The sequence below is a fragment of the Acartia tonsa genome, chromosome 4 (genome assembly GCF_053477335.1).
Source record: "Acartia tonsa isolate MP-2025a chromosome 4, ASM5347733v1, whole genome shotgun sequence".
NCBI lineage: Eukaryota > Metazoa > Arthropoda > Copepoda > Calanoida > Acartiidae > Acartia > Acartia tonsa.
The window spans coordinates 2,630,483-2,702,571 of record NC_137263.1 but is presented as its reverse complement, the minus strand read 5'-3'; the positions used below and the strand labels follow the sequence as shown (position 1 = coordinate 2,702,571).

The window sequence follows — 72,089 nt, the reverse complement described above, 5'->3', positions numbered from 1 at the left end:
TCTCCAATCAGAGCGCAGATAGTTTTCAATCCACCAATCACAGATCTCAAAATTATTTAACTTAATTTGTATTTGCGCCTTTAAATAAAGAATTATATAAAAAACTAATTTTATAAAAAATCCTTAAAATTTTATGCAGATTTCAAATCTATTATATTGATTAAAATCTTTCCAACTTTTATAGTCTAGTCAGCATGTCCTTAAACAGAATTATTTATTTAAGAAGTTTTGCAACAAATTTACGCACAATTTTGTCAAAACTTATATATTCATATTTTGTATATACAGTTCTGGCACTCTACAAGAGTTAATGTTCGTCTGTCATACCGTTTCGGAGCTTCGCTTTTATGGATGTTGTCATCATTGTTATTTTTTTATTTTATTATTTGCTCATGCTCTTTGAGTAATCATTATCATAATATAGCCACTGTTCAAATAAACAAGCACAATTAAGTTCAATGCGTAGCGTGAAAATATTGTTTATTATTTTAATTTGAGTTCTCTATTTTTTTAAAGCCTTACATAGGTCTTGGGATGGTTTTAGACTATTTTATTAGTAAATTTAGTGATGGAATAATTTTGATTTTTTTCTACCTATCTTCCCCTAATGTTAATGAGCCCCATGAAGCTTGGGTTTAGGCAATTTATTTCCTACTAGCGGCTATGCCCCTAGAGGCCTCTAGTGGCCTTTAAATGTTTTTTTTTTAATTTTAAATATCTAATTTGAGAAATAACTTGTCTATGTTATCAATTGTTAAATTCATGCGTCTACGCAGCAAGACTACGCTAGCGACACTATGCGGCGGAAATATTTCAATTTTTTTTCTCGATTTTATTGTGATTTCTCTTGGGAGGGTGGTGGTACTCCCCTCAAAATAATTAAAAACCTTCCCGGGACATATGACAATCTACCCTGTTAAGGAGAACCCAATCGGTTCAGCGGTTAGCGAGATCCTTCGGTACAGACACACATACACAGACACACAGACATCCTGTTACTTTAGTATAAGGATATGAATGCTGTGACCCAAGTTGCTAGGGGACGGGGTGCAGCCTTTAAATATCTTTAAATAGGGAAAAATAACACAATCCTATTGTACTATCTATAATCTTTAAGCTAAATGCTTCAAAGGATAATTTTTGGCTCTTTATCTTAATTATAATGGGAAGGGTATATCTATAACAGGGAGTAAGGGAGGGGACAATGGGCAATTAATTCAATATAAGAGTTATCAAAGAAAGGGCATGAAATCCAGTTTAATCCAATAAATTTGTAGGAAATTATAAAGGGATTGTTAATTGAATAATAGATTTCCACAGCGTCATGTATAGTGAAATCACAACTTGTTTTTGATGAAATATATTGAGGTTTTTTGGTGTGATTTTTATATTAAAAGATTATTGGACCCGGCCAGCTGCTAGCAAGAATATGACTGCCCCTTTTTATTCTGTTTATTTCCCTTGCCCCTTGCCCCCACCTCCCTTCTCCCTTCTCCCCGTCTGCTACATTCGAAACTAACACAACGAGTGTTTATTTCCCTTGCCCCCACTTCCCTTATCCCTTCTCCCCGTCTGCAATATTCAAAACATACATAACGAGTAGCGGCATTTCATGCGCAAGTCCCCAAACTCAGTCAGAAACTGCTAAATTCTTGCACATTCCCTTTAAGCCAGTACCCAAAGTCTGAGACTCCTAAAAATTGAATATTCGATCCATTGCCCCCTTCCTCACTCCCTGATATCTATAATGTATAGCTACGAATCTAAAACTGTGAAAATCATGATTCTATTGTATTATCTATTATAATCTTTAAGCTAAATACTTGAAAGGATTTAAGAAGGGATATACTAGGCAAGGTTCTAAAGGGATAAGACAATTGCCGATAAATTGAGGTACATCCCCAATGATAATACACAAATTTACCCCTTCCATTATAATTTGTGGTTGAAACGTTGATACACAGAACTAAAATGAACCAACTAATCAAAAATCAAAAAAGTTCCCAAAGTTGTTGGGCCAACGAATATAAAAATCTTTTTATAAAACTTTGGGGACTAGTGTAATAAACAGCCTAATGTCCCCTAAATTGAGACTAGTGGCTTCCACCCTAGCCTGTAGAAGTATCATGTAAGAAGGAGTGACAATATAACCCCCACACATTTTTTAAGGGTAGGGGGGGTATTTATCTTAGGTTGTGACGTAATCTTAGGCTAAAACTAAAATTTGAAATGATCGTTCAGCAGTTTGTAAGTTCTTAGCATACAAACACATACATATTATACATTATATCAAGTTCAGAAATAGTTCCTCTCATTTGGGAACTTTTCTTCAAATTTTGATTGGTTAGTTCCTATAGTATTCAAACCCCCAACCAATGATTTTTATCTACAGAATGGGTAATTTTGTTTATCATAATAGGAGATATATACATTAATTTATAGAACATTGTCTTATCCCTTAACACTTAAGATCCCTGATTATATTTTGTAAAAGCGAAGCTTTTCTATAATTAGGTTCGATCCGTCCGTCCATAAAGGATAGCCTTTTTCATTAATTTAGGCATGTTAGAATTGTCCTATCGATTTCAAACTTTGCATGGTAATTCCTGTAGTAGTTAGGTACCATTTAGAAAGTGTAGCAACTCTATAATCGTTACCAGAATGTCCGTACGTCCATTTTTAAAATGGTGAATTTTTTTTTAATAACAACTTTTTGTGAGATATAATCATCCCATTTATCTGATTTTTGGAGTACTGATTCCAATTACAATAAGGTACAATATTATAAGCGAAGTATCTCTATAATCAAGTTCTAAATATTTCAGTATGTCCTTAAACAGTAATCTGCATTTATGAAGTTTTGCAACAAATTTACGTATATATTTATATTTTGTATATTCAGTTTTGACATTCTGCAAGTATTAATGTTTGTCTGTCATACCGTTTCAGATCTTCGCTTTTGTGGATGTTGTCATCCTTGTTAATCCTTGTTTTTACCGTATTTACTTTTTATGATTATTATTGCATCTCCTTATAATTTAGGGATAATGATAAGATTAGATAATTTTAAAACATCATGGAAGAAAATAGGAATGGTAGAGTCCTAAACTTTGATTTTTTAAAATCATATTTTCATCATTTTGTGTATCTTTAAAGATTCAAAATGCAAAGACATGTTTTCTAAATTTTTATTTTACATTTTTACTCCAACCCCCAATATTATTTAAAGTTTTTTATTCTTCGCCTTTATGGGTGATTATATTCTTTTTAGTTCTTTTCTCTCTACACCCCTTAAATCAATGTTTTTATTTGAAATAAGAACAGTACACTTTATTACAGAAATAATATTGTTAAACTTTGCAATGTTTAATAAATTTAAGCTCAAATGACAAAAAAAAACAATAAAAGCCAAAGTGTGTTTTTGTCGGTAAATAATCTACAGAGAGGTTGATTACATTTATCGTCATTGGGGATGAGAGTACATGTATTTATCGTCCTTTGTCTTATCCCTTAAGATCCCTGAGATAAACCAAAACCTAGGAGTGCCTTTTTATGTTGATATGTGCACTGATAGTAGCAGCATGTGTTCAAGTAAAAACTCTTTGTATAGGAGCATGCAGGGATTAAGGTATATGTGCACTGATAGTAGTAGAATGTGTTCAAGTAAAAACCTTTGTATAGGTGTACGCAGGGATTAAGGGATATATGCACTGATGGTAGCAGCATGTGTTCAAGTAAAAACTCTTTGTACAGGTGAACGCAGGGATTAAGGTATATGTGCAATGATAGTAGCAGCATGTGTTCAAGTAGAAACTCTTTGTATAGGTGTATGCAGGGATTAAGGGATATGTGTGTTGCAGCATGTGTTCAAGTAAAAACTCTTTGTATAGGTGTACGCAGGAATTAAGGGATATGTGCACTGATATTAGCAGCATGTGTTCAATTAGAAACTCTTTGTATAGGTGTACGCAGGGATTAAGGTATATGTGCACTGATATTAGCAGCATGTGTTCAATTAGAAACTCTTTGTATAGGTTTATGCAAGGATTAAGGGATATGTGCACTGATATTAGCAGCATGTGTTCAAGTAGAAACTCTTTGTATAGGTGTACACAGGGATTAAGGGATATGTGCACTGATATTAGCAGCATGTGTTAAAGTAAAAACTCTTTGTATAGGTGTACACAGGGATTAAGGGATATGTGCACTGATATTAGCAGCATGTGTTCAAGTAAAAACTCTTTGTATAGGTGTATGCAGGGATTAAGGGATATGTGTGTAGCAGCATGTGTTCAAGTAAAAACTCTTTGTATAGGTGTACGCAGGAATTAAGGGATATGTGCACTGATATTAGCAGCATGTGTTCAATTAGAAACTCTTTGTATAGGTGTACGCAGGGATTAAGGTATATGTGCACTGATAGTAGCAGCATGTGTTCAATTAGAAACTCTTTGTATAGGTGTACGCAGGGATTAAGGTATATGTGCACTGATATTAGCAGCATGTGTTCAATTAGAAACTCTTTGTATAGGTTTATGGCGGGATTAAGGGATATGTGCACTGATATTAGCAGCATGTGTTCAAGTAGAAACTCTTTGTATAGGTGTACACAGGGATTAAGGGATATGTGCACTGATATTAGCAGCATGTGTTCAAGTAAAAACTCTTTGTATAGGTGTACACAGGGATTAAGGGATATGTGCACTGATATTAGCAGCATGTGTTCAAGTAAAAACTCTTTGTATAGGTGTACACAGGGATTAAGGGATATGTGCACTGATATTAGCAGCATGTGTTCAAGTAAAAACTCTTTGTATAGGTTTATGCAGGGATTAAGGGATATGTGCACTGATATTAGCAGCATGTGTTCAAGTAAAAACTCTTTGTATAGGTGTACACAGGGATTAAGGGATATGTGCACTGATATTAGCAGCATGTGTTAAAGTAAAAACTCTTTGTATAGGTGTACACAGGGATTAAGGGATATGTGCACTGATATTAGCAGCATGTGTTCAAGTAAAAACTCTTTGTATAGGTTTATGCAGGGATTAAGGGATATGTGCACTGATATTAGCAGCATGTGTTCAAGTAGAAACTCTATATATAGGTGTACGCAGGGATTAAGTGATATGTGCACTGATAGTAGCAGCATGTGTTCAAGTAAAAACTCTTTGTATAGGTGTATGCAGGGATTTAGTAATATGTGCACTGATAGTGGCAGCATGTGTTCAAGTAAAAACTCTTTGTATAGGTGTATGCAGGGATTAAGGTATATGTGCACTGATAGTAGCAGCATGTGTTCAAGTAGAAACTCTTTGTATAGGTGTATGCAGGGATTAAGGTATATGTGCACTGATATTAGCAGCATGTGTTCAAGTAAAAACTCTTTGTATAGGTTTATGCAGGGATTAAGGGATATGTGCACTGATATTAGCAGCATGTGTTCAAGTAAAAACTCTTTGTATAGGTGTATGCAGGGATTAAGGGATATGTGTGTAGCAGCATGTGTTCAAGTAAAAACTCTTTGTATAGGTGTACGCAGGAATTAAGGGATATGTGCACTGATATTAGCAGCATGTGTTCAATTAGAAACTCTTTGTATAGGTGTACGCAGGGATTAAGGTATATGTGCACTGATATTAGCAGCATGTGTTCAATTAGAAACTCTTTGTATAGGTTTATGCAGGGATTAAGGGATATGTGCACTGATATTAGCAGCATGTGTTCAAGTAGAAACTCTTTGTATAGGTGTACACAGGGATTAAGGGATATGTGCACTGATATTAGCAGCATGTGTTCAAGTAAAAACTCTTTGTATAGGTGTACACAGGGATTAAGGGATATGTGCACTGATATTAGCAGCATGTGTTCAAGTAAAAACTCTTTGTATAGGTGTATGCAGGGATTAAGGGATATGTGTGTAGCAGCATGTGTTCAAGTAAAAACTCTTTGTATAGGTGTACGCAGGAATTAAGGGATATGTGCACTGATATTAGCAGCATGTGTTCAATTAGAAACTCTTTGTATAGGTGTACGCAGGGATTAAGGTATATGTGCACTGATAGTAGCAGCATGTGTTCAATTAGAAACTCTTTGTATAGGTGTACGCAGGGATTAAGGTATATGTGCACTGATATTAGCAGCATGTGTTCAATTAGAAACTCTTTGTATAGGTTTATGGCGGGATTAAGGGATATGTGCACTGATATTAGCAGCATGTGTTCAAGTAAAACTCTTTGTATAGGTGTACACAGGGATTAAGGGATATGTGCACTGATATTAGCAGCATGTGTTCAAGTAAAAACTCTTTGTATAGGTGTACACAGGGATTAAGGGATATGTGCACTGATATTAGCAGCATGTGTTCAAGTAAAAACTCTTTGTATAGGTGTACACAGGGATTAAGGGATATGTGCACTGATATTAGCAGCATGTGTTCAAGTAAAAACTCTTTGTATAGGTGTACACAGGGATTAAGGGATATGTGCACTGATATTAGCAGCATGTGTTCAAGTAAAAACTCTTTGTATAGGTTTATGCAGGGATTAAGGGATATGTGCACTGATATTAGCAGCATGTGTTCAAGTAAAAACTCTTTGTATAGGTGTACACAGGGATTAAGGGATATGTGCACTGATATTAGCAGCATGTGTTAAAGTAAAAACTCTTTGTATAGGTGTACACAGGGATTAAGGGATATGTGCACTGATATTAGCAGCATGTGTTCAAGTAAAAACTCTTTGTATAGGTTTATGCAGGGATTAAGGGATATGTGCACTGATATTAGCAGCATGTGTTCAAGTAGAAACTCTATATATAGGTGTACGCAGGGATTAAGTGATAGGTGCACTGATAGTAGCAGCATGTGTTCAAGTAAAAACTCTTTGTATAGGTGTATGCAGGGATTTAGTAATATGTGCACTGATAGTGGCAGCATGTGTTCAAGTAAAAACTCTTTGTATAGGTGTATGCAGGGATTAAGGTATATGTGCACTGATAGTAGCAGCATGTGTTCAAGTAGAAACTCTTTGTATAGGTGTATGCAGGGATTAAGGTATATGTGCACTGATATTAGCAGCATGTGTTCAAGTAAAAACTCTTTGTATAGGTTTATGCAGGGATTAAGGGATATGTGCACTGATATTAGCAGCATGTGTTCAAGTAAAAACTCTTTGTATAGGTGTACACAGGGATTAAGGGATATGTGCACTGATATTAGCAGCATGTGTTAAAGTAAAAACTCTTTGTATATGTGTACACAGGGATTAAGGGATATGTGCACTGATATTAGCAGCATGTGTTCAAGTAGAAACTCTATATATAGGTGTACGCAGGGATTAAGTGATATGTGCACTGATAGTAGCAGCATGTGTTCAAGTAAAAACTCTTTGTATAGGTGTATGCAGGGATTTAGTAATATGTGCACTGATAGTGGCAGCATGTGTTCAAGTAAAAACTCTTTGTATAGGTGTATGCAGGGATTAAGGTATATGTGCACTGATAGTAGCAGCATGTGTTCAAGTAGAAACTCTTTGTATAGGTGTATGCAGGGATTAAGGTATATGTGCACTGATAGTAGCAGCATGTGTTCAAGTAAAAACTCTTTGTATAGGAGCATGCAGGGATTAAGGTATATGTGCACTGATATTAGCAGCATGTGTTCAAGTAAAAACTCTTTGTATAGGTGTATGCAGGGATTAAGGTATATGTGCACTGATAGTAGCAGCATGTGTTCAAGTAAAAACTCTTTGTATAGGTGTACACAGGGATTAAGGGATATGTGCACTGATAGTAGCATCATGTGTTCAAGTAAAAACTCTTTGTATAGGTGTATGCAGGGATTAAGGTATATGTGCACTGATAGTAGCAGCATGTGTTCAAGTAGAAACTCTTTGTGTAAAAGCACGCAGGGATTAAGGGATATGTCACTGATACTAGCAGCATGTGAAGCAGCAAGTTGGGTAATTTTCATGAATTTAGATTGGTTGGCTTTACACAACTGATCTGAAACTACAGAAGGGATAGTTTTAATTATCATCAATTTATCATACATTGTCTTGTCCCTTAAAATCCTGGCTACTTTTCCAAATAATTATCAATTTTTAGGTTACTTCATTGAGTTTTAAAAAGAATAAGGTTCTTCCAACAGATCTATAGTATAGATGTATATACTGATAACTATCTCACCCCCCCCCCCCGCCTTTTTTTCGTCTGCTAGCAAGTTGTTTTCTGCTAATTGGCTGTGTTAATATTCCCATTACCATTGGTTGATTTCTAAAGACCTAATTGAGAGTCAGCACAAGGTCATTGCGATAGGGATATACAGTTATTTAACCCTTTTTCCCTGTAGTGTTTTACTCTAATGTTCTTTCAAAAACATATTTGTGACTGTGGCTATATCCTTTGTCCCTGAGAAACCCGTGAACAAGAGCTCACAATGACAGTAATTAAACAACTTTAAAATGATGTTTCCATCAACTCCGCACTACACAGATAATTACAGCACAATATCAGCTGGTGTTAAGCTGTGAATGAATTGTGATTCAGATACAATAAAGACTATGGAAATGACGTTTAGAGAGTGATCAAGATTTGTGGACCGTTAAAAAAGTACGCCGTTGCTTTCAGTACAATTTTGTTATAAGTGCAGCTATTCTACATTTAGGGTAGGTCCGTTTGAATGTCTGTCCGTATCTATATATAAAAACAATCTATAATACAAAATTACTCACTCCCCACCCCAAATAAAATAAAATAATGTGCAATAAAGTAAAACGATGTCTGTCAGTCTGCCTATCTACTTGAATATTAAGAACTAGGAAACCACTGAACCGATTGGGCTCAACTCTTCAGGGAATATAACTACTGTGATCCTGCTGTGGTTTTAAGCTATAATTCATTGGGGGTTGAACACTCCCACCCTCCCAAAACAGAAAAAATACCCCCCCCAAATGAAAAAAATAATTGATGTTTTAAAAAACATCTAAAATACAAACTAATATGCTTAAATAGCATTGACTCTAATGGCATTTACTCTAATAACAGTATACAATATTTCTTAGTAAAAAAGTGAGTCAGGGAGGATAGCAGATACTTATAGGGATGCTTTTGTCAGACTTTATTGGAAGTTTTGGTGGAACGTTTAGGGATCCCACTTAAAATTGAAATGCTCGGGCCAACAAAACTTATATTAATTTTATGATTATTCGTGAAAAATTGATTACAATACAATAAGATACGATAAATGATTTTTCAGAATGGTTCAGAACTGGTTGTAATTAAGTGGAATTAACCGGTTCCGTAACCATATTGAAAGTAACATATTAGCTTGTTTCACTTTTCTATCCCATTAATTTTCCTCCTTTCCCCACCCATCTAACTCGCTTTCCGTCTAGCACAAAAAATAAACATTTTAGATTTTAGTTGAAAATTAATCCGCAAGGGGTTAAAATTTTTTAAGTTTATCATTTGTTTGTCATGTAAATGTACATAAAATATGTTATAATACATAAAAATTATATAATGTATAACAAAAAATACTAGTTAATAATTTTTTACTTCGATAATATCAATAAAATAAAGTTAAGGAACTTTAAAATATAATTTTTGTTTTATAAGACTTATTCAATTATTCGTTGAATGTACAGAATATAGTTGATACATGCAATAAATGTCAATATATAATTAATCACATCTCTAATGGGGGATTTGTAATTTATATTAAACTTACTTACCTCATGGTCCAAACCTAAACTCATACATTAGTATCAGGATATCCGTCTGTCTGTACCAAAGAATCTTGCTGAACCATTATAGCTCTCATGTACAGGGTAGCTTTTCATAGGTCCTAGGAAGGTTTATAACTATTTTAAGAGATGGTACCCCCCCCCCCCAAGAGAAATTTTTTTTACGTTTCTACGATTTTAACACAGACTTATTTTAAATGTAAAAAAAACATTTTAGGTGCCAATAGAAGCCTCTAGGGGCGTAGTCGCTAGTTGAAAGTAAAATATCCGCTTTTTCACTTTTCTCTCCCCTATTAATTTTCCCCTCTCCCCCACCCATCTAACTCGCTCTCCGTCTAGCACAAGAAAATATACATTTTAGATTTTAGTTCAAAATTAATCCGCTAGGGATTAATTTTTAAAAGTTTATAATATGTTTACCATCTAATTGTACATTAAATATACTATGATAAATAAAACTGATATAATTTATAATAAGAATTACTAGTTTTAATATTTTACTATGAAAATATTAATAAATAAAGTTGAGGGATTTCAAAATAAAATTTTTGTTTTATAAATTTTATTCAATTGTTTACCAGTATTGCATCAATAATTAATGTTTTAATTGCTAATGCAAAATTTATCATATCTTTATTGGGGATCTGAAATCCTTATGACAGCTAATTACCGTGGATCTGTAGGTGTGAGATAAACCTCATACAATAGCAGCAGCAGCTCTTGTCTGTCTTCTGAAGGACAGTGCTGAACCATTATATAGTTCTACTGTACAGGGTAGCTTCTTATCAGTCCAGGGTAGGATATAACTATTTTGGGGAAAGTACTCCCCCCCCCCATGAGAATTATCAATCTATCCCGTCTTTTTCTTAATAAAAACTAAAATTTAAAGTAAGGGGTGGTCGCTTCCATACCCTAAATCTTTTTACTTTTTCTGAAACAAATTGGGCTTTTCATGCTACGCAACTAAAAACAACATATAAAAATAGGATAGACGAAAACTTGAACAACTTGTTTTACGAATTCGGTAATGTTCTTTTCCGGGAAGCTTCGCGTATATCTTTAGCCCCCACCCTCCCACTCCCCTCTCCTTAACACAGAATCTATGTTAACAACGTCTAAGCTTTTTATTTTGAGGGAAGTATAATGAGTATAGGGGAGTTTCTAGAGGGGTAATCTAACGTAATTTTTAAGTAACCTTATAAAGTGTCTCAAAAATAAGTCATGTGACGTCATAAAAATGAGGTATTGTCCTTCTCTTTTTTAGGGGTTTTCTTTCCCACTTCTTCTCTCATCTCCCTCATTTAAATGACGTTATATAGCTGATTTTTATGACACTGTAAAATTACATTTTTCTAATTTTTTTTGATTGGATAAAATGAGGATTTTCAAAATTTGAGAGGGGTAAATACCCCTTCACCCCCACTCTTGAACGTCTACGAGCTATATTACTCATAGAATACCAAGGATGACAACATTCATAAAAGCGAAGCTCTGATAAGAAAAGACAAAACAAACATTAATCAGAATATATAAATGTGTAAAATTTGTTGAAAAACTGCTTGAATACAGGATATTGATTAAGGACATACTAACATTTTTAGGACTTGATTATAGAGATGCTTTGTATATGACATTGTACTTTGTTGTCCTAGGAATAATTATTCCAAAAATCAGATAAATTTGTTGTTAAAAAACTTAAAATTACGATGTTTAAAATGGACATAAGGACATATTGGTAATGATTATAGAGTTTTCTAAATCGTATCTAACTAGTACAGGAATCACAATCCAAAGTTTTGACTCGAAAGGACAATTCTAACCTTTTCAAATTAACGAAAAGAGCTAACTGTCAATGACGTACGGACCTACCCTAATTATAAAAAAGCTTCGCTTTGAAAAAACTTCAAAGTAAGCGAAGTAACGCTGTGTAGAACACGTTTTACCCGTTAAAAGCAATGAGCCCTTAAAATGAAAATGATATATTTTTATTTTTATTGCAGTTTACTGTAAATGATAACAAAGCTACTATATACAAAAATCCACAAAATTTTATATTTGTCGCAAAAAAAATCTGCCAATAGAAAGGGAAAATATATGTAAACTTTTTTATCACATTTAATGTGAGAATGTTGATATTATCATATTCAAAATAAATGCTGTAATAAGCTTTAAAATATTTAAACACTAGTCTCTCATTGGACACAAAATGACGTCCAATAAGAAAAAGGAATAAAAATATTGGAAAGAAAATTATTTTATTTCAAAATTAATTCTTGGCATTTTGGAATACAAAATATAGGGGAAAGAAAATTATCTATTTCAAATTTATTTCTGGTCTTGAAATAATATTCATTATTTTATTTTAATTCGAGTGTCAACCAATAAGAAATAGGCATGCTGTTTTAAAAGTTTGGAATAAAAATTATTATTTTTTGTCAATTCCTTTTTTCAGAGTATAAAATGAGAATAAATTTTCCAACATCATTATTGATTTCTAATTTAACATTTCATACAGTGGGTAATATTTATTTCAACATTTTTTGTCATTCAAAATCAAGTGTCACAAAAATAATAATATTTAACATAAAAAAGAAATTTTTAAAATAATTTTGTTTTCTTTATTTGTTGAAGATTTAAGCCCAAGCTTTTTCTGAGGGGGGAGACCCCCCTCAACCCCCCCTCTCCTGAGGGGGGAAACCCCCCTCGACCCCCCCCCTGACGCTCTCTTCTTTAAATCTTTCATTATTTCTGTAATTTATTCTAACTATCTTATAAATTTCAAAACATGAGATAAAAAGGAAATAATTTGCTGTACATTATTAAAAAACTTAAAAATTGTAAAATAAATTCCAACATGATTTTTAATTTTAAATACAAGAATATTTTTTCCTATATGATATGTTAAATTTAAATACAGGAATAATTTTGTACTGTGGAATTGAAGAAATAAATGCTGTACATTATAGTGGCTTGATTTTCAATGATTTTCTAATTTTAAATGTGCTACATACACTTTCTGTCTGAACATCATATAAGAGACCAAAAAATGAAAAGAAAATATTTTGAATAATGGGGAGGCTCGCTGATGCATGTAAACTTTGAGAAAGACACTTGTGGGGAGAATTTTTTTTTTTTTTTTTGGGGGGGGGGCAATTATTTTTCTTTCAAAGTATAGCTTTATGCACCTTCCCAATTTTGTCTTGAAGAGTAGAATAAGAATAAAAAATCTGTTTTTAAAACTATTGATCCTAGCAAGAAAAATCCATAAATAAATTTAAAAACCAAGAGATTTTACATTTAATTTAAGATTTTTCATGCTTGGATGAATATTTTTAAAACCAATTTGATATTCTTATATTAATCAACAAGACAAATTCAAAAAGATGCATAAAGCAATACTTTGAAAGAAAAAAGTTGCACCTCCAGAATAAACTTCTAAAATTTTTAATGCATGGAAACACCTTCCCCCCATTTCCCCTCAAGGACAAAATCAATTTTTTATATTTAGGTTTCTTATATGAAGTTTAAACTGTAGATGTTGATTACAAATTCAATGTCCAAAATTGATCCACTCTACTGTACATTGTTATAATTTAATATTTGATGTGGGTATAAACATTAGACATAGATGGTCAATCTGACCCCATTTTTTTCTTAAAAAGAAACCTTTGTTCACTTTTTGTTGTATATGAAATACAGCCCTATAGGCAACATTATTTGCAACTAAATTTTGCAATGATATAATTTTTAGAAAGATAACTTTATTATAAGAAATTAAATCATTTATAACTAACTTATTATATGTTGTGTCATACGCTTCACATTATATGATGGAAGAAATATTTTCTTCAAATATTTCACCCAAGGAAAGCTTTAACCTAACATATTCAACAATTTATAGCTGATACATAATGTAAACAAAATTCCCTTGTGCTGTCTCTAGGTTATCTCTATTGTATAAATGAACGTACAAAAGAGGAGGAGAGAGAGAAGGAAATAGACAGAAAAGTGAGGGAGGGGGGAGGGGGAAGAAATATAGAGAAAAATAGACAGAGATATTTATTGTTCACCCTTAGATGATGTAAATTTTTTGATAGACTTTTTTGAATTTAAGAAAAAGATTGAGAATGAGACAAAACCAAGTATCGTATTTTATTAATATTGCTTATACAAGAAAGGTCATTCAAAATTATTTCACCAATATTAAGGTCAAGTGACAAAAATTTAAATTTCCACCTACTTCGCCCCCAGAGGGGGCAATAGTAGAAGGAAAATTCAAATTTTGATCACATGACCAAAATTGTTGAAATAATTTTAATATCCTTTCTAGCATTCACAATATTACGAAAATATGATAAATAACTATTAAAAATCTTGCAAACCTTTGTCTGAAAGTCCTTCTTATTCCTTTCAATAGTCAATAAAATAACATACAGTATTAATGACTTAAGGTATAACATTACTTTTTATTTCGGGTTAAATCCTTATAAGGAAGTAACAGGAGGTTTGTCTGTCTATTTGTACCGAAGGATCTTGCTAACCGCAGAACCGATCGGGTTCTCTTTTACAGGAAAGCTTCTCATAGGTACTGGGATGATTTATAAATATTTTGGGGTATAGTACCACCACCATCCTAAGAGAAATCGCCCCTGGAAAAAATTTACCCTAACCCAAATTTTTTTTTAAATCTAAAAAAAATTATGTTTTCGAATTTTACTCCCGCCCTCCTCAAGTGTCCGTAGAGGCCTCTAGGGGCGTAGCCAATAGTATAATATACATTAGGCAAACACCCAATAGGCATATTGAGAGTTTGTATCCTATTATATAAAGTAGTAAGCGTTTTTGTCTGTCCCGAAGGATCTCGCTAACCACTGAACTGATATTGTTCTCCTTTACAGTGAAGCTTCTTATAGGTTCTGGTTAGGTTTTAAACTATTTTTGGGGATAGTGTCTTCAACCCACTCCCCCCCCAAAAAAATTATTTTTTCTCTTTTGAAACACAAATTTAAAGTGGGATGAGGGCGACTTTTCTCCCTCCTACCTACAGTCCCTAGAGGCTTCTAGGGGCGTAGATGCTAGTGTTTACATATTGTGCAACTTGCTAGGGATGTGAGGGGAGGGGGGGGGGGGGCAACCACCAAACTACCCAATAAATTTCGTTCAGGATGAAGTCCAGTTTGCTATATATGTTTTCTATATATGGAGGGGGGGGGGGGTGGAGTTAAAACTTTATTTTTCATAGCAATGGATAAGTTAGTTCTTGTTATGAGACATCTTTGTTGCATTTAAAAAAAAAAAATACTCGTAAACAAGAATAATTAAATTAAAAGAAAATATATTAGACAACGCGCAAATAAATACGTAAGTAGTAGGAAGTATGTTATTAATTGTCTGTCTGTCTTTTTAACATCGATTCTGGACCTAATTTTTTTTGGGAACTTCGTATTGCAGGTTTTAAACCATTTTTCATCAGTAACATTATTCTATATTCTGACACCCAGGGATCTAATGGGTTCCACGACAAACGTAAGAGTCCCAAACGTCAGAGTGGAAAAACATCAGAGTGGACAAACGCAAGAGTCCCAAACGTCAGAGTGGGACAAACGTCAGAGTGGACAAACGCAGGATTTTTGGGACAAACGTCAGAGTGGACATTTTATAAGTAAAACGTATGAGTCTCGATTTTATAATCATTAAAGCGCTGCGGCTAGGTAGGCCAGGGTGCTGAGTGCTGCAGCCAGAGTCATTTTCTTTATGATTAGGTTAGGTTAGGTTATAGGCTAGGGGGCCGAGCGCCCGCGGCTAGGCAGGCTAGGGGGCCGAGCGCTGCGGCTAGGTAGGCCAGGGTGCTGAGTGCTGCAGCCAGAGTCATTTTCTTTATGATTAGGTTAGGTTAGGTTATAGGCTAGGGGGCCGAGCGCCCGCGGCTAGGCAGGCTAGGGGGCCTAACTGTCTATTTTTTGTCATATAATTAAAATAGCATAGACTCTGATGTTTTACTTAAGCAATGTCCACTCTGACGTTTGTCCCACTCTGACGTTTGTCCCACTCTGACGTTTGGGACTCTTGCGTTTGGGACTCTTGCGTTTGGGACTCTTGCGTTTGTCCACTCTGACGTTTGGGACTCTTACGTTTGGGGTAGGACCATCTAATGGTATAAGACAATGGCCAGCCCCAATGACTAAACTACCCCTTCTGTAGATTACAATTAGTGGTTGAAACATTTGTACACGCAACTTAATGAATCAAGCAATCAAAAGTCTCCTTAGTTGTTAAGCCAACCAATAAGTAAACGTTATTGTAAAACATTGGGGACTACTGTAAAAAGCAGCCCATTGTCCCCTATCTCACCCTTTAGTTAACTAATATACAAGTTAAAAGCCTATAAACCAAATGTTAGAAAAGCTTTGCTTCTAAGAAGATAAATTATTAGAGAAAAATGATGATTAAGACAAAATGAAAAAGAAAACGCTAAAAAATGAAAATTAATCAAATCTCCCATAAAAAAGAAAACTTACAGAGTGTCAGAACTGAATAAGTAGAATAAAAATATATAAGTATAAACAAAATTGTAAGGAATTTGTTGCAAAATTACTCAAATACAATTTTAGAACTTGATTATAGAGATTATATTAGGAAATACGGGCATTCTTATAACAATTATTGAGTTGCTGCGCTTTCTAAGTCGTATTTAACTGTTATAGGAATCATCATGCATAGTTTGGAATCGATAGGACTGTTCTAACCTGTTTAAATTAACGAAAAGAGCTAACCGTTATGGACAGACGGACGGAAAAACGGACGAAGGGTCCCACCCTAATTATTGATTAGCTTCGCTTAAAAAAGGACATAGTGAGTTACACAATAACTTTTATATCTTATTATTCATGCATAATCTTCATCCCAAATATAAGACATTTATCATTAATAACAGCCAGGAATATAAGTTCTTCCATAGAATCTAAATCTCAGACAGAAGGTCAGATCAGAGATGGGGAGGACATGGAAGTAAATTATACTGGTACCCAGAGATTTTTTAAATGCTATCTTTTGGGTACTTTATCATGGTTGCTTTAAACTAGCAGTGTTCAAACTCTTCAACCAATTATCCTTATACTAAAGTAACAGGATGTTTGTTTGTCTGTGTATCTGTGTGTTTGTGTGTCTGTACCGAAGGATCTCGCTAACCACTGAACTGATCGGGTTCTCCCTAACAGGGTAGCTTCTCACAAGTCCAAGGAAGGCTTATAACTATTTTGGGGATGGGTACCACCACCCTCCCAAGAGAAATTTTTAAAAAATTTAATTTTTTTTTACGTTCTCGATTTTAAAAAGAGAGTTCAACGCAAACATAAAAGTCTAACGCAATTGACATATTTTAAATATTAAAAAAAAACATTTAAAGTGCCACTAGAGGCCTCTCGGGGCGTAGCCGCTAGTTTAAATGTAAAGGAGTAATTTTGTTTATCATCATTTGGGACGTACATCGAACCTCGTAAAAGTGTCGAACTATGACGTCAGAAAAAAATAACAATTAACCAATGAGAAGCCAGTATTCACTGTAATTGACCAATGGTAAAATATATAGCGGTCTCTCATTGGTTAATTATTAATTTTTTCTGACGTCATAGTCAGACACTTTTACTGGGTTCCGTACATCCATTTATCGTCCATTGTCTCATCCCTCAAGATCTTTGTGGATACATAGAGTGTTCATAGATTGATAGATAGAGACCAGGTTTATTAAGGGATAAGGCAATCCTTATAATAAAGTAACAGGATGTGTGTTTGTCTGTTTGTTTGTACTGAAGGATCTCGCTAACCGCTGAACCGATCGGGTTCTCCTTAACAGGGTAGCTTCTCATAGGTTCCGGGAAGGTTTATAACTATTTTCTTAGGGGGTGGGACACCCCCAACCCCCCAAAAAAATGAAAAATACATCCCTAATAATGATAAACAAGATTTTTCCTTCTGTAGTTTAAAATAATAAGTTAAAAACCTACATATTAAAATTCATTAACAGTACCCAACGAAAAAGATAATGTAGTGATTAAACTTTGGGTACCATCGTATTTATAGTCTAAAGCCTCCTCCCCCCCCCCCCCTGGTAAAAAAGAGATAATTTGTAACTGTGAAATGATTTACAACAAAATTGGTGCATCACATTAAATAATTAATAGATGCCGTTTTCCCTCAAATAGCATTTGAAACAATTTGTTTCTTTAAAAAAAAGTATTTTTAAAGGTGATGATTTTCTATAATTAGGGTCCTATCGGTTGCAAACTTTGCTTAATGATTCCTGTAGTAGTTAGGTATGATTTAGAAATCATAGCATCTATAATCGTTACCAGAATGTCCATTTAAAACATGTTGAATTTTTAACAAAACGTTATTATGTGCTATAATTATCCGATTGATCTGGTTTTTTGGAAGACTGATTCCTAGGACAACAAAGTGCAGTGTTATAAGCGAAGAATCTCTATAATCAAGTCCTGTTAGTGTGCCCTTAAACATTATCCAGTATTTCAGCAGTTTTCAACAAATTTACTAATCATTTTGTTTCGACCTTAATACATTTTTATTCTGTTTAATCATTTCTGACCCTCTAAAGGTGTTAATGTTCGTTTGTCCTACTAATTCAAAGCTTCGCTTTTATGGATGTTGTCATCCTTGTTGATGCTTAGGTTAGACAAGGACCATGATTAATTAAGTTCATTTGAAATTGCTGAAAATTTTCATATTTTATTGTTTTATGCTGTGACTAAATGCTAGTATTTAGGGTGGAGATGGAAGTTGGGAAGTTTTAAATTAGAATAATTTGTAAGAATTCGAAACCCTTGCACCTGAGGTTAGGAGAGCCCCGGAGAAATAGAATCCCGAAGAGATAAGGCCCCGCAGGGTTAGAACAGGGATTATAAATAATTAAAAAAAAAAAATTTATAGATACTTCACATAGGTTTCAGAAGAGTTATAAAATGATAGATAAAAGTTATTTATCGCATCCTATTCTAGACAGCTTTAAAATATTTTGTTTTAATATTGTGAAAAAATACTATGATATACATAATTTTTCAATATAGCTCCGATGCGGTTCTATTTTAACGAATATTAATCGGTTTCCAAGCCATACTGGAATAGTTATCGCATCGTATTTTAGACAGCTTTCCGCGGATATTAAAATGAAAACTTATAAGAGTTGCCCCTAGTTACCCCTAATCCCAGGCTAGCATAGTTTGTATCAATTTCATGATTTTTATTTTAATATCCGTGGAAAATTGTCTGTAATACGATGCTCTTTGGAAATGTACATAAATTTATCGGTCATTGTCCTATCAATTTAGATCCCTGGATTAATTGATATAAATTAAGGACGGTTTTCCGCGTATAGAAAATATAATTAGGATTCTTATTTGATAATGCCAAAAAAAGTATATTAACAAAATAATGTCTGTGCGTGCGTGCACATAATTTTGCCATAGTGGGGGGGGGGGGGTGCACGAACATTTTTGATGCCCCCTTAAAGCAAAATCATGGGGTGTGTGCCTTTTTTTCCCTTGAACATGCTTTTGTCTGTTTTTAAAAATATTAAAACAAGGGTCGGTCCGTCAGTTACGGTTAGCTTTTTTCGTTAATTCAGGCATGATAAAATTATCCTATCGATTTCAAACTATCCATGATGATGCCTATATAATTATCCGATTGAACTGATTTTTGGAATTCTGACTCCTAGGCGACTATGTACAATGTTATAAGCGAAGCATCTCTATAATCAAGTCCTTAAAATGTAAGTATGTCAATTAACATTATCCTATATTTATCCGTTTTTCAACAAATTTACTTACAATTTTGATTAGACTTTTATACATTTATATTCAGATTATTCAGTTTTGACACTCTACAAGTGTTAATGTTTGTTAGTCCTACTGTTTTAGAGCATCGCTTTTATGAATGATGTCATCCTTGTTTATCTTTTACTAATTGTCGGATAGACGTTAGTAAATCCCTAATTATAGAGAAGCTTCGCTTCCTAATAGTATAAAAGGTCTTACATAATTTTTCATCCACCAATAAATATAGAAAATCTATGTAGATAATAAATCACCTAATTGGACCAATAGAAACACAGTGTATGAACAAACGGACTACATTATTGATTAGAAAGTGTACATATTTCAAAACAAAATATTTATTTTTTAATTACATCCATATAATAATACAGCTATGAATAGTTTAACTTTGTAAGATGTAGGGGGGACCAAGTGTCTCAAAAATCAGCCATGTAACGTCATAAATAAGATGGAAATGAGGGGATAAGTGGGAAAGAAAACCTCTAAAAAAGATATGGATAATCCCCCAACTATGTGACGTCACATGGCTGATTTTTAAAGTTGTGATATGTGACTAAATATAAACAAAAATCGGGTATAGTCCCTTTAATGACATCGCCTCTTAAGGGGCGTTTCGTGGTATTTTCACAGTAGCTTTCTCCTATTTCTAGCCCCCGCGGGGGCTCTATCCTGCATGGCGGGGCAATCACGTCGAAAAAACGTCGAAACGTCCCTTAAGTGGCAATGTCACGAAAGTGACTATAACCCAAAAATCTTCGTAAGTGACAATCAAACAGGGATCTAAAGGGATAAGACAATGGCCGATTAATTGATGTACATCCCCAATTATGACACACAAAATTAACCCTTCTGTAGATTACAATTATGGGTTAAAACGTTGAACTCTCAATTAATGAACCAACCAATCAAAATTCAAAAATTGTTAAGCCAACGAATAAGAAAACTGTATTATAAAACTTTTGGGAACTAGTGTAATAACCAGCCAAATGTCCCCTCCCTACCTGGATTGAGTGACCATCCATAGTAATAATTTCTCATCCTCCCGCCATGAGACATTTGATTTGCTCTATTGAATATTGTCATTAGCAAGAATGGATGTAGAATATACGTGGATATTATGACAGGAAAAAAAAAATTTCGTCAATTTAGGTTGCAATATCCCCTTGCAATTATTGGTCGGGCCGTTTATCCAGTAGGAGGGGGGAGGATGGGGTAAAGGAGGAGGACATGGGGGAGATTGTTATTTTAGCCCGCTATATTAGAGCTTACTTTATTATAGAACATGAAAATTTGGTGTAAGATTCAAGTAATAATAAATACATTTTAGAAAACTCTGTTGGTAGTGCGAATGGGGCGCTTGTCCAATATTATGGTATGGAGATCGCTCTTCTATGAGTACTACTAAAAATCCTACTTTTACTGCAATACACATAGACATTCTCATCGTCGGTTCATCAGTTTAGAATGCTTTTCCCTTTATTCCCACAAGTATAATACGAATTTGGTTGAGCCCGTGGTAGCTCAACAAAGACCCACGCGAGGTATTATATTGCTTTAATCTAAGAATAAATGGCTGGTTATGGTTTTCGATCTATATCATATAAGTATATTAAGCACTCAAGAAGGAAGATGGTTTTATAAAGTGTATTTACATTACAAGTGAATAAGTTAAGTATGAAAGTATTTACAGGATAAGTGATAATAATCATAAGTAGTGTAGGACAGAAAATGCCCTAAGTCCAAAGCATTGAATTGTGCTAAGTGTTAGATCTCTAACATAAGACCCAAGCTCAATTCATGCTAAGTACTGAGGGTCCTAAATTTAAACTACAATGCATGCCAAACAACTAAGTCATTACCTTTAAAGCCAGAAGAACTTGATGGTTTGAGAGTCAATGAATAACTGAGATATTTTAAGAAGTGCAAGTTATAACAACAACTATTAATAAGGATCTAAGCCCTTGTCTGTTTAATAAAGTGTTTGTATGTTAAACTTGTGACATAAATCAAACTATGGTTGTAGGCATACATACTAGTACAAAATGGTTACATGGTTACTTTAACAATAAACATAATGTTTTAATAAGCACATAACAATATTCAATCACATACAGTTTACCATGATTAGGCTAGCGTTACCCATATAAGGTATTATATTGGTAAGGATAGGCTAATAAATACGTAAAAACATATAAAAAGTGCCTTAGGGCTAGCTAGAGTAATTGTATCTCGTGCCTGAGTTGCGCGCGATAATTACCATGGCATGTCAATCAAATATTCAGATCCAACTTTTATATGGTGTAAAATTTATAGTAAACATAGGTAAGTGGACTAGATGCGAAGCATTTCTGTGAAAGTCTTGGTCGTACGTTCAAAGAATTTTTAAATTTGGGGATCGCATCTCCACTGTTGAACTAGAAGGTTTTATATTGACATCAAATGTTAATCAAAGAAGGTGGGGGGGGGGGGGGGATAACGGAATGTTTACCCACATCAAACTTTGAAACAAATTTATTCCCCCTTTAAAAAAGCTTGGGCGTCCCTATGTTTAAGTTTATTAAGAAGAAGCTAAAAACCAAAGTTTTATAATCCCACTATCTCCTTCTTTGGCCTGATTTAAAAGCTTTTGGTACTTTCATTATAGTGTTCAAACTTTATAAACAATAATTCTAATCTACAAAAGGTGTAATTCAATTTATCGTCCATTGTCTTATTCCTTTAGATCTATAAAAGTTTGGTAACATATTTTTATTATTTTGGGGGATGAAACACCCCCACTCTACATAGAGAGATCGCCTCTAGAAATTAATTGATAACAATAGCTTTGGAATATACGTGGATATATTGCCAGGAGAAAGATTTTCGTCAATTTAGCTTGCTAATATGGACCTTATTTATTGGTCAAGTCGTTCATCCAGTAGAAGGGGAATATCATTAATTAGCTCGAGTATCGCTATAGTAGGACCCATTAAAAGCTATTTTGTATAGGAGAACCATAACAGAAGGAGATACCCCTGTTAATTTCGAGTATGGTTTTAGTGTACTGTCATTAGTATTTCAATAAAAGGTTACGAGATTGTGTGTAAGAATGAAAGAAGAATTATGATGTTATTAATTGTCAGACGTAAAAGATTTAATCCAAAAATACTCCTTCATGAAATAATTTGCTTTTGTAAAATTATTTAGACAATTTTTTCCGTTAATTAAAAAAAAAATATATGTTTTATTACTAAAGTATAAAAAGAATAATGAAAACTAGTATTTTGTTAGCAAATAATATATAGATTTCTAAAAATTAGTACTCTCTAGCGGTTAAAATTCAAACAAAATTTAGTTATTGGCTAATCATCTACTATTGTTTACACCTTCCCTTTTAAATGTCTTCTACGAGGTGTAACAATTCTCAACCCCTTTACCCCCTCCCCCGTAAAAACACTTTTAGTATATTTTGGTAACAAATTGCCCCCCACCCCTCCTCCACTCAACAAAGAAAGCGATGGATAACAATAGCTTTTGAATTTACGTGGATATATTGACAGGGGAAAGCTTGTCGTCAATTTAGCTTACTAATCTGGACCTAATTTATTGGTCATTTCGTTCATCCAGTAGGAGGGAGGGGGAATATAGTTTTTTTTGGGTCAGCTCGAGTGGGACCCATGAAACGCTATTTTGTACAGGAGAACCATAACAGTTGGCGAGATCCTTTAAATTCTAAGTACCTGTAACTTTCTCGTAGGTAAATTTCAGTACTGTCATTAGTACTACTAGAAATCGTTTTAAGCTTGTATGTATGCGAAAGTTTGCAAAATTCACGTACCTTCCATAATTGAACGGAAATAGTTTATACTAAAAATACTCTATCATAAATTGTTTTACTTTTATAATATTATTTAGACAATAATGTTTTGAAAAAAAAAAAAAACTAAATATAAGGTTTTCATTAAAATATTAAAAAATTAAGAAAATTTGTATCAATTTTACAAATGATATGTATATTTTAATTAATTAGTACACTCTAGCGATTAAAATTTAAACAAAATTTAGTTATTGACCAATCATCTGCTTTTGTTTACACCTTCCCTTTTAGATGTCTTTTATGAGATGTAATAATTCTTACCCCCTTACCCGTCAAAACACTTTAATATTTGGGTAACATATTGCGACCCCCCCCCCCTCCCCCCAAATCAAACCAATTTTGTGATACATATGATCCCCCTCTCAAAAGCGTTTAAAATAAGAAGCGCGCAGAATGGGAATGGCTAATAGGATGTTTTGATACTCTCCCTTAGGTGTTCACCCCCTCCCCCCCCCTCCCTAATTCGAGGGTCTACCCTCCAAGGGGGCTGTCAGCGTCAAAAGTTACCCCCAGGGCCCCAACCCCCTTTTTCTTAGGTAAGCAAACATATGTACAAAATCAACTCAAAGTTGTCATTCTTAAAAGTCTGTAGATTAAAATTTAGATTACTACTGAACTGATTTCTCTTTTTCAAATAGGTTCTATTATATTTGATTTAAAGATTTGTATGTTGGTTTTCAGCTATTTTTGGCATTCCCTAACCCTTCGAAAACAGAGCTCCAACATGCTAGTGGCGCAGCCTCTAACCTAATGAGTGTTTCATTTATCAAAAGGTACTATCATAAGTACCCCAAGAAATAACCTTATTATTGTGTATATTAACGAAATAGATGATTGTATTGAGTAATGACTAGGCTTAGTAATAATTATATATACTAAAAAAGTCTATTTCTTAAACGTTTTCCTTGCAATAGTATTAGATAAATATATATTAATGAACAAAAAACAAATCATTATAGTATATGTTGTATAAAAGTATGATAAATTAATAAATTAATATCGAAGCTTTTTAATTTTTTCTCTCTATATTTATTTATACACTCTAGCGGTCTAAATTTTAACTAAAATTAAAACATTGCTATTTAAAAAACTCTCCTGTTAAGTTGGCTTATATTATAAAATCCAGTTTTGAAACCGACCAACTATACAACGTACTAATTATGGTTGTTGCCGATTAAAATCTCGAAACCGCTTGTCCATTTTAAGAGAATGTTTGTTTTCGACAGGTTTTAGGATATATATACGGGAAATAGGTGAACCCAAATTGATATCACTGAAACACAACAATAAATTAGAGAAGTAATAGATTTTTTGATCTTGAGGTAAGGTTTTAGACTATTTATAAAAGGAACCCCCCTCCCCCTTCCGTATAGATAGGTTTTAGAACAAAAATAGCCTAAAACCAACCTACAACTTACATCTATAAATAAAATGTCTTAAAACCATCCAATAATCTATATAAAGCTTCCATGAAATGGAGAACTCAATCGGTTCAATATTTATTGAAAATTTAAGCAACAGACAAGTAAAAATCTCACTACTTTTCACATATTATGGGATTAGTATGGTCAATGCTAGCGTATTTGATAAGGTTCCAAAGCTGCGCGTAAAACTTATTGATGATTGAAATCCTTATATCAATCTGTAATATTTCTAAACCATACAGTTCATCATGTCGAAATTTTTAACTAAACACAAACTGGCTTATGCGTGAGTGCCGAGCCCAGATGTAACTTAATAACTAATTCGTATTAAACATCTAGATTTAATTGATACTTATACATATACCTTAATAAATGGATCATCTTACTGAAACATTGAGCTGCATTGATCACAGAGACACGAATATTTAATATATATACTACAAATTAATGCTCTTATCTCTCTTTAAGAATATTAAGTATAAACGCCTATATTTACAAATAACTAACAAATTAATGCAATTTTTTTATTAAAAATTAATTTTTATTTGTTACCTATAAATTATGTTTTATTAATAAAACTAGTAATTTTTAAAGAACCAAAACACTCTAGCGGTTTAATTAAAACTAAATTTAATTTTGTTAGTTTTGGTGTATTGAGTTTAAATGGATTTGTATTTAGTGGAGGGTGGTAGGGGCGAAGGGAAAGAGCGGGGAGAGGAGGGGGGGGGGGGAGGGGGGTTCGAGGGTAGGGTGCGGTGGGGTTGTGTATTTTGGATATATTATTATTTGGATGTGTTACAAGATTTTCATGATCTTTAATAAAGTGAAACTCGCAGCGAGCTTATATAACAATACCCACATCCATCCCCTTCCCTCCTACTGGATAAAAGAACTGACCAATAAATGTTTTCTATGTTAGCAATTCAAATTGACGACAATTTTTTTCTTGTCATATTATCCACTATATATTCTTTTCCCTTATCTTTTAACCGTTACAAATATAAGGACGGACCGAACATAATTATAGAAAAACTTCTCTTTTAAAAAAGACAACATCTAAAAAGGCCTGTATTATTTGTCAAACTCAATCGATATATTATTACTTGGATGTTGCACAAGATTTTCATGTACCCTGATAAAGTAATACTCGCAGCTGACTATATACCAATACCCCCCAATCCCAATTCCCTCCCTTCCTACTGGATCAATGAACCCTCCAATAAATGAAATCCATATTAGCAAGCTAAATTGACGACAAATTTTCCCCTGACAATATATCCACATATATCCTATATCCAATTTAAACGTCACAGATAACAAGATAATTTTGTGGGATTTTTCACAAAAAAATTTGATAAATTAAGCAGATATAAATGGATAGGTTTCTAGTTTAGAAAATTTGGCCATAAAAGAATAATATGACTAAAACCCAGTAGTTAAAGTTTTGGGGGTTAAATTCAACCCCCCTCTCCCCTTTTTATTGGTTTAAAAAGTAAACTTAAAAAATCTCTTTTCTCCCCCATCAAAAAAAAGAGAAGCATATCGGAACTAAACAGATCTTGTTACTTTCATATTGGTTTATTTTATCTACTAGCGCCTACGCCCCTAGAGGCCTCTAGGGCAATTGAGGAGGGGGGAGTTTAATTTGATAAACCAACTTTTTTTATTTTAGATTTAAAAAGAAAATTTTTTTTTTTTTTGGGGGGAGTAGTACCCTCCCCCAAAATTTTCACAGGAACTATTGGAAGCTACCCTGTACAGAAGAACTATAATGGTTCAGCAAGATCCTTCGAAACAGACAGACAGAGATCCTGTTACTATTGTATGAGATCTGTTTTAGACCATCAGGTGTTACAGTGTTGTAAGGATTGCATATCCCCCAATAAAGATATGATAGATTTTATATTGACAATTTAAGCATGTAGGTTGTACTCTTAAAAGCAATAGAATGAATAATTTTTTTCAAAAATTCTATTTTGAAATTTTTCTCAACTTTATTAATTGATATTATCGTAGTAAAACAATATTAACTAGTATCTTTTATTACAAATTATATTAGTGTTATGTATTATAGCATATCTAATGTACAATTATGTAAATTATGTAAAAATTAAACCCAGGTTGTTCGCATACACAATAAATTTATAGTATAGATGTATAAAGAGCTTACTATTTGATTTCCAATTGCAAAGACCTAGAGCGTTGCAGACGAAAAATAATTTCATTAAACTTTGCTTTCTAAATAAAGGTACTAAGAAAGAGAGGGAATGTCTGATTGAGCCAATAGGAGAATCGCATCGGAATTTACATTGGATCTCATTGGTTGAAATTATGTACACATTTTCCTACGAAGGCATGTTTTTTTTCATTTCATACATACATAAAAGTCAGCTGTTAACAGTATATTTTCTTAGTAGAAAGCTTTGCGGAATCAGAATTAATTGCCCAAAAATTTCGTTTACAATTTGAAAGCTTGAAACAAAGTTGGATTCTTAAAAAAAAAGTTAGGCTGGCAACTCGCTGGTGAGGCAAAATTATTTTTGTGAAAAATCCTCCAAAATCGAATAAAAAAAATTACAAAAATGAAATAAAATCTTAAGAGGGTTATTAACATTTGATTTTATTTAATTTTTGTAGATTTTTAATGTGCTTTTGGATGATTTTTCACAAAAATAATTTTGCCTCACTATCGAATAGCGAGTCTATCATTTTTTAAGAATCCACATCAGCTTGAGTCGAAAGTAAACAATACTTTTGTCTGCTAGGAATGTTCTCTCTTAGATTTGACGAAAAAAGGGTTCAGAATATTCTTCTACTCTTCTATTTCTATTGCTTTCTAATTTCAGCTGTTTAATGCTTTCTTCAGCTTTTTGAAAAAGAAAGGGACAATTTTTGTGAAAAATTGCCATTTCTGTCTAAACTCAGGTGAAGTATTTAAAACTGCCATTATCAATTTTTCACAACTAGTCTCCTGGCTATACAATTATATTCAAAATCATCTTTTCCGATTTACAATACTGCATTTTTAAACCTAGTTATTTGTGATTAATAAGATATTTTTCCTAATGATGTAAATACTTTGTTGCAAATCAAAATTATCAAGGTTTTAGTGACATCTAGCGACAAATGTAGAACTAATATATTGCAGATGTTCCCAAATTTATTTTTTGCCTGTATTTACGTTGTTTTCAATTATTTTTCCATAAAGGGTTGAGCTCTCCCTTGAGGTGGTGGCAAATTAACTATGTCCTTATTTCAACAATTGGGTTATTGTCAGTTTCATGAGATCAATAGATAATTTTCAAAATATTTTTCAACAAATGAACAGTATTTAAACAATGCAAAAACGAAATTTACTAGGTAAAATGCAGAAATCATTATAGCTGATACATAGACGTCCAAGTAAAGGGGTGTTTATCCCTTACACCCCTCAAGTTTTTTTAAATACATTACATTACTCCCCTTGAATATATAGAAATCCTCATTTTACCCCCATGCTAAGTAAAAAGCTTGGGCGTCCTTGTGTTAACATTAGTTTACAATTTGTTCTTGGTTCTTTTGCCAGCGCCCGGCTGTATTTACATCTTTGAAAGATTCAGCTGATTTCGAAGACCCAACCAAAAGTCGGTAGAAGGCCTTTGAAAAGGGGTGGTTGTTACATATACTATTTATCGCGCAAAAAATTTTTGTATTAGAGATTTTTTATTTTCGGGGGGGTATTTACCCCCCCAAAATTGTTGGGGGGGGGGGTAAATCTTAAATGGGGGGGGGGGGGGTAAAATGAAAATTGGACGTCTATGGGTTCCCCCACCCCAATTGCTGGTTTTTGTTTACAAAAAAAATAAAAATTTAAAATTTTGGAAGTTGGGATTTTTTTATTTTTGGGGGGGTTGGGGGTGTCCCACCCTCCAGTAAAATAGCTTAAAACCATCACAGGACCAGTTGGTATATTCCCTGAAGAGTAGAGCCCAATCGGTTCAGCAGTTACTGAGATCTTAAGCTTCAGACGGACAGACAACCGGACAGACAGACGGACAGACAGACGGACAGAAAGACGGACAGACAGACGGACAGACAGACGGACAGACAGACGGACAGACATCAAGCTACTTTGTATTATAGATTATCAAGAATTATCAGGGATAAGACAATGGCCGATAAATTGAAGCACTTCCCCAATGATTATACACAAAAGTATCCCTTATATAGATTACAATTAGTGGTTGAAATTGAAAGGTTTGGAGACTCAACTAAATGAACCAACCAATCAAAATTCAATGATAGTCCCCAAAGTTGTAGAGCCAACGAATAAGAAAACGTTGGGGACATGTTTATTTTATTCCTGGGACAACAAAGCATAATGTTATAAGCGAAGCAACTCTATAATCAAGTCCTAAAAATGTAAGTATGTTCATAAAAATTATTCTGTATCAAGCAGAATTTCAACAAATTTACTTACAATTTTGCTTTGACTCTTATACATTTATATTATGATCATTCAGTTCTGATAATCTACAAGTGTTATTGTTTGTTGTCCTTCCATTTCAGAGCTTCGCTTTTATGGATGTTGTCATCCTTGTATTCTTGTAACTTCCAAGATGTTGTCAGAAAAGGGCAGAGAATTGACAGACAGACGGACGGACAGACGAACGGACAGGAGGACGGACAGACGGACGGACAGACGGACATACAATATATATGACATTTATATGAAAGTGTATATACGATAATTAAGCAATATAAGTTGCGCATCGTAATAGCATTTCCAGTATGGCTTCGAATCCGATTAATGTCTGCTGGATTAAAACTGGTTCTAAGCCATAATAAAAAAATCATTAATAAAATTAATACCTGTTTTGTTAGTCCAAGCCTTCGGATTTCTCTTGAAAGAGTTTAGCTATTCTTCCCCAAAATGATTGTTAACCTTCTCCGAACGTAATTATAAAACTTTTAACATTTATTACTGTATTATGCTTTATTGTTGCTTTTCATTTGCTGTCTTAGTTATTTGACCCTGTAAATAATAAATTATGTAGTCATATTGTTATGACGATATAATATTAGCTATGACCACAATAATCGTTGTTAAAGCCATATTGTCGACATATACAATTGATATTTGATATTGACAAATTTCTATATTTGCCATTAAAATGGACTTATTATTACTTGGATGTTTTTACTAGATTTTCATGTACTATAATAAAGTGAAACTTGTAGCTGGCTAAAATGACTATCCCCCATCCACCCCTTTTATCCCCTCCCTCCCCTCGTACTAGATGAACGAACTGACCAATAAATGGTCATAATATCTATTGCTATTAATTTTCTACGCCAGTGTGATAGTAAAAATTGATCAGCTGAAAATGGATTTCCTATTCGAGCCCTAGTTTCCTAAAGTATACAGCAGATAACCCAATTATTGCAGACCCTATTTTTAGCGACTCCGGTCAAATGGAAAAGCGATTTATACATTATACATTTAAAAATTTAAATTTTTCAAATTTTGATTTTTTAAAAAGTTTGAAGCTTTTTTAGCTAGTAGTAAATATTGAGATAGGACGCGGAAGCTACGCACACTTTCGGAAACTAAAATTCGAACCTAGTAATAGTGTCGGACTGATGATGGCGTAAGAAAAAACATTAGCCAATGAGAGGCCACTATAAATTTTACCATTGGTCAATAATGATCTCTCATTGGCTAATTTTTTTTCTTACGTCATAATCAGTCCGACACTATTACTAGGTTCCTAAAATTCAGTTCATCTAAAAATTGCATTATCATGTCAGAGTTTGGTATTTTCACAATGCAACACATTTTTTATTTTCTCAACATAAGAGTAAAACACTAGAGGGGGAAGAGGCTACATAACTGTATGTCCCCATCCCAAGGACCTTGTGCCGACTATAAAGTGAGTGGAGCCAAGTAGCTGAAAACAATTAGCAGACGAAAAAAGTCCTTGTAAAAGGAGGGCAGGTAGTTATATGTATACACATCTACATATACTATAGATCTAATTTCTCGATGTAAAATGACGTACACAGGAATTTTGTAATGGGGTAATTGAAGCTCCCGCCTTAACTAAAATCGCGTGACTAGACGTCAAATGGAAGGGGGTGTGTGTGAAAGGAGTGTTTACCACCTTAAAACTTTGAAATGATGATACACAAAATTTTCCCTTCTGCAATTTACAATTAGTGGTTTAGCGTTTAGACACTCAACATAATGAACCAACCAATAAAAATTCAGAATTAGTCCCCAAAGTTGTTAAGCCAACGAATATGAAAACTTTGGGGGACTAGTGTGATAAACAGCCAAATGTCTCCTCCATCCCTGGATTACCCTTTAAAACTTTTGAAATCCCACAAAAAGGCTTTCTGTTTTGATTAAACACCACAGGCGTTTTTTGCGTAAGAAATAGAACTGTCGTGGTACTGTCGCTGCAACAGCGCGATATTTGTACGGGGGGGGGGGGGGGGTTAACCCACCCCCGTACAACCCCCACTGGGTTATATGAGTTGTTAAATAGAACCAAATTTCAGCTATTTAGATCAGTTGCTTTTATACAGTCGTGATTATAACTTTATATGTGATACTAGCAGCTGAGCTCCTAATTCGAAGGAGTAATAGGAAAATAGCCTAAAGCCAAACAAATAAATTTTTAAAAGCCTTAAACCATCCAGGGACCCATTATAGAAGCTTCCATAAATTGAAGAACTTAATCTGTTATGTAAAAACTTTAAATAAATTGGGGTATTTGATTAAGCTTCCACCCAATTTGTAAAATGCTTACTTATAAACTAAGGGAGAAAAGTCAAACTCCCCCTCCACAATAAAAATTATTTTAAAAAAACTAGGGGGGAGGGGGGTATATTATAGTATGTTTTTATACTTTAGGTTAGGTTAGGTTATAGGCAGCTCACAACGTTAGGCCTCGCCTGGCTAGGGCTCATAGCAAGGGTTAGGCATAAAGAATAAAATATCAAATGGACGTACAGAGTTTGAATAGAGTTGCTACGCTTTAAATGTACAAAATTCTGTTTTTGCTTATAATTTGAAAATCAAAAGTATTAAGGTTTGTTGTTTGAAGCTTAATATCTCAGAAAATATCATTTCTTTTCAGATAATCTTTATAAATATCTTGGACTTGTTTTGGGCTATTTTTATATCATACCCATCCATTCCCTAGAGGCTAGCGGAAAAGCAACTAGTTTGAAAATTTAAAATAAGGTTTACCAAAAATAATATACGCATATGCCTTTTTCCCAAAAATATTTTTTCCCCCAATCAGAGTTTTTTAATGCCTTCTGGAAACCTATATGAAGATTCCCTGAAATAGAGAAGTAAATCAGTTCAGTGGTTAACCAGATCTTATTGTACATACCACTTTATATCACCAGCGGCCACGCCCCTAGAGGCCTATATAAATACCTATTAAAATTGTCCTATCGATTTCAGATTTTGCCTAATGATTCCTATACCAGTTAGGTACGATTTATAAAGCGTATGAACTACAAATTAATGTTTTGCTTAATTTGACATTCTACAATTGTTATTGTTCGTTTTTCCTTCCTTTTTATTTTAGAGACCTGCTTTATGGATGTTTTTTTTTATAATAAAACATTGCGCCGCTAAAAGTAAACCTACTTGTTCTTGTCAACTTCCTCATAAGAAAAATAAAAATATTTTTTAATGATTAAAAATATGTTTTACTGTGGGAAAAATCCCAAATATTTAATATTTTTGTCATATAAAATTTATTACTTTTTAAAATGATTAAACTAGAGGGTATAGGGGCTATAGAATTAGATATACCTAGAATAAAATAGCATAAAACAATCATAGGACCTTTTTGAAGTTTAAAAATACCTAGAATAAAATAGCCTAAAACCACCATAGGACTAATGTAAAGTTTCCCTAAAATAGAGAACACAATCGGTTCAGTAGTTATTGAGATCTTAAGCTTCAGACAAAAAACTACTTTATATAATGCGGTTTGACAAACGAACTTGTAGAGTGTCTGAACTGATTTATTACTTTTAAAGTTTGAACAAAAGAATTAAATGCGAGGAACGAAATTCAACAGTTCAGTTTTGCTTTAAATTTCTAATCTCTGCTATATAGAGGGTGTATCCTCTCTCTTTGAGGAGATACGAACACCTTAATCTCTCTCTAACTGAATTAGTGCATGTGCACTACGAAACATATTGAAAATCATGACTCTAATACATCTGCTTAATTCTAGTTATTAAGAAATAGATAGATTTTTAAAACTTAAACAAATTTTTTAAATTTAAAAACATTATTAATATCTTTGATTTTAATCTTATTTAGTTTATCTTTATTTTAAAAATTTTGCATAACCTTATTTTAAACTTAAAATGTGATTTGAAGAAGAAACACAAATTATTTAAATTAAATAAAGCGACACCTGGCTGTTTTATTTATACTAAATAATCAGTCTTTTAACGTTGCTTTCAGTCAGTGGTATCTATAATACAAAGTAAAACGATGTCTGTCTGTGTGTTTGTCTGTTTGTTTGTAACGAAGGATCTCGCTAACCGCTGAACCGATCGGGTTCTCCTTAACAGGGTAGCTTCTCATAGGTCTCGGGAAGGTTTATAACTATTTTCTTGGGGGGTGGGACACCCCCAACCCCCCCAAAAAATGAAAAATCCCCCCCCCAAAAAAATTTTTTTTTTGAATTTTTTTAACTAAAATTAAAAATGAGGGGGGGGGGGGCACCCCCCCCCAAAAAAAAATTTTCGCTCCCCCCCCCAAATTTTTTTTTACTTTTTCTTTTAAAATCTAAAATAAGAAATTTAATTATTAAATTCGACTCTCTCCTCAAGTCCACCTAGAGGCCTCTAGGGGCGTAGCCGCTAGTATCTATAGAAAGAAAGTACATATTTTAAGTGGCGGAACTATAACAATAGATTGTAAATTTACTAATTTTCAAATATAATTAAATGGTTGCGCCCGAAGCCTCTATGGGCGTTCACTTTATTGGCCCTCAAACCACCATAAATTTGATTAGTGGGGCAATTATTTCAACAGCCATTACTGTAGCGTGCACAGGGTTTGCTTAGCATGTCGACATCTCTCAGCTGTTAAAGAGAGGAGGAGGGGGGAGGGTTGATGCTCCCCCCCCCCCCCACCGTCAGCCTCATATCTAGTATAGCTCCTTCATGTAATGATGCATATGCACTGCAAATAAATTGAGCACGCGTTCTTATGTAATTCCCATTATGGGAAATTAAATTAATATCTAAATATTTAATTTTAATTTTATAAAGTCGATTTTTACATAAAACTTTATTACAATATTTGATTTTTATCATATTTAAATCATTATTAATAGATTAATTAAAGAATATAATTTTTAAAACCAAAATTGTAAATTTAAGGTATAAAATAAATTATTTAAATTATAAAGCGACACCTAGCATGTTTTTCTAAACTAAAGAATTATACATTTCTTTTAATCGCGCCTTTTGCTAGTTCAGGAATTGAGAGAGGGGACATTGGACTGTTTATTACAATAGTTTGTGTTGGCTTTATAACTGTTGGGAATTTTATTTAATTTTTTTTATTTATTTTAATGAAGTTGACTGTCTAAACGTTTTATTAATGGGGATGTTCATCAATTTCGCTGCTATTGTCTTTAAGCTTGAAACTAATTGATCAAAATGTTTTTAGTAGCGAAGCGGCTCTAACATTCTAAATTCTGTCTGTCGATTAGAAAGGTTTAAGGGGAAACGTGATTTTCTTGTCTGCTATTCCTAATATAATTGTTAATCAATGAAAAACTATATTGCTTGTTTTGTCAGTAAGACTTAGGGGATTCAAACTTCAAGATCATATTTGCCAGATTTTTATTCAGATCAAAGTGTACTAAATAGGTGTACACCGGGCCTTCAACGTGTTCATTTTTTGGGGAGGAGAAAGGAAAAGGGAGGTTTGCGCTGCTTAAATGTACATTTACACTAAGAGTCCGTTGCCTTATGTCAAAAAAGCGACCATTCCTCGCAAAAAGCGTACACTTTGCAACGATATTCATAATGGGTTTAAAACGGGTTATCAGTTTAGGATTAAATGCAGTAGCATTTCAAATATAGACATAGGGTTGGAACCGTACTGTAGATTAACACTACCTAAAGCGCTAAACTGAGCTTATTTAATGTAAAACTAAATTTACTTAAATCTTCTTAAACAATGTTGTCTATTTAAATGTATAATAGTTTAAATAACATAAAACGATTAGTTACTTAAAAATATCTAAAAGTTCTCAAGATCTAATTTTTAATTAAAGCGGATTTTTATTAAATATTATATAATTTAAGAAATATCCTAGCGGCAAAATTGAAACTAAATTAGTAAGATTTTAGTATAGTTGGTCGCAACAGCTATACTGTAACAGTTAAAGTTAAGATAGCTCTTCAAAATTAGAAAAGAAATAACAAATAAATAAGATCTATTAAATGGCAGCACCAATTTCGTTGACAGGTTAATTTCAGGAAGAGTGCATGACTCCCCCTTTCCCTTAAATTTAAATCGACCCTGGAAAAAAATGCCTCTTCTCCTAGAAAACATTAAAAATGAAAAGGGTAGGGTCAACTAGCCCTCTCTTCCCTTGCTACAAGTGCCACTATAGGCATCTAGGGGCGTAGCCGCTAATGCTAGTTAAATATTAGCTCCACTTGTTATTAGAAACTAGTAGCTGCGCCTCTATTATCTAGGGGAGAGAGGTAAGTTAAAAAAGGACTGATACAATCCGATAACCTAAAATTTAAAAAAAGCTTTAAAACATCTCAAAAATGGAGAATTTAATCAATTGGTGAGATCTAAACCAACAAACGTAATTAATTTTTTTTCAGAAAAAAATGAGTGTAAAAATACTTGTTGTTTGTGTATTGCTGCAGGTAGCAGCTGGCGACCAATCCTTTGGAGGATTCCAGGTAGAATATTCCGCTGGGTATTAGTCCTTCGGTTATGTAGGAATTAGCAGATACGCCTCTATGTGCACTTGTAAAATTTAATTATTTTCTGGGGGCGATTATTCTTGGGAGGATGATGATGCCCAAAATAGTTATAAACATTTCCAGGACCCAGGAGAAGCTATACCTGTAAAGGAGAACCATATCGGATCAGCAAATCCTTTGATACAATTAAACAGAGAGACATCCCGTTACTTAATTTCAAGGATAAACTAAAGCTACTGTGAAAATACGACGAAATTTTTTATACCATAACCAAAGCTAGTTGAAAGTACTTTGATACATATAATTTCTGTGTATGATAATATGATTTTATTTAAAATGAATTAAATAATGACCTGACATAATTCCCTCTATAAATTTTTGTATCATATAATAGTAAGTATTTTCACTTAAAAAATAACTGTTTAAAAATTGTTTATTTTGTTATATTTACTTCTACAAATCAATAAATTGATATGTTACACTATTGTAAAGAGTCGCCTTGCGGATTATTTCTAAACTAAATTATTTTTAATTTCAGCACGGCAGCTTCTTCGATGGAAACTTTGCTGAACTCTCAAGGAAAATAGAATATTATTCATTCATGCCTACAATCTAATAGAAGGGCAGTATAGTGTCAATAAATCACTGGATATGCACTTTTATTACATAAATGTATAAATATACCCCATACCAGTTTTGGTAGCCCCTATAGGGCCCGAAGCCCCGGGCTATATCAACAATGACATTTATGACTTTATGAAAAATTCTTTAAATTGTCTGAAATACAATGCAGTGCATGATTTTTCAGTATGGTTGAGAACCGGTTCTAATCCAGCGGATATTAATCAATTTCGAAGCCATACTATACTGTAAAACAAGTTTCCATACTTTAATGTAAAATCTCTCCGGAAAAGATAATAATTTGATTAACTCAATAAATATTCTTTTTAAAATAATTTAGTCATTCATCCTCTGGTTCAAGTGGTTCAAGGTAATGTAATATTTTATCAGTTTCTTTAAGATTTTTTTACATTAATTTGGTATTGTGCATATTTTGTAAATTAAGGTTTTCCTAAAATTTTCGAATATTTTTAAAAAATACGATATATCTCTTCTTTGATTAACTATTTGAAATAATCTATATATCAAATCAATCATACATCAATATTCATTAATATCTATCAATCTTTCATCTATCTATTTGTCAAGATATAAATAAATCTTTCTATAAATTATCCATCTATCTTTAGTTACCAGTCAACCTCCTATAAGCCCACAAAGCCCCCAGTCTACAAGCCCGCCCCAGCTCCCGCCCCCACCTACCACTCAGCCCCTGCCCCCTCCTACGCTCCTGCACCTGCCCCCGCCTATGCGCCTGCCCCCCAACCCTCGTACCACAAGCCAGAGCCCGCGTACCAGCCTGAGCCCAGCTATGGCCCCTCACATAACTGCTCTGTACAGGTACAGCTACGGGTTGACCGCTGCCTTTTCTTTCTATGCTCAATTAATGGATATAGGATATACGTGGATATATTGACAGAGGATTTTTTTTGTCAATTTAGCTTGCTAATATGGACCTCATTTATTGGTCAGTTCGTCCAATCTTAATATTCTATATATTTTTAAAGGAGTTCTTATGACAGAAGGAAAAATTTGGGGTAAAAAAGATTTCTTCAAATAAAAAGTCTACTTCTTTAGACAAGTAACAGTTATATCTCTAATTTATTATCCTATTCTAATAGATGATTTCTAATAGATCTCTTGTTTAACAAAAAGTAACCAATGTCCCATTAGCGCAAATTTTTTTTTTACATTGTGATTAGGTTGTACAAACTATTAGTGCCCAAACCTTTCCACCATTAGATTTAATCTACACAAAAAGTAGTAGTCTTCATAATAATTTAGAATGTACATCAATTTTTCCTACATTGTCTCAACCCCACTCTAAATTGTATATGTAATCAAGAATGGGAAATTTTTGTAAATTATACTGGTACCCAAAGTTTTATAAACACGTTTTCTCATTCGTTGGCTTAAAAGCATAAGATTTTTATAATATCTTAATTTTTTCGTACAAACCAATAACTTTAATTTCTGTTATCTAATTGTTTAATATCTATTTTTCAAGCCGTGGCGACAACCAAACAATTTTAATCCAATTTCATTTGACAACTTTTATGTGTTGAAATCAGTCAGGGATATAAAGGGATAAGACAATGGATGATAAATAGATGTACAATGTACATCCCCAATGAGGGTAAACTAAAATACCCTTTTTTTATGTAAAAATTATTGGTTAAAAAGTTTGGATACTTCAATGATCAAAATTCAATAAAAGTACCCAAAGTTTTTGAGCCAGAGGATTAGATAACGTAAATATAAAACTTTGGGTACCAATGTAATTTACTGATCAATGTCCCCTCTCTCCCTGAAATGATTACTTTCTAACATAAATTTTCTTATAACAAGGATGACTTTATCCATAATAGCTAAACAGACTTCTCTAAAAAGCAACTTCAAAGTATGCAGAGAGAGAAAGAGATAGAGAGAGAAAGATAGAGAGAGAAAAAGAGTGAAAAAAAAAGAGAAAAAGAGAGAGAGAGATAGAGAGAGTAAGAGAGAGAGAGAGAAAGAGAAAGAGAGAGAGAGAGAGAGAGAGAGAGAGAGAGAGAGAGAGAGAGAGAGAGAGAGAGAGAGAGAGAGAGGGAGAGGGAGAGATAGAGAGAGAGAGAGAGAGAGAAAGAGAGAGAAAGAGAGAGAGAGAGGGAGGGAAATTGGCTGTAAATTGGTACCTGGTACCCAAAGTTTTATAGCTACGTTATCTTATTCGTTGGCTCAAAAGCTTTGAGTACTTTTATTGAATCTTGATCGGTTGGTTCAAACTAGTAGGGTTTAAACTTTTCAACCAATAATATTAATTTACAGAAGGGATATTTTTGTTATTATCATTGGGGATGGATATAAATTTATCGTCTATTGTCTTATCCTTTATATATAGTCAATGATATCATGTTTATATGTCAACAGCATAAAATTTCAACAGTGATAACCCAATGATGAGAAACAAATTTACCCCTTCTGTAGATTAAGATCTTTTATTTTTTATTTGCTTGTTTAAAACTACAAATGTGAGAACGTATTTATAAAAATTTTGGGTACCAGTATGATTTACAGCCCAATGTCATCTCCCTGACCCTAAGGATGACACTCTCCCACCCCCTGATTACGCCAATAGTTCGAATCCTTGAGTTTTAGACTGGGTGATTGGTTCAAATCCCATTATACTCACAGCTTTAGTATAAGTATTCTTAAAAACAATAAAGGTACTAAGAAAGAGAGGGAATGTCTGATTGAGCCAATAGGAGAATCGCATCGGTACATACATTTAATTTCATTGGTTGAAATTTTGTACACATCTTGTCACGAATGCATGTTTTTTTTTCATTTCATACATAGTTAAAAGTCAGCTGTAAACAGTATATTTTCTTAGTAGAAAGCTTTGCGGAATCAGAATTAATTGCCCAAAAATTTCGTTTAAATTTGAAAGCTTCGAAACGAGGTGGATTCTTAAAAAACAAGTTAGGCTGGCTACTCGCTGGTGAGGCAAAATTATTTTTGTGAAAAATCCTCCAAAATCGTATAAAAAAATTTACAAAAATTAAATAAAATATTAAAGGGTTATTAACATATGATTTTGTTTAATTTTTGTAGATTTTTAATGTGCTTTTGGATGATTTTTCACAACAATAATTTTGCCTCACTATCGAGTAGCGAGTCTAAAATTTTTTAAGAATCCACATCAGCTTGAGTCGAAAGTAAACAATACTTTTGTCTGCTAGAAATGTTCCTTCTTAGATTTGACGAAAAAGGGGTTCAGAATATGCTTCTATTCTTCTATTTCTATTTTAAAAACAAACAGATTGTTGTTAGATATAGAAAAATACAGTAATAGTTATTTATCGCATCGTCTTATAGACAGCCTTCCTATAATAATAAATTATCAGATTAAAACCAGCTAAAAGCCCAGGCTAGCGGAACTGGAATTAATTTTATGATTTTTATTTCAATATTCGTAAAAAAATTTGTGAATACAATGCTATACATGATTTTTCAATATGGCTGAGAACCAATTCTAATACAGCGAATTTTAATTGCATTAAAACAAAGTATTTCCGCAACGTACAAACATGTATTTTTTTTCAGAATGTATTTCCCTTTCAATGGATCAAATTGTACAAGTGCACCAAGGTTTTTAAGAAAGGTTGATTTATTTTTCCCTAAAATATTCGGTTAGTCAAAATTTACAGCATAGTAAACAACATTTACCTTCTCCCCAAATCTCTGAAACAACCTCTAAATGTTTTTTTTGGTATGTTTCAGAAAATTGTTTATTGCCTTATTTTTCAAGGTAAATTTTTGGCATTTTACTCCCAAAAATGTGTGTCTACCCCCTCCCCCCCCCCTTCCTAAAGAATAGTGTAAATTTCATCTCTGGGATAAAAATATGTAATATATTTTTGTTTAAGATAGGTAGAAGTACCTCCCCCAATGCAAATTTTTTACCCCCTCCCATACAAAAAAGCTTATTCATCATTATACTAAAATGCTCAAAATTTGATACATTTTTTTTATTTTGATTCGGTATTACCCCAATCATTTAGATGTCTTTGGTGAGTTATTTCTTTTGCGCAAAGCCTAACTTTCTAACCATGACATAAATAACTTTGAAATGCACAATTCAATAATTTGTCTCTAAAGACAAAAAGAATTATATAAAGAAATGTTGAAAAGAATTATATGCTTTGTACTAAAGTAAAACGATGTAGGTTTGTTTGAAATTTTTAAAAGGAAGGTTCAACCCCTACCTTGGCAATTTGCTTAAAACCACTACAAGATCAATAGGTCCATTCCCTGAAAAGCACAACCTAATCGGTCCAGAGGTTAGCGAGATCTTAAGCTTCATACGGACATATAAAATACACATCTTACTAATTTTAACTGCTAATAACAGTTAGGGATTTTAAACAGGATTTACAAAAATATTATAAACAATCAGGGATAAGGGATGGGAAACGTAGGAAAATATTATTTCAGGCCTATTTCAAGCCTAGGCCTATTTCTAGCCTAATAAACCAGTTTTGGGATGGCGCAGTAGTTCGTATAAAAGGCTAATGAAAAAGCTGTGTGTGTGTGTGTAGATAAAGTATAGAATCAAATTCAGGTAGCTAGTTTAAAGTAAAAAACATTACTTTTTATAAACCTATATATTAATGGCTTTTGTTAAAATGAAGTTTTTTCTCTCCTAAAATTTTTTTATCTTTTACTTTGGTAATTTGAACTGTCAGAAAGCTATCGTTGGGTTTCCCTCAGACAGATTTTAGTTTGTATTATTTGCATTTTTATTAATGAGTAAAAATTTTATTTGAAAATTTCATTGCTAATGAAAATTCAAAATAAATAAATTAATATGCACTTGGGTAACATTCTATCAAGTTCTTTGGATACTATTATGTAGTGATAAATTTGTACTGTGTTGTATTGTACATATATTAGTGTTAAGGTGTTGTATCAATTCCGTATTAAATTTTTAAAATTCAAAATACAACATCTAATTTATAAACTGAAAATTCGTTGCTACCTTCTTTCCAAAAAATAATCCCATTATTTTTGTTTTTTCTATATGGCCCTTTTTTAATGTTTAACTTTAAGCAGATTTAATAATTAAGCTAATGTGATCTAACACCATTTATATTTATTTTTTAGTAGCAGACGAAATCATTATTTTTTCTAGAATTGTCTGCTTCTAAAATTTTCGCCAATTGGTGATTGGTTGTTAAAAACAGGCCGATTCTTATTGGTTTAGAGCAATAGCTACTTGGGAGCGTCCGCCAGTTTGATAGTAATTTGTAATAGTTGCAATATCCCTAAAGAATCTAGGCGGGGACCTAATTAATGGCCAGGTTTCCTATCCCTTATCCCTGTAAACAATGAATTTTATTTTTTTAGGACGAAGTTGTGCATGCGGAGGTGTGCACCCCTGGGCTGAATGTGGAGTGTGGGCCAGTGACCCTGAAGGGGACCAAGATTGGGTCTAGGCAGAAGTGTGTCGACATCACCAGGACTGTCTGCTCCGAGGGCGTAGGTAAGATAGATATATATAGAGAGAAATAGATAGATGGAGAGATAGATAAATATAGATATAAATAGATAGAAAGACCAAGATTGGGTCCAGACAAAAGTGTCTTGACATCACCAGGACTGTCTGCTCAGAGGGCGTAGGTAAGATAGATATATAGATAGAGAAATAGATAGATAGACCAAGATTGGGTCCAGACAAAAGTGTCTCAACATCACCAGGACTGTCTGCTCTGAGGGCGCGGGTAAGATAGATAGATAGATAGAGAAATAGATAAATATAGATAGATAGACCAAAATTGGGTCCAGACAAAAGTGTCTCAACATCACCAGGACTATCTGCTCTGAGGGCGCAAATAAGATAGATAGATAGAGAGAGATAGATAGATAGAGATTAGATAGATAGACCAAGATTGGGTCCAGACAAAAGTGTGTCGACATCACCAGAACTGCCTGCTCAGAGGGCGTGGGTAAGTTAGATAGATTGAGAGAGAAATAGATAGATAGAGAAATAAATAGATATAGAAATAGATAGATAGAGAAATAGATAAATATAGATGTAAATAGATAGATAGAAAGACCAAGATTGGGTCTAGACAAAAGTGTCTCAACATCATTAGGACTGTCTGCTCAGAGGGCATGGGTAAGATAGATAGATAGATAGATAGGAGGTTAGATAAATAGATAGATAAACATCACCAGGACTGTCTGCTCAGAGGGCGTGGGTAAGATAATTTGCTCCTATATAATAAAGTAAAAGTTTGGTCAAAATTGATTGGGCTATACAACTAGCAGTGTCTAAACTTTTTTTTTGCAAAATTCTCATATTAATTTATTTATTAATTTTGTTTATCATCATATCAGGGTGAAAATTAGTTTATTTTTCATTGCTCTAAAAATCTATGGTCTAATTTTGGTCTTAAAAATTTGTTACAACTTGTCATGTGTTTGTGTGTGTGTGTGTGTGTGATGAGTCTTACAAGAAATTATTTCTATTTTAGAGGAAGGTATGGTTGAGGTCTGTCAAATCAAGTATGAAACTAAGCCTGCCAAAGCAGATGTAAGTATAACAAATCTTTTTTAAGCAGCTAAAAAGCAGCCAAGCATCAGTCTGACTGCTAATTATCATCAATATCTTTATTGGTCAGGGAAAAAAAATTAGACACCTATCTTACACAACAGCTAAGAAATTTTAAGAATTAATTTTAGCAAAAGTAGAATGCCTTTTTTCTAGAAGCTTTAAAGGAGCAGTATTTGGCAGCCAAATTAGATTTATTTGTTTTATTTTCATTGATCACAGTAAATGCACAGTACACTAACTGTCTTTACTTTGAATATTGTTAAGGCTACTGTCCCTGATGTTTCATTTGAGAGGATGTGTGACAAACAAATGGTGACTGTTTGCAAGCCACAGACACATGGATATGGTTATAATAAAGGTTAGTTAATAATATTATACATAGATGGCACAAGTGTATATTCATATATTTATTGTCTGTAAGACACAGACACATTATTGATGTTATTATAAAGGTTAGTTAATAGTTTTAAACATAGATGGCATTAGTGTATATTCATATTAAAATTGTCTGTAGGACACAAAACATATAGTGGGTATAACAAAGGTTAGTTAATAATATTATACATAGATGGCACAAGTGTACATTCATATATTTATTGTCTGTAAGACACAGAAATATTATTGTGATTATAAAACAGGTTAGTTAATAATTTTAATGTGTTAAACTAATGGACTTGAATAAAACAAAACAAGCACATCAATTATCACGCACAGATAGGAGTTGCAAACCAAAGTCATGCAATCAAAGGGTTTGTTTTCTGCAATAGTTAGGATGTTACCTTCCACATAGGTATTAATCAGTTATAAGAAGCAAAAATGAAAGTTAATAATACATTAATACATGCATATTCGAAGAGATGTATAAAATGGTAGACAGTATAGATATAAATACACAGTGTATATATATATATATATTTATAGAGATGATGTGTATATTGGCAAATTTAACTTTTAACCTATCAATGCCAATAACAGTTGGGGATTTTCAACAGGATTTACAAAATGTGTAACAATTAAATAAATCCAAAGTTTTAAAAATAAAATTTTTAGTAGCAAACTGTAGATCTTTTCATCCAATACCCTGTCCATAATGCTGTAGGGAAGTATGATTTTTTTAAAGAAGATTCCACATACCAATGAGCATCTTCTTTTTAATTTGATTATATTTATATAATTTTCATGATTTTTAAGACTTATTACATATTCTCCTTGTTTTATTTTTTATAAACTTACTTTTGATGTTTATAAAACCATGATTTTATTTGCTATTTTAAAATTAAAGTAAACAAATAAATTGGGCACAATCTGAATTAATGTAGGGATTTTTTTTTATTTTAGGGCATTGGTGGTATAGGACCCACAGTGTTAGAGCCCCATGCAGGGTTTGGCATAAATAATGAAATTTGCCCCCTCTAACCATTTTAAAGCTTTATCAATATGAAAAGAGAAGGGGGTTGTTTTCACTGAACTAAGTTTTCCTGTAAGTATACATTTTTCTAAAATTATTTAAAATACACTTTACTGAAAATGATTGATAACCCCAACTGTAGTCGTATTAAAAACAAACCAAAGCTTCCGATAGCAGGTAAATTCGAGATCAGATTTTGTACAGTACATATTCTGTACACATGGGTTTTACTTGATTCTAAAAACAAATATTAATAACCCATTATCAGATGTTAAGGGATAAGACAATGGACAATAAATTTATTTACAATCCCAATGATGTTGACAAAATTATAAATTATTGGTTGAATAGATAAGACACTAGTGGTTTGGAACCAATAGAAGTACCCAAAGTTTTTGAGTCAGCGAATAAGAAACCGTGGTTATAAAACTTTGGGTACCAGTGTAATTTACAGACCAATTTCCCCTCCCTCCCCCTCCAGCTTTATAAATAGTATTAAAGTGTTTATTAACTCCTGTACTTTATAAACCTGCGTAAATTCTAAGTCTAATGGGTGTTTGTCACCAAGCTCTCCTGTGTCTCAGTGTATATTTAACTTCTTTAATATTTTATTACAAAATGTATTTTATATTCTTAAACATAAAAGAAATGATTTTAGGTTTAAAAAGAAAAATTAAATTTTTTTTCTAGGAGATTAATTTTTTGATATAGGCGATTTCTCTTCTGAGGCTGGATATAGCCTCCTCCATAGTAGTTAAAAACCTTCCCTGGACCAATGATAGGCTTCACTGTAAAGAAAAACCATATCGGTTCAGCGGTTAGTGAGAGCCTTAGCAAGAGTCATAAAGGCTTACTACTTAATTTAATAGAATGCACATTTCATTGCAATTAAAGAAGGATGACAACATCCGTAAAAGCGAATCTGTGAAACGTTAGGACAAACGAACATTAACATTTGTAGAATGTCAGAACTGAAAAATCAGAACATAAATGTATAAATGTCGAATCAAAATTGTAAATAAATTTGTTGAAAAACTGCTTAAATACAGGATAATGTTTAAGGACATACTTACGTTTTTTGATTATATAGATGATTCTCTTATGACATTGTACTTTGTTGTCCTAGGAATCAGTATTCCAAAAATCAGATAAATCGGATATTTTATCACATACAAATCAACATGATTAAAATGAACGTAGGGACATTCTGGTAACCATTATAGAGTTGCTATGCTTTCTAAATCGTACCTCACTACTACAGGAATCACCATGGCAAAGTTTGAAAAACTAGTCAATATGAATATATTTTTTGACCCAATAACTATTATATAAAAAGTCCTAAAGCTTATTATTTAGAGGGATCTCTTTAACTTTAGTTTATTTTCTACGTGTTTATTATATAGTATTTACTAGTGGATATGCGCCTAGAGGCCTCTAGGGGCACTTAAGGAATGAGGAGTTGAATCACAAAACCAGTTTCTTCTAAAAAAATTGATTAAATACAAAAATATGAACATTTTTTTACCCTCCCCAAAAATAATTATAAAACTTCCCGGGACCTATGAGAAGCTACCCTATTAAGGAGAACCCAATCGATTCAGCGGTTAGTGAGATCCTTCGGTACAAACAGACAGACAAACAAACATCCTTTTACTTTACTATGAGGATAGTTCTTTTTAATTTAATTTCATCTCGAAAATAGATTTATAGAAAATAGAGGATAAATAAGAGAGAGGGAGAAAAGTGAAAAAGGTATAAATATTGAAAAAAAAAGAATGAGAGAAAAAATATGTAATACGATGCATGATTTTTCAGTAGGGTTGAGAACCGCTTCTAATTTAGCAGATATTAATCGGTTTCAAAGCTATACTGTTATGAAAACTAAAATTGCCACACAATATGATAAAATCAAAACCTCCTAGTGTTCCTTTAATAGGATTTATAAGTGTTATAGTGTTGTAATTCCCTCTTTAGAAGATATAACTTTATAATACCCTATTAGTGGCGTAGCTACTCTAGACATGGCTGTATGTACGTCCTTCTAAATTCCCTCTTCAGAGGATATAACTTTATAATACCCTGTTAGTGGCGTAGCTACTCTAGACATGGCAGTATGTACGTCCATCTAAATTCCCTCTTTATAGGATATAACTTCTAAATACCCTATTAGTGGCGTAGCTACTCTAGACATGGCTGTATGTACGTCCTTCTAAATTCCCTCTTTAAAGGATATAACTTTATAATACCCTATTAGTGGCGTAACTACTCTAGACATGGCTGTATGTACTTCCTTCTAAATTCCCTTTTTAGAGGATATAACTTTATAATACCCTATTAGTGGCGTAGCTACTCTAGAAATAGCTGTATGTACGTCCTTCTAAATTTTCTCTTTAGAGGATAAAACTTTATAATACCCTATTAGGAGCGTAGCTACTCTAGACATGGCTGTATGTACGTCCTTCTAAATTCCCTCTTTAGAGGATATAACTTTATAATACCCTATTAGTGGCGTAGCTACTCTAGGCATGGCTGTATGTACGTCCTTCTAAATTTTCTCTTTAGAGGATAAAACTTTATAATACCCTATTAGTGGCGTAGCTACTCTAGACATGGCTGTATGTACGTCCTTCTTAATTCCCTATTTAGAGGATATAACTTTATAATACCCTATTAGAGGCGTAGCTACACTAGACATGGCTGTATGTACGTCCTTCTAAATTCTCTCTTTAGAGGATATAACTTTATAATACCCTATTAGAAGCGTAGCTACTCTAGACATGGCTGTATGTACGTCCTTCTAAATTCCCTCTTCAGAGGATATAACTTTATAATACCCTGTTAGTAGCGTAGCTACTCTAGACATGGCAGTATGTACGTCCATCTAAATTCCCTCTTTATAGGATATAACTTCTAAATACCCTATTAGTGGCGTAGCTACTCTAGACATGGCTGTATGTACGTCCTTCTAAATTCCCTCTTTAAAGGATATAACTTTATAATACCCTATTAGTGGCGTAACTACTCTAGACATGGCTGTATGTACTTCCTTCTAAATTCCCTTTTTAGAGGATATAACTTTATAATACCCTATTAGTGGCGTAGCTACTCTAGAAATAGCTGTATGTACGTCCTTCTAAATTTTCTCTTTAGAGGATAAAACTTTATAATACCCTATTAGGAGCGTAGCTACTCTAGACATGGCTGTATGTACGTCCTTCTAAATTCCCTCTTTAGAGGATATAACTTTATAATACCCTATTAGTGGCGTAGCTACTCTAGGCATGGCTGTATGTACGTCCTTCTAAATTTTCTCTTTAGAGGATAAAACTTTATAATACCCTATTAGTGGCGTAGCTACTCTAGACATGGCTGTATGTACGTCCTTCTTAATTCCCTATTTAGAGGATATAACTTTATAATACCCTATTAGAGGCGTAGCTACACTAGACATGGCTGTATGTACGTCCTTCTAAATTCTCTCTTTAGAGGATATAACTTTATAATACCCTATTAGAAGCGTAGCTACTCTAGACATGGCTGTATGTACGTCCTTCTAAATTCCCTCTCTAGAGGATATAACTTTATAATACCCTATTAGTGGCGTAGCTACTCTAGACATGGCTGTATGTACGTCCTTCTATCACTTTAAAATATTTATACCTACAATCCTTATAATAAAGTAACAGAATCTCTTTCTGTCTGTGTGTTTATCTTTACTAAAAATCTCGCTAACCTCGTAACACATATGGTTCTCCCTTACAGTGTAGCTTCTTATAGATCCAAGGAAGGTTTATAGCTATTTTGGAGTGGGGTATCACCACTCTCCGAAGAGAAATCGCCAAAAAATATGCTGATCTTAACTTGGATTCAAAAAAAATACGCAACCCCTAGAGGCATCTAGGGGTGTAGCCGCTAATGTCTAAAACATTATTTAACCCCTTCCCCCTCTAGTGTTTTATGCTAATATTTATTTTAAAGTATTATAAGGCATTTATGCTCTTGCTTAGAGAGAGAGAGGACAATGGCCAATGATGATACACAAAATTACCTGTTCTGTAGATTTGAATTAATGGTTGAAACGTTTAAGCACTTAACTTAATGAATCAACTAATCAAAATTCACCAAAGTCCCAAAGTTGTTAAGCCAACGAATAAGAAAACTTTAGGGACTAGTATAATAAACAGCCCATTTTTCCCTCTCCCTTTGTATTTCTTAGCTACTTATGGATAATATTGTCCTTATCAATAAACTTTATTACAAGTCCATATGTATAGGTAATAGGTATTCACAGGGATCTGAAGGGATAAGACAATGAACAGAATTTATGTAAACCTCCAATTATGACAAACAAAATCCCCCCCTTTTTATTTAAAAATTATTATTGGACTAGTTTGTACAACCTAATCATGATATAAAAAATGTTCCCATAATGTTTAAGCCAACAAATGCGAAAACGTGGTTTATTCGAAATTAAGTTATTTTTATCAAACAAGGATGACAACATCCATAAAAGCGAAGCACTGAAACGGTAGGACAAACGGACATTAACATGCACTTGTATAGTGTCTGAACTGAATAATCAGAATATAAATGTATAAGAGTCGAAGCAAAATTGTAAGTGAATTTGTTGAAAAACTGCTTGGTACAGGATAATGTTTATGGACATACTTCCATTTTTAGGACTTGATTAATTTTTTTAAAAAGTAGAAAAATTAACCTGTTTAAAATAGACGTACGGACATTCTGGTAATGATTATAGAGTTGCTACGCTTTTTAAATCGTACCTAACTACTACAGGAATCACCATGCAAAGTTTGAAATCGATAGGATAATTCTAACATGCATAAATTAACGAATAAAGGCTATCTATTTCGGACAGACGTACGGACGGACCGACCCTAATTATAGAAAAGCTTCGCTTATAAAAAGTTAAAGGCAGAGTAGCTTTCCAGTATCACTTCAACCCGGCTCTCATCCAAACTGAAAAATTATGTATTGCACTGAATAAGAATTATAACTATTTTTCTACGAATATTAAAAAAGGTTTTTTTAAATTTACTGTTGTACATTTTTATATCCGCGGAAAGCTGTTTGAAATATGATGCGATAAATAACTATTACTGCGATAAAAAATCTCCCAAATTCGTGGTAACTTGTTATATATAAAGCCAAAACTCAAATAAAGATTTACCAAATAAGTTAGATAACATCATGGAGGTAGGAGACATTGGACTGTAAATTATATTTGTACCCGAAACTTTGAATACTTTTTAAAAATATTGGTTGGTCCAAAGTTTTCAACTAATAAATTTAATCTACAGAAGGGGTAATTTTGTTTATCATTTTTGGAGAAGTCCATGTAATAAACTACGATAAGTAGCAACAGGATAGATAATTGAAAATATATCTTAAGGGAATCTTAAGGTATGACACAATGGACGATAAATTTATGTATATCCCAATTAAATAACCAAATTAATTACTCCATATATATATATATGTACTAGCGGCTGCGCCCCTAGCATCTAGGGGCTTTGTATTACGAGGGAAAAAGAGGGGCTAGACAATAGCTTAAAAACACCCTAAGACTTAAATTGAAAAATAAATTAGCCTAAAACCATTACATGACCTACATATATGAATCTGGCCTAAAATAGAGAACTCCATCGGTACAGTAGTTATTGATATCTTAAGCTTCAGCCAAAAAAACTTACTACTTTCTGTATTAGGATTTATGTTATTTGATTTCAACATTTGCAAGGGTATTCCTGAAACAGATTTGACAAACAATTTGAAAAGCCTAACTTTACAAAAAAAATCAGCACGTTGATATTTGAGATATTTTGCAGGTTTATTACACTAGTCCCTAAAGTTTAAAAAACTTTTCTTATTCGTTGGCTTAAAAACTTTGGAAACTTTTATTGAATTTTGATTGTTCGTTCATTAAGTTGAGTGTCCAAACGTTTCAACTACTAATTGAAATCTACAGATGGATGATTATGGGTTTTTTGGTTGGTAATAAACATCAATTTATCGGCCATTGTCTTATACCTTTAGATCTTTGGATTTTTTTTGTGTTTTTACTTCAAAATTATTATTATTTTAATTTCAGCTACATATCAGCATTGTGAAGAGATTGCCCAAGAGACTTGCTTCAACAAGCCAATTGTCAAGGCCGTCCCAACACAGGTAAGACAATTAATATACAGAATTTTGTGTATCATCATTGGGGATGAACCTCAATTTATCGTCTATTGTTCCTTGAGATCCGTACGTTTGTCGATAAAATAAAAAATCCAAAGTTAAACAGAGGAAATGCAAAATAATCTTGCAAAATTTATTCATTTTTGCTCATCTTAGCAAATTTAAAACACAAGTCATTTAAGGGCCCATTCATGACCTAAAATTAGGGGTATAAAAATAATTGATATATCATACGTGGTTATATTGCCATGAAATAAATTGTCATTAGTTTAGGTTGCTACAACTATCTTCATTTATTAGTCAGTTCGTTTATTTAGTAGGCGGGGAGGGAATGGGGTAAATCGCTTTTTTAAACAGCTGCAAGCAAGTACATGAAAATCTGTTGCAACTTCCAAGTAATTATATATTGATTGCAAAATTATAGCAAACGGCAAATGTATTACAAATTTTGAAACCCCCCCAGAAACAAAAATCGAGGGGAAGGGGGGGGGGGTGACTTTTAGAATATGTAATAAGAAAACAAGAGTGGGGTAATTCTGAATGTGTCTGCTTATAAAGAATAATTGTTAAAGAATTCTATTTTGATACCAGGGGTAATTTGATGAATTATCATGGAAGATATACATCAAATTATCGGCCATTGTCTTATCCCTTCAGAACCCTGCCTAGTTACGCTTTTGACAAACTGCAGAATTTTAGCGTATTCTTTAGTTCAGGAAATAATGGATATTTTTTTCCCTTTTTTATTATACTTTGAATGTACAAAGTAGAAAGAGTTTCTTGTCTGAAGCTTATGATCTCATTAAATACTGAAACGATTGGGACCTCTTTTTTAGGTAATCCCAGTAAAGGTGTTTCAGGCTATTTTTGTTTTAAGATTTCGTTTTGGATAATTTAAACTATTTTTCTAGCCCCTCTTTGTCCTTTCGAATACAAGGCTTCTAGATGCTAGGGACGCAACCGCTAATAGCTTAATAAAAAGCAACCAATATTTTAGCAGTTTTTATTAATAATTATTACTTTTTATGTTTTTATTCCTGATATTTTCTTTGTGAAATATTTGATTAACCAACCCGTCAGAGAGGGTGCTGTAATCTGATTCTTTTTGCAGTCCCGGCCATGATATTTATTAATCGCAGTGTATTATAGACAGCTCTCTGCAGATATTAAAATCAAAAATTATAAGATGAAAACCAGTTTTGTTAGCCCCGAATTGCGGAAAGCACGTGCTGACAAAACTAATATAAACTTTTTGTTTTTCATTTTAATATTCGTGGAAAATTATCTGTTATACACTGCTATACAAAAATTTTCAGTATAGCCAAGAACCTGTTCTAAAATAGTGGATGTTAATCGGTTTCATACTGAATTATAACATGCCGAAATTACGAATAAATGAGAATAACATTTAGAACAGTATTTTTATTAGCAAGAGGACTGATTTGCAAAAAGAATCAAATTCTTATTCCCATTTTGATAAAAAAATTTGCATTTGATTTAAATATTATAGTATAGATTATTCTGAATTTTTATGTTAACAACTAAACTTTAATAATATGTACCAAGTTAAATCTTATTAAAATATTTAAAGAGTTTTTTTTTAAGGGGGGGGGGGTATTTCATTTTTATTTTAGGAGGGTCGTGGTATCCTTTCCCAAAATAGTTATAAATTTTCCAGGGACCATGAGAAGCATCAGTATACAGGAGAACCATATTGGTTCAGTGGTTAATGAGATCCTTTGCTACACACACGCACATAGACATTCTCTATATTTGGAAAAAAAATATATTTAAGAATGTACTAAAAAGGAAAATCTTGCTGTAGCAACCTTTATTTTATGCCATTTTATAGTGAATTAGGGTTTTATGAATATTGACTTATATGCAGTTTTAACAGAGCTACTCTACAACTTATTTTGTAGAAAGGTTGCCAGAAAGGTTGGAAAAAATTGAATTCTATTATAGAGTTCAGGTTGCCAGTTGCATATAAAGAATTATATTTAATTTTATGCTGAAATTTGGTTGCCGGAGGACTATACTGAGAGAAGGCCAATAATTGTAATGTTGCCAGCTGCATTTAATGTGCTATATTTAATTTTAGGTTGACGTAAGGTTGCCAGAGCCTAAGACAGAGTGTGGCCCAATGAGAGTGATGTTTCCAACTGTATTTAATGTGTTATGTTTAATTTTAGGTTGACGTAAGGTTGCCAGAGCCTAAGACAGAGTGTGGCCCAATGAGAGTGATGTTTCCAACTGTATTTAATGTATTATGTTTAATTTTAGGTTGACGTAAGGTTGCCAGAGCCTAAGACAGAGTGTGGCCCAATGAGAGTGATGTTTCCAACTATATTTAATGTGTTATGTTTAATTTTAGGTTGACGTAAGGTTGCCAGGCCCTAAGACAGAGTTTGGGCCAATGGGAGTCATGTTGCCAGCTGTATTTAATGTGTTATATTTATATCTAGGTCAATGTAAGGTTGCCAGAGCCTAAGACAGAGTATAGGCCAATGAGAGTCATGTTGCCAGCTGTACTTAATGTGTAATATCTAATTCTAGATTGATAAAGGTTGCCAGAGCCTAAGACAGAGTTTGGGCCAATGGGAGTCATGTAGCAAGCTGTATTTAATGTGTTATACTTAATTTCAGGTTGATGTAAGGTTACCAGAGCCTAAGACAGACTGTGGGCCAATTAGAGTCATGTTGCCAGCTGTATAAAACATATTATCTTACTTTAGGTTGACGTAAGGTTGCCAGAGCCTAAGACTGAGTGCGGGCCAATGAGAGTCATGTTGCCAACTGTTCAGTGTGAAGAAATTACAGAGCAAAGGTAAAAATTTAGATAATGATATCGACCAAAAATTCATTGGGTAAAAACTGATTAGATTTAACAATTCCAATTGTTTATTTTTGGCTTAACTTATATAGGAGAGCCAAATTGGTTAGCGAGATCTTAAAGTACAAACCAAAGACAGGAAGACAAAAAAGATATAAACCTTCTTAGGATTTATGGAAAGTGTTACCGTAAAAGAGAGTCATACAAGTCAAGAGGTTAGCGGGATCTTTAAGTACAGACAGAAAAGCAGAAACACACACATACACCCTTTCGATAATATGTATGGATAAATTAAGGGATATATAGGGATAAGACAAAGGCTGATAAGTGAATCTATAATGTACATCCCCAATGATAATACACAAAATTACCTTGTTTGTAGATTAGTTGTTGAAACGTTTGAATATTCAACTTAATGAACCTACCAACGAAAAAAATTCTATTGCTGCGCTACTTATAATGGTTATACTTATGATAAAATACCAAACTATTATGATCTTTAGAAATATTGAGTTACACTTAAGAATGTAATATTATCCTAAAATATTTAATTGTAAAAAAAATGAGATATTAGTTTCAAGATAATTATCTTATAGAGTAAAAAAAGAATTATTTTGTACAGAGAACTAATTTTTTTGAACCTTTAAAAGGGATTTATTATTACTTGGATCTTACACCAGATTATCATGTACTCTAATAAAGTGAAACTTGTAGTTAGCTAAAATAATGATAACCCCCATCCACCCCCTTTACTCCATCCCCTCCTCTCCTACTTGATGAATGAACTGACCAATAAATGAAGTCCATATTAGCAAGCTAAATTGACGACAATTTTCCCCCTATCATAATATCAACGTATATTATATATTCATTATAATTAAACGCTAGTCTTATAATGAAGATATTGCTTTAGTGTTTTTTTTTAGAATAGTAGTAGCAATAAAATGAGTCTGACATATTGATACAAGGAAAAATATAGATTTACTCCGAAACAAATTCCCCCATAAAATATTTTCATATTAATTTGTTTTACAGGATCAATCTACGTAATCTTTATTACACTTTATAATCAGGGATCTACGTGGATAAGACAATGGCTGATGAATTGATGTACATCCCCAATGATGATTCACAAAAGTATCCCTTTTGTAGTATACAATTAAGGGTTGAAACGTTAGGACACTCAACCTAATGAACCAATCAACCAAAATTCAATAAGAGTCCCGAAAGTTGTTAAGACAAAGAATAAGAAAACGTTATCATAAAGCTGTGTGGACTAGTGTAATAATTTTCCCAATGTCCCCTCCCTCTTTGCTGTATAGTAGTATGAATAGATTTATTACTCTAGATGATCAATCGGACATTAGAATTCGTCCGACTTTATAAAGGAATTTCTAGCAGACATAGATTTTTTGTAGCTGGACAAAGTATCTTTAAAAATCAACCTTGTGACGTCATAAAAATGATGGATTATCCATCTCTTTTTCAGGGGTTTTCATTCCCACTTCTCCTCTCATCTCTCTCATTTTTATGACGTCACATGGCTGACATTTGAGATACTTTGTCCAGCTAAGATTTTTATTTATATTATAAAACCAACACGAGCAAAAAGAATTGTCTAAATTTTCTAACCAATAATTTTCCCACACTGCGATCCTATTGTAAGTCATTGGAGATCTAGACTTACTATATTTATTATAAGTTCTAGATATATAAATGGATTATAGGATATACGTGGATATATTAACAGTGGAAATTTGGCGTTAATTTAGCTTGCTAAGATGGACCTCATTTATTGGTCAGTTCCTTCATCCATTAGGAGGCGAGATAATGGTGGATGAAGGGAATAGTTATGTTAGCCAGCTGCGTGTTCGATTTTATCAGAGTAAATAAAAATCTGGTGCAACATCCAAGTAATATTATATCTATTTATCTATAGATAGATATACAAAGATTATTATTTATGATTACAAAAGAAATATTTCTATTAGATGATATTGATTTTTAGTATTTGATGGCTAGATAGTATTTCTTGCACGACCCTAATTTTTTATTACTTTAATTGTGTGATTTTACATAACCTAACAATATAAGTTAAAAAATAAAAACTGTTTTATGGCCCTAATCTTAAATCTTTATTTTAGTTGTATGACCCTAACCTTCTTATTAATGAATTTGCAGTCAAAACGATATTTGTTGTATGGTCCTATTTTCAATTCTTTTATTAGTTGTGATACCCCCCTACCTTCCTTTAAGCTTTATGTGTTGGCCAAAAAATATTTCTTGTATGGCCATAATTTAAATTTTTATTTTAGTTGTATGGCCCTAACCTTATCATAAATGAATTTACAGTCAAAAATATATTTGTTGTATGTTCCTAATTTAAATTCTTATTTTTGTTGCAAGTCCCTAATTTTCTCATAAATTGTTTTGCAGTAATAAATATATTTGTTGTATGGTCCTAATTTCAATTCTTATTTTAGTTGTATGACCCTTCCTCGCCTTCAGCCTTGTGTGTTTGCTATACAATATTTATATATATGAAAAAAAAGTTGTATGGCCCTAATCTGAAATCTTTATCTTAGTTGTGTGACCCTACCCGCGCTGGAGCCAGCTGATGTCCAGGCAGAACAGTGTACAGTCAACCTGGATAAACCAGAGTGCAAACCGGTTTGTAGCCATTTTTTTGCATTAACAGCAAGGGAATATAAGCTGTGTAGAATTCAAATACCGTGATGATTATTCAGTTGGGGCGTATAAGACAATGGACGATAAATTGTTGTACATGCCAAATGATGATACACAGACTTAACCTTGCTTCAGATTTTAATTAGTGGTTGAATTAAATCTTTAAACGTTCAACTTAAGAAACAAACTGATCAAAATTCAAGTTCCCAAAGTTGTTAAGCCTACGAATAAGAGGTCTACATTTTTCGGGAGCTTCGCGCAAGTTTTCAGGAGACTTTCTATCAGAGTATTTCAAAATAAATCTCTTAATAATACATTAAGAAAAAGTTTATGTTGTTTCTGCGCTTCTAATGAACATAGTTCATAACCGCCCTTGACCATTCACATAACAATTAGGTACGTTTTAGGAAGCGTAGCAACTTTATAATTGTTACCAGAAAGTCATTTGAAGCATGCTGATTTTTAACATTTCAAACACCCAATTTTTTATGATATTATTATCCTATTAATCTGATTTTTGTTATAATGATTCCTCGGACAACAAGGCACAATATTTAAGCGTTGCATCTTTATAATCAAATCTTACAATATAAAGTATGTCCTTTTACTGTATCCTGTATTTTAAAAAATTTGCAACAAACTTATGTAAAGTTTTATTTAGACTTACAAATTAATGTTCTGCTTATTAAGTTCTGACACTCAACAAGAGTTCCTTTTTTTTGTCCTTCCTAAGTTCCTTCTGACTTTATAGCTTTGCTTTTATGGATGTTTTCATCCTTGATTATAATTGTGTACACCACCTAGCGGCAAATTACAGCATTAACAGTTTTTAGAAGCTATTAACTCTTTAGGAGACTTACTATTAGATAAAAACAAGGTTGACAACACCCAAAGTAGGGAAAGTACAAAAACAATGGAATGGACAAACAGACAAATTGTGTTATAGAGCAGATGTTCAGTTTCATTACAAAGAAAAAAAGTGAGAGAATATGCAAAACTCCATTAAAATCACGAAACTTTAAAAATTAATGTTTATCATTTGAAGCATGACCGACAGAAAAAAACGGACAAAACAATGTATAAATTAGATATGCATAATATACATCTTTAATGTCAGCTTTAATACCATAGCGGTACGGCGTCCAAGCTTTTTTAATTGGGGGGGGGGGGGTAATCTTTATTTCATAGAGGCATTTTTTTATTTGGGGGGGGGGGGTTAAAAATTGAAAATCCAAAAAAAACCGAATTCATTTAGGGGGGGGGATTACCCCTTTACCCCCCCCCCTTTGGACGTCTATGGCGGTACGTACGATCTGACAGTCTGACGTACGGACGAATTAAAGAGTAGCTTTAGCAGCCTCAGCCACCATGAGCCGCGCAGTTTAGAGAAACCTCAAAATCAGCCGCGTCGCTTTCTTAGCCACTCAATAAACCTTAGCCATAGTCGCAAGTGCGAGGCCTCGAGAAAACATAAGCCACTCTATCATTATCTACATTTAGCGAAGCAATAACTAACTAAACTGATTTGTTTCTCATTTCTGATAGGTCCCAGAAAGGTTTTTAACATTATATGGGGAGGGTATCTCAAAGTTTAATCGGACCTTTAGAAAATCATCTACTCCGTATTTATATATGTATTTGTTATATATAAAAATATATATATATATATACATAAAAAATTTTCTCTATTGATAACAATCACAGCAAAATACAGCACACTAAAAAACACTATTTTGTTTTAATAATGATTACTTTTTGACTGGCCAAAAAGAGGAGGATTATAATCGCACCATTTAATGTTTAATTGAATATGTAAAATCATAATAATTAATTATCGAATCGTATTATAGACAGGTTTCCGCGGATATCAAAATGAAAAATTATAAGATTAAACCCAGTTTTGTATGACCGAGCTAACAAACTGGTATTAATTCTATGATTTTAATTTTAATATTCAGGGAAAATGTCTGTAATACAATGATACATATGATTTTTCAGTATGGCTGATAACCGGTTTCAATCCAATGGATATTATTCGGTTTTGAAGCCATACTGGAATCATCATTTAGGGCATGAAAAAAAACTTAATTTATGCTTTTATGCCAAAAAACGCATAAAGCTTTAAGAAGAAGAAAAAGCTATTTGTAATTTATTTCTAAAATAATTATTATTGTAATAAAGGTATTAGAGAATAGATGAATATATCAAGTAATCTAATAAAATGTTCCTGGTAACGATTATCTACAAAATTCTATGAAATTTGTTTTTATATAATTTATTTCGTGTTAAACTGTTTTTCACCTATTTTTAAAACATATATCAAAAATATACTATGACACCAGTAGAATTAAACTGCAGAGCCTAAATTTGAATTAAGTCCCCAATAAACTTTTTTGAGGGGATTTAAAAATTAATTTTACTGTTGCTGTGGTCTTTTTTGATCAGAGCAAAAGGTATTTTTTATTTGGGTAAAATTCGTAGCTTTTAGAGTGTTTTGCTTCATATATATAGTATTCTGGTATAGAGTAAAATTAGGCCTTTTGATTTCATCTAAATTAATTCATTAAAAACTTAATTCTTTACAATATATCAATGAATTAACTTTATCGTGCTTGTTTTCCATCACTTATTTAAAACACAAAAAATTGGCTGTAAAGGGTTAAATAGTGAAAGATGACAACAAACGTTTACGCAATACAACAAATTTTTTTGGTCACATATACAAATATGATAAAATATAAGATTATTCGAACTTATTTTTTTTAATATTTTTAAAAGTATGTATCTTTTATGTGTATAGTTTTCATTCTTTTCATTTTAATTAAATAAAAATTATTTAACTACATTGGAAATAAGTCACTTTGTGAAAACACTCTTTTTTGAATTGTAAAAAACTGAAATGAAACGAGACTTCTAATTGGTTCAGACTTCAGAATAATATGTTTTATTTTAATGTTAAATTTCTTCTATATAAATTATTGTTTTAGAAAAAAAATATTTGCATCGAACAGAGTAGAGTTTTTATTATTGTATTGATATAATCTGAATCACATCAAATTGTTCTGTAAGAAACAATTTAACCCCAAACTAAAAAATGCTTTTGCTTCCATCAAAATGATCACAGCAACATATAAAATTGATTTTTAAATCCCCCAAAAAAAGTTTATTGGGGACTTAATTCAAATTTGGGCTCTGCAGTCTGATTCTACTGGTGTCATAGTATATTTTTGATATATGATAAAAAAATAGGTTAAAAACAGTTTAAACATGAAATAAACTATGAATTTTCCTACTTGATAAATGAACTGGCCAATAAATGATAACCATGTTAGCAACCTAAAGACTGATTTTTCCCAGTCAATATATATCCTATATCTATTACTAGCGGCTACCTGGCTCTCAGAGGAGGGGAGAGTCGAATTTGATAACCCAATTACTTATTTCAGATTTTAAAAGAAAAAGTAAAAAATAAAATATTTTTTTTTTTTTTTTTTTGGGGGGGGGGGAAGAAGTGCTTCACCCATTTTAAATTTTAGTTAAAAAAATTATCGGCGTTAATTATATCATCACCAAGAGACGGGAAAGTGTAATGGTAGATTACGTTTTTTAGAGGGTCAAACCCGTAATCATAGATTATATTTCTGCTTCTATAAAAATGGATTCAACTCCCCAACTGTTATAAGGATGAAAACACTGTGATTTTTGTTTGTTTGTCTATAAGATATTATGTCTAATACATAGGAAAAGTTGAAAAAGAATTGTTAAGATAAATGGTAAAATACAAATAATAAAAACTTACAAAAATATACTTTACTTGATGTAAGCATACAGAAACACCTCCTTTTTTAAAACTAGCCCCTAAAGGCCCTGTAGGGACAATTGAGGGAGAGGGGGGGGGGGTTACAGAAAACCCTTCCCTTTCGATTTTAGTTTAAAATAGGATAAGGAAAAAAACTTCTGGGGATGAGTACTCTTTCCCCAAAATAGTGATAAACTTTTCCTGCATGTAGGAGAACCATATCGGTCCATACTAAACCCTAAGAAAACTGGTATAATAACAATATGTTTCTTACAACACATACTTGCAAGTAATAGTTATTAAACTGTAGAAGAAGTATTTATTTGCAATTGTACTTTATTCTCGGTGTACTGAGTCTCTGTTATCTGGGGTATCAATTGCGATGACAGAAGTTTGGGTTATTATATATCTTGGAATTCTTAAAACCTGTTCTCCCCCCTCTCTTTTTCCTTCCCCCTTTCTTAGCGTCATTCTTGTAATCTGTTAGTGTTTATACAAAAGCGCCATTTTTTTATATTTTTTTTTATAAAAAATTACATCTCTTTGGTTTTCCAGTGCAAATAAGCTTTTTTTAGGTACAGGGAAGGTTTTTAACTATTTTAGGAGAGCGTATCTTAACCCTCAAAATTTAAAATCCCCCCCCCCATTTTTTTTAATATTCCTTATTAAAACTCAAATTAAAAAGTAGAAGGGCGGTTGCATTTAAAAAAAAAACGAGATAGATCAATATTTGCGTAACTTTTATACTCATTTGCGTCATTTCTATTTTCGGAATTTTTTTACCCGTCATTATCAATTGCGGTTTAAATTTGACAAGGGTCAAGATAAGGAGGAGGAAACATCATATTTAGGCAAACAAACCCAGTAGAGGGGCAATGAATAATTCAGTCAGTTATCGGTTATCATTACAAATTGAGTCAGATTTCTCAAGATAAGGGGGTAATTAGTTAAATCTTGCTGAGTTATAACCATGAATGCCCCCCCCTAAAAAAAGAAGGAAGAAGGAATTGCCTAGGGTTAGTAATTCTACGCCCATTTTTATTGATAACAAAATAAATTAAAAGATTATCTCAGCATGAAAGTTATTGATTTGTGGTTATCAGTTTGACAGAAGTCAATAAAGTATGATAACTGATAACCCATCTCTAGCCCGGGGCTAACTAAATTTTGCCCGCGGCTAGGATTAGAACCCATAGCCCATGCTGGGCTAATTGTTTAGGGTGCAATGATTATATTGCCAAGCTGGGAACAAGATTTTACCAATAACAAGGACGACAAAGGCGAAGCTCTGAAATTAAACGGTAGTGTACGTTACAAATTAAACACCCACCAATTTTCTGATTTTAAGACATATGCTTAAAATTGGATCTAAAAACCATGTCCAAACTTTTCACCAATACTTTTTGTCTACAGAAGGGAAATGTATATAAATTAGCGGCCATTGTCTATTCCCTGGTTACTTGGACTAATTACTTAACATGACAAATGAAAATTTGGCTAATTGCCCTTTTAAAATTAACGTTACTTCTGTTCTTTTTTTTTGATTGATTCATTATTATATTTAGTCGCGAATCTACTCTTTAATTCACTTTGTCCATATGTCCGTCAGAACGGCTGTTTGATTTTTTATAATGCTAACATTGGAAAAAGAATATACGTGGATATTAGACAAAGGGAAAAATTGTCGTCAATATAGGTTGCTTACATGGACCATTTATTGGTTAGTTCATTCATCTAGTTGGAGGAGATAGGGTAAAGAGGGTCGATAGGGGGTTAGGTCGTTATTTTAACCAGCTACATGTTTCACTTTATTAGAGTTTATGATAACCTGGTGTAAGATCCAAGTAATACTATTTAAATCCATTTTTTATTATATTTAGTAGCGAATCTACTCGCTAATTTAATTTGTCCATATGGCCGTCAGAACGGCTGTTTGATTTTCTTTAATGCTAATAAAGATGGGCTGCTAATTTTTTTTTTATATAGATTCCATCTACCGATGAGAAAATTATATTTACTTTGCTTCTATTAAAAATAACCGGCTTTATATAAATTTCTTTGAATATTAATGGATAAGTCGATGGACAATTAACTATTATGATAAATAAAATCACCACTTATCTAGGTTAAAATTATTGGTTAAAAAGTTTGAACGAAGATATTAATTAATCTTTGATTGTCAAAATTAAAATGTTATGTTGTGTTTTTTCAACAATTATTGATTAATCATTTTGTAGGGGGACAAAATGTCTAAAAAATCAGCCATGTGACGCCATAAAAATAAGGGATTATTCATCTCTTTTTTAAGGTTTTTTCCCATTTCTCCTCTAATCTCCCTCTTTTGTATGACGTCACATGGCTGATTTTTGAGTCACTTTGTCCCCCCCACATCATTTTTAAATGCAGATCTTTTAAATGTTGAAATTTTAAATTGAGATTTTAAATACATTGATAAAGATTAACATTTAACTTCCATTCACCTTTCCTTGCGTGTGTGTGTGAGTATGTGTGTATTTATGTGTATGTGTGTGTGTGTGTCTGTGTGTGTGTATTTGAGATTGAAAATACATTGATAAAGATATATTTTATCTTCCATCAACCTTTCCTTGTATGTGTGTGTATGTGAGAGTGTATGTGTGTGGGGTGTGTGTGAGTATTTATGTGTGTGTTGTGTGTGTGTGTGTTTCTGTGTGTGTGTGTGTATTGAGATTGAAAATACATTGATAAAGATATATTTTATCTTTCATTCACCTTTCCTTGTAAGTGTGTGTGTGTGTGTATTTGAGATTGAAAATACATTGATAAAGATATATTTATTGTAACATAAACATTTTTTCACATTATCCCATTAGAAGCGTTCAGAGGGGCGTCTCTCGTCCCCCCCTCCCCCTTCCTTGCATTTCTGTTATTTTTACTTTAGAGGGAGGGATATTAGACTGAATTTACATACTAACTTATACCCAAAGTTTAATAAACACGTTCTAGCATTCGTTGGTTTATAAACTTTGGTAAATGAAAAAAAATTTAAAATTTGGCTTTGTTTGTCCAAAATTTTCAAACCAATTATTTTAATATACAGAAGGGTTCATTTTGTTTCTCACCAATAGGGATGTACATCATTTTATTATCCATTGACTTAAACCTTAAGATCCCTGTACACGTCCCCAATGATGATAAACAAAATTACCCCTTCTGTAGTCAAAATCATTGATTAAAATTTATTGGATTTATGTCTCCTCTTTCCCAGACTTTTAAACTTTAAACACATATATCTGATAAGTAGGGGGGGGGGGGGAGGAGTGTCCCACTCGTAGTTAATGGGACAACAACCACTTTTTCCTTTTGAAACTACATAAATATGTTTACATTTTACATAAAAGTCTCTTTTTTTAGAACTTTTTACAACTTTACTTTTTACTTTTGCTTTTAGTTTCTATTATATTAGAAAAATTAATAGATTTATAAATCAGACCAAGATTTAAAATATTGATAAAGGGAAATCTGAACAAAAAATCGATGATAATGCATCGTAAGATATCTTTAAGATAGGATGGTTTATATTGACATACTTACGTTTCAAAACTTCATATACATACAGTTACTTTGCTTTTAACTAATGTATGAATTACCTGTCATAAAATCCTTTATGTAAAAAAATTTAAAAATCAACATACTGACTTTATGGGAATGATCATAGAGTTGCTACACTTTCTAACTTAAATGTAACAGGAATCATCATGCAAAGAAGCAGCTTATTGTGCTTTATAAAAATTGACGTCATGCAATACAAATTCTCAATGATGGGCCAGTATACATTTTACCATTGGTTAATATTAATGTATGCTGGCAACATTGGTCATTTGTATTGTATGACGTCATTTTTTATTAGGCACTATACGCTGCTTCTTATGCAAAGTTTTAGATCAATAGGACAATTCAAACATACCTAAATTAAAGTCCTAATCTATCTGTTACGGAAGCACAGATCTTTAGTTCTTAAACAAAGAAAAGCTTCGCTATAAAAAAAACATGAAAAAGTTTTAACTACAAAAAATATGTAACTTTTTAAAATTTATCAAAATACCTAAAACATTTGACATTTTTCTTTGCTGTGTGTAAAGCCAAACAAAACATTTCAAATTTGCTTAGCATTCAATTTCAATAAATATAAAGAGGCGTACACATAAATTATCAAATGGGGTTTGGGGTGTCCAGAATTTTTTTTCTCCTTATATTCTAATGGGATGAAACAAAAGCCGATAAATTGATGCAAATCCCCAATGATGATACACAAATTTACCCCTTATTTAGATTTTAATTAAAACGTTTGGACATTCGACTTAATGATCCAACCAATTAATATTTAATCAATATTTAAGTCCCAAAGTTGCTGAGGCAACGAATAAGGAAAAATTATTATAAAACTATGGGGACCAGTGAAATAAACATTGCAATGTCTCTCGTTCTCTGCCTTTTACTTAAATTTGCTAGTACTAACGTTTTTTTCTATGGTTCGTTTTACCTAAATGGTAGAGGTTTTCTTTTCCCAAAATGGTAAAAATAGATTCCTTGGACCTATAAGAAGCATCACTTTAAATAAGATCCATATCGGTATCGGATGGCGAGATCCTACGCTATGGACTGACAGACACAAACACACACTAGATATCCTGTTACTTTAATAATAGGATAATCATAAACATCCCAATAAGTTTTGATGGGGGGGGGGGGGGGTGGATTTATATAACCCCCTCTTTAAAACGCCCTCAAATAAATATAAATATTCACAATTGTAGGCAGTTTTTTTTCTCACTGAAAATACTTGTTCAACAACAAGATATTTTTTTTAACATTTCTTTCACATTTTTCTCACAAGTGTATTATCCTTATACTAAAGTAACAGGATGTCTGTGTGATTGTACCGAAGGATCTCGCTTACCGCTGAACCGATCGGGTTCTCCTTAACAGGGTAGCTTCTCATAAGTCCCGGGAAGGTTTATAACTATTTTGGGGGAGGGTACCACCACCCTATCAGGAGAAATCGCCCCTAGAAAAAAATTACCCCTCCCGAAAAAGAGACTTGAAGGCCTCTAGAGGCGTAGCCGCTAGTTTAGATAAAAGTAGCTGGTACCCAAAGTTTTATAAGCACGTTATTAAATTTGTTGGATTTGTGTTCAAACATTTCCACAATTTTTTTTATAAGATCTCCCAACCGCCAGAGTTATGATTTAGGTTATTTGGTGAGGGGTGAATGGATAAGGTGGAAATATTACTCCCCTATCAAAAAAGTTTTCTTTTAGACGAAAATTTAAATGTTGGCGAATTGAACCCTATAACCCTCCCTCCTATATAGTCAAAAAAAATGTCGTCATAAAAATGAGGGAGATGAGAGAAGAAGTGGGAAAGAAAACCCCTAAAAAAGAGAGTGGATAATCCCTCATTTTTATGACGTCACATGGATGATTTTAATTTTTTTAGCAATTTGGTCTTTGTCTTTTCATTGTGCTACTCACAAACAAAATTACCCTTGTAAACGTTTAATAACAAATTTTCTTCTCAGCAATTTTTAAAAAAATTTCTTTTATTTTATAAAACTTAACAAACCAAAACCAAAACTAATTCAAATATAAAAAGCATAACACGTGATAGTGCAAAAAAGTAGATAAATTGCTAAAAACCTCTGTTTTTATATATAAACAAGGATAACAACTTTTAATTGCGTCAGGGGGGATGAAAACATTCAGCTGTTTATTACACTAGTCCCCAAAGTTTTATAATAACATTTTCTTATTCGTTGGTTACACAACTTTGGGAACTTTTATTGAATTTTGATTGGTTGGTTCATTAAACTGTTTTTAACCTATTTTTAAAACGTATATAAAAAATATACTATGACACCAGTAGAATGAGACTGCAGAGCCTAAATTTGAATTAAGTCCCCAATAAACTTTTTTGGGGGGATTTAAATATTAATTTTTACTGTTGCCGTGATCATTTTGATCCGAGCAAAAGGTCTTTTTTTTATTTGGGTAAAATTCGTAGCTTTTAGAGTGTTTTGCTTCATAAATATTGTATTCTGGTATAGAGTAAAATTAGGCCTTATGATTTTACTATAAAAATTCACTAAAAAGTTAATTCTTTATAATATATCAACGAATTAACATTAACATGTTTGTGTTCTCTCACTTATTTTAAAAACATAAAAAATGGCTGTAAAGGGTTAAATGACAACAAATGTTTATGCAATACAACAAATTTATTTTTGTCACATATACAAATGTGTTATAAAATAAGATTTTTCAAACTTATCTTTTAAAATAATTTTAAAAAGTATGTATCTTTTATGTGTACGGTTTTCATTCTTTTCATTTTAATTAAATAAAAAATATTTAACTACATTGGAAATAAGTCACTTTGTGAAAACACTCTTTTTTTGAATTGTAAAGAATTATATAAAACAAGACTCCTTATTGGTTAGATTTCAGAATTATTTGTTTTATTGTAAATGTTAGATTTTTCAATGAAATTAATTGTTTTGGAAAAAATAATTATTTCCAATGAACAGAGTAATGTTTTTTTTTATTGTATCAATATAAAGTGAATTATATAAAAATGTTCTGTAAGCCACAATATTACCCGAAGTAAAAAAAAGCTTTTGCTTCGGTCAAAATGATTACAGCAACACTAAAAATTAATTTTTAAATCCCCCAAAAAAAGTTTACTGGGGACTTAATTCAAATTTGGGCTCTGCAGTCTGATTTTATAGGTGTCCTAGTATATTTTTGACACCCCATTCAAAAATAGGTTAAAAACAGTTTAATGTGCGTGTCCAAACTTTTCAGCCACTATTTGTAATCTACAAAAGGAGTAATTTTGTGTATCATAATTTGGTATGTACATTAATTTATAGACCATTGTCTTATCCCTTTAGATCCCTGATATTAAGTAGTATTAAGAAGAATCTTCAAATGAAAATTCATAGATTTACCAACCAAGCGAGGAATCATCACACAAAAATCAGCTGTCTATCTTTAATAGAAACCGAGAAAGTCACATTTTCTCCATAGACGTACGGACAGAAGGACAAACAGACGGACAAAATTAGTTATATATTAGCTTGGCTGCTAGTACAAGCACAAGGACATGATTTTCAGGTAATAGTGAATAAAATAACTCCTTGATTATTAAAAAATAAGTTGTTATAAAAAGGATATACTTTTTGTAAAAAACAACAGGGCTCGGCAGCCGCGCGTCAGCCGCGACTAAGCCTTAAATTTAACCCGTTTGGATGCCTTAAAAAAGAGGAATTGCTATTTGCTATATGTGTCAGATTTAGACTTCCAGCTGATTTGTGAAAATTGTAAAAGGTTGATTTCCCTAAGGAGCGGCTGCCGCGCCCTGAAAAAAAAACACTGTACATACATAGAAATTACATACACATTAGTTATGTTTTACATTATTTCTTCAACACAAATTTCTTCTCCCCGGCAAAGTCATTAAATCTTACAAATATAGTTTTGCGCCTTTTTCCGCGGATTAGGACAAGTGTTCCACAATAATGGATTTATATGATTATACAGATAACTACCTGCCCCTCTTTTCCAATGACCTTTTTCATCTTCTAGCAAATTAATTTTAGCTACTTGGCTGTTTTAATATTCCCGACACTATTGGTTGATCTTTATAGACGCAATTAAAAGTCGGCACAAGGTCCATAGGATGGGGATATATTGTTATTTAACCCCTTCCCCCTCTAATGTTTTACTCTAATGTTCCAATAATGGAATCTATTATTAATTGGATCTTACACAAGATTTTCATGTATCTATAATAAAGTGAAACTTGTAGCTGCCTAAAATAACGATCCAACCTCATCCATCCCCAACCCTCCTACAGGATAAATGAACTGAACAATAAACGGGGTCCATGTTAGCAACCTAAATTGACATCCATTTTCACCCTGTCTTAAAATCAACATATATTCTATATCTAGTTCCACAATCAAAATTAAGAAATTCTATCAATTTAAATTTTTTTTCTTTCTTGACTACAAAAGTATGTAGAATACACGTGGATATTGTGACACGGGATAAATGTTGTCCATTTAGCTTGTTAACATGGACACCATTCATTGGTCAGTTCGTCCAGTTGGAAGGGAGGGTATGGGGTAAAGGGGGTTTAAGTGGGGAATCGTTATTTTAGCCTGCTACGTGTTTCACTTTATTAAAGTACATGAAAATCTGGTGCAACAACCAAGTAAGATGATATCTAATAGGAAAAAAAATAACAAACAACCAAAAATTGCATGAGCCAAATATGTTTAAATCACCGAATTTGTATCCCCCTCTGAGTGTTTAATCCATTAATCAATGCTTTTATGCAGGAATTTAGACATTAAGGATAAGAAAAATTAAGAATAAATTTATGTACTTGCTGCATTTTTATAGGGGATGTGCAACTTTTGGAATTTTACCAGACTTATAGGAGTTTGGGGGGGGGGGGGGAGCGGGGGGTATATTAAAGGTCTAGAAACAATAGTAATTAGAAGGTGGGGTATTTGTTACATCTGAGGTGCTGAAGACTCGGTAACTAAACTAAATTTTCATATTTGTGGAAAATTGTCTGAAAAATGAGTTTTGGTATGGCTGAAAACTGGTTCTAATCCAGCAGATATTAATCGGTTTTAATGCCAAACTGACATAGTTTACTATCAATTAGTAAAACTATTTACTATCTCTAAATCCTTGATAAATTTTTTTATGGTGAGAAAAAGCAAGACATGATGTTTCATTTATTCTTTATATGTTGATGCTTTGATATCCATCTTTATGGGATAAATAAATAATAAACCTTCATAGTAATTGTCAATAACAGAACAGCTTCTCTATAATTACGCTAAGTTTGTCTGTTCAACCGTGGCACTTGCTAACATTTTGTTTATTTGTTTTTTTTTAGTGTCTATGCCCCCAGAGACCTCTAGGAGCACTTGAGTTGGTAGTGGGTCTTATTCATCAAATGGCCTATTTTTTCATTTAGTTTCAAAACAAAAATTTTTTAGGGGGATAAAAAAATAGCTATAAACCTTCCCAGGACCCACGAGAAGCTCTACTGTAGAAGAGAATTGCATTGGTTCAGTGGTTGGCAAGATCCTTTTGTACAGAGATACTGTTAATTTTATATAAGAATTATTAGTTCTTAAAGTCAAAAATGAAATATCATTTTTGTTGCTGCATTACCTATTAATAGAATTGTCCCTGTTTCTTTTTATGACAGTTGCCTAATAATAAAAATAACTGCAAAAATTACTGTTAATTGTTAATAAAAATGTACTTTTGATTTATAACCAGTTAATGTATATAGCAACATAATAATATATTTTCATAGCTACTCTACAGTTGCATGGGTTCTTTGACCACAATCTTAATACATCTAGGGAAGGCTTGTTATTACACTAGTCCCCAAAGTTTCATAATAACATTTTCTCATTTGTTTGCTTAACAGCCTTGGGAACTTTCATTGAGTTTTATTGAATGGTTTAATATGTCCAAACATTTCAACTACTAAATGTATCTACACAAAAGGTAATTGGTAATGTACATCAAATTATCAGCCTTTGTCTTATCCCTTTAGATCCCAAGTATCAACCTAACAGAAACGTGGATAAGGAAACAGAATAAAAGCAGCTAAATTGATCTTCTGACCATTAAAAAACAATTTGCGGCTCAATTAGCCTGAAATTATTGATCTATCAATATTTAATGAAATTGAGGGACTTTCAACCAAAATTTGCAAAAAATATATTCTTCATGATTCTTACATTATTTTATCTGTTTAGGTTCAACTTGTGTTACCCAAGCAGGTGTGTCAAGAGATTCTGTATGGACATGCACACAAGGCCAAGCACACCAGTGGCGGGTACAACTAATCAGCTGATTTTTTATGCGCATGCGCACTGCGCAGTTAAGCACAGAATTGGTGAAAACAACTAATCAGCTTATTTAGTATGTGCATGCGCAGCCAAGCACAGCAGTAACAGTCACAACTAATCAGCTGATTTTGAATGCGCATGTGCAGCTAATCACAGCAGTGGTGGGTACAACTAATCAGCTGATTTGTCCAGTCATGCGCATTAGGCTTGGCCAAGCATGCGGTTAACTAAACAGCTGATTATCAAAACCTGTTCTAATCTAGTCAAATTTAAACAGTAATGTTTAAAACCTGTTTTTTTAGCATTATTTTTTGTCAATGTTCTTCTCTTGTCAAGCTTTTTTTGAGGAACTAAATTGTAAAATAATATGTAATTTTTAGCAAAAAATATTTCTTTCTAATGTCATATACATTATATTCCTGATTCTTATTTGTGGTTGAAATATTTATGCGTAATCTTAAAATGGATTAAAATGAACCTATATAGTAAAAGTGTCTAACTCTGATTATAACGTAAAAAAAAATAAAAATTAGCTAATGAGAGGCCACTAACAATTTTACCAATTGTCAATTACAGTGTATACTGTCCTCTCATTGGCTAATTTTTTTACGTCATAATCAGAGTCAGACACTTTTACTAGGTTCCATTAAAATCTATTTCAACAAAAAAATACTTGAATAGCAGCTACGTATTTGTATAAATTAATTTTTTTTGAAAATCTTTATTATTTTTTAAAAATTTAACATGAATAATCATTAGGCCAAAAAGATATGTGTGCAATATTCGTTGCTTTATTTAATATTTAATTATTTGTTGTATTATTTATTTTATTTATTTATTATTTCAACATTCTAGTCAAAATACATATTTATTTTATTTAAAATCTATTTATTTATTGCTTCAAAATTTAAAAAATAGTATTTTAAAAACATCATGCATTTGTTAATTTCCCAAATAAAAATTTTATATATTCATTATTTTTTATCTTTTTGCCAATTGAGATCTTTGAATGGACTAAATATAATTATTTCATAAAATTTTTTATATCGCTTAATCCTTATACCAAAATAACAGGATGTCTGTCTGTGTGTTTGTACCGAAGGATCTCGCTAACCGCTGAACCGATCGGGTTCTCCTTAACAGGGTAGCTTGTCATAGGTCCCGGGAAGGTTTGTAACTTTTTAAAGGGAGAGTATAACAACCCTCCCAAGAAGAAAATCGCCCTTAGAAGAAAATTACCCCCCCCCCGCTAGCACAAATTACATAAAGAAGTAAGGATTTTTATATCTTCTGAAAGTCCAAAATTTTTTTTTTACTACCAGTGCTCTGAGAAACTTCCTTAATTATCCATGAGAAAAGCCTCCCCCCCCCCCCTCCCCCTGCAATTTTGTTCATGCTTCCCAGTGTTAAATCAGACATCTCTTTAATAATTTAATATTATTTTACCGTGTCCGAGATCTTAAATATGCACATATAAACATTGCACAATGTATGTCTAATGTTTAATAGGAAGATTGATATGGCGTTCATTATTTTTTCTTCTTGCCAATTTTGGTGTATTATAGTTTCCGCTGATATGTAGTAACTGCAATTGTTTCATATCAGCCAATGCTTTTTTTTGGGTAAATAATAAGTTCCAATCTCGGGCAAACACCGCGTCATAACTACAGATTTTCCTCCTGCTACTATGTCAGGTGCGTGACAGAAGAACAAGCGCAACTCATTACCATGTACAGGTAAGACTTTCAGACAAAGGTCGTGCAATCAAAAGGGTTAATTGCCTGCAGGGCATTTGACTGTATACTCATATTCATACACCATAATAAGAACATTTAAAAGAGAGGTATAACAATGGGTAGGGGGCAGTATGTGCTGTAGTACTAATTTTTCTGAATAGTAAAAAAACGTGAAGCGGACGTAATTTCACATCATCAGTTTTATCTACCCATCTTTCCAAGAATATAGAGATAAGTTTATTGGTTGAATATTAATCTTCTTATTATATAAAGTAATATGCTTTTTCGTCTGTAGCGAAGAATCTTGCTAATTAATGAACCGATATGGTTCTTCTTTATAGTGAAGCTTCTTTTAACTCTAGGGAAGGGTATCTCTACCCTCCCAATAAAAATAACCCATCCAAAAAAGACAAAACTTAG

General features: G+C 32.7%; 1 protein-coding gene across 1 annotated transcript; it reads left to right on the top strand.

Moving 5' to 3' along the window:
* The first annotated feature begins 35,752 nt into the window (after positions 1-35,752).
* LOC145318176 (uncharacterized) lies at positions 35,753-70,402 on the top strand. Its single transcript, XM_080159524.1, has 11 exons — positions 35,753-35,833; positions 36,396-36,436; positions 36,819-36,848; positions 37,108-37,318; positions 41,864-41,999; positions 42,994-43,052; positions 43,338-43,431; positions 50,594-50,670; positions 53,421-53,512; positions 56,104-56,188; positions 69,841-70,402. Exons 1-11 carry the CDS (start codon positions 35,759-35,761, stop codon positions 69,928-69,930), a joined length of 990 nt encoding a protein of 329 aa, XP_080015650.1. The 5' UTR covers positions 35,753-35,758; the 3' UTR covers positions 69,931-70,402.
* Positions 70,403-72,089: the final 1,687 nt, after the last annotated feature.

Excerpts from the sequence above, each read along its gene's own strand:
- LOC145318176 (XM_080159524.1), top strand. The coding sequence starts at position 35,759 with ATGAGTGTAAAAATACTTGTTGTTTGTGTATTGCTGCAGGTAGCAGCT. Across the intron at positions 36,849-37,107 it reads TCTGGTTCAAGTGGTTCAAG|TTACCAGTCAACCTCCTATA; the intron begins GTAATGTAATAT and ends ATCTATCTTTAG. Across the intron at positions 43,053-43,337 it reads CTAAGCCTGCCAAAGCAGAT|GCTACTGTCCCTGATGTTTC; the intron begins GTAAGTATAACA and ends AATATTGTTAAG.